The sequence below is a fragment of the Arachis ipaensis genome, chromosome B4 (genome assembly GCF_059453495.1).
Source record: "Arachis ipaensis isolate K30076 ecotype BB chromosome B4, ASM5945349v1, whole genome shotgun sequence".
Taxonomy (NCBI): Eukaryota; Viridiplantae; Streptophyta; class Magnoliopsida; order Fabales; family Fabaceae; genus Arachis; species Arachis ipaensis.
In genome coordinates, this window is record NC_142439.1 from 104,771,191 (window position 1) to 104,832,381 (window position 61,191).

At 37.3% G+C, this 61,191-nt stretch overlaps 1 long non-coding RNA gene, 1 other non-coding gene and 1 pseudogene across 2 annotated transcripts; 1 reads left to right on the forward strand and 2 right to left on the reverse strand.

The window, feature by feature from the left end:
• Positions 1–2,280: 2,280 nt before the first annotated feature.
• On the reverse strand, positions 2,281–6,420 carry LOC107637908 (uncharacterized). The gene is made up of 4 exons (XR_015880543.1): positions 5,957–6,420; positions 5,729–5,846; positions 5,432–5,610; positions 2,281–2,537 (listed from the first exon to the last, which is right to left on the reverse strand). It is a non-coding gene; the product is annotated as an uncharacterized LOC107637908 (long non-coding RNA).
• Positions 6,421–47,706: 41,286 nt separating this feature from the next.
• LOC148568651 (small nucleolar RNA R71) lies at positions 47,707–47,810 on the forward strand. Its single transcript, XR_015882188.1, has one exon. It is a non-coding gene; the product is annotated as a small nucleolar RNA R71 (small nucleolar RNA).
• A 7,620-nt stretch (positions 47,811–55,430) lies between these two features.
• On the reverse strand, positions 55,431–58,595 carry LOC148568652 (uncharacterized; annotated as a pseudogene).
• Positions 58,596–61,191: the final 2,596 nt, after the last annotated feature.

The following is a 61,191-nucleotide window of genomic DNA, read 5'->3' on the forward strand; positions in this document are numbered from 1 at the left end:
TTACTTTAGTTGTTTCTATTTAAATAAGTTGCAAGTGTTTGTTTATTAGTGATAGGGTTGCCTCTTGATACAATGCACTTATACTTTGCTTTAATATGCAAGTACCTAGTGGATCTGAATACTCATGTTTTGATTGTACCACTAGGGCAAATTATATAAGTGCATTGGATTAAGTGATTTGAGTTGAAATTACTTGTTCATCATGATTTTCATATTAAAAATCATCACATGTCCAGTACTTGTTCCTTGTTAATGCTTTGCATTTGTTTGAGTGACCTAACTTGATTCTTATCAAGCTTATCACTTTTTGTAACAAGTACCCTTCCATGTGACTTTTTCATTATGCTTCGTGATGAGTATGAAGTTTTCGTTCATTATTGAATTGGTTGTTGTTTATTGTGCTATTTTATATTAATCTTGCACTTTAACTTGCACAATTACAATAGCCAATATCTTAATCACTCAATTCACTTTCATAGTCACCTAAGGTTGCTTGTGCTTTAAGTTTTGCTCATTCTCCACTTGCAACCTAGGTTACCTAATTCAGGGACATATGCTAATTCTTTTGATTGTGTGATCCCTATTTACCCGGCCAATGTGTGTTGTTCTAAATCGTGCACACTTAGAACACACACATTGTCATACCACACACATCTCACTTTTTTCTCAATTGTGTTTATTTGTTTACTCAGCAACCGAAACCCCTGAACCCACCAGCTGAAGGTGGAGCTTCATAGCTCCTCACCACCGGATTTTGTTCGTGCACGGAGGACCGTACAATGCTTAGGATTCGTCATTTTGGGGGAGTAAACTTTCTTTTTCCGAACACTTTGCACTTTTATTTTTTTTTTTTGTCTTCTTTTATTATGTTTCTTGTAGATATTTGGAGTATTTTTAACTGTTGCATTGCATTTTCTTTTGGTATACATATCATAGTTTATATATAGTCATTGCTTAGGAATTTTTGCATGGTATATATTTATAGAATTTAGTTGTGATTGGATGATGTGAATAGTATAGTACCTAGTTTAATTTTGTCCTAATTGTTCATGTTAATTTTTGCAATGTTGAAAATTAGGAATAGAACTAGGAAATTTTTGAAAAAATTACATCCATCACATCATACATACATATAGGAAATAATTTTGGTGAAAAACAACAAAGATTTCTAAGATTTTTGTTTTTAGGGCGTTCTATTGAATTAATTTGGAAAATTGTTTTTAAACTTGCTTGAATGAATTTTTGTGGAACATAGAAGAGAGAAAGAACAAAATACCTTGTGAGTCTTTGAGCTTTAATGAGTGGTTACACATTACAACCACAATTTTTGTTCATTGTGTGCTACATCTCTTCTATGATTGTGATCTTGATTTGGCTTGATTCTTTATTTCTGATGTTTGATGTCTTGAATGCATTTAGAATGATTGAGGCCATTTTTGAATTAAACTTACTCACCCATATGGACCTACCCTTGCATCTACCTTTGTTAACCCCTTTTGAGCTTTTTAATCCCCTTTGTTCTAATTGTTAGCACATCACAACCTTAAGCAAAAAACTATGAATAACCTTGAATTGCTTCTTTGATTAGCTTAGGTTGAGGAGTGTGTGTCATTTAAGTATGGGGGAAATTTTTAGAAAGCATTGGTAGAGAAACATTTTGTCTTGGGTAATCATTGAAATTTTGAGGAAAATGGGTGCACATTCATGTATCAATTTGCTTTAACCATATGCATTTGTCATAGGAAACGAAAAAAATATATATATAGTAATAAGATGGGACAAAAGTTATCCCAAAGAAAGAAAAAAATGAATAAGAAATGCATATATGTTTTGAAAAGAAACTAAGGCATGAATGTGTATATGAAAAGAAGTAATGGGCGGCAAAGATGCATTGTTGTGATTTGATTGATATAGATTGAGTTGGATACTTAAGCTAATCAAAGATTCAATCTTTTAGTCCACTTAGCCATATATTCATCTTACCCTTACCCCAACCCCATTACAACCTTCTAAAGACCTCATGATACTTGCATGCATGCATCAAATACTTGTTGATTGTTAGATGAAAAGTAATTCCTTGAAAGCATGATTAGAGGAGACTTGAGTGATTAAACCCTAAACACCGAGTGATTAGAGTGCATACTGTAACATCCCTTCCAGCAAAATACCTTGCTTAAGTCAGGGTATTTCTACTAGAAAGAACGTTACGTGACCTTTTCTAATATTAACTATTTAATTACTGAGCCTTTGTATCGAGTTCGCGTTTCAGTTTTAAGAAAATTCCAAAAAAATTTTTTTTGTTCATTAAAGTCATAATTCAAACATTCACAAATAATAATAATCACATAGATATTATTGATAATAATTCTTATACAAAAGAGACCAAATAAAACTCAAATACAATATACTAAACCTACCCCTCTATGTAAAATGAATTCTCAAAGGACAATAGCGAGGGGACTCTATGAAAGCAATTAAAACCATAAAGAAAACCTACTGATCGCTCGCAGCTTCAAATTGCGTCTTCAAATCTGTCGCTGAAAGGGTGGAAAATTTGGGGTGAGAACCAAACCACATGTTCTCAGTAGAGGTCGAGAATGCCGTGAAAGTAAAGAATATAGCGCAAATAGTTAATTTCATTTAGAGACATTGAAAAGAAAACTACTTTCATTCGCAGTATTCATCGCTCGCCTTATATACACTTCTTTTGAAAACCAATGGCTCAACTTTCAAAAAATCTAAAATCTTCTTTAGAAGCATCAATTAATTATCCAAAATCCTAAACCCATATTTTACTTTATATATGTCTTAAAAGTTTTCCTAAACTGTATGAATGACTAATTTGTTCCAAGCATAGGTTCATTAAGACTATACTGAACCAGCTTAATCTTTCATACTTTACTAAACCTCAAACACAAACCAATCACGGCCTTAGGCCCAAGCAATTCAATCAACACCCAATTCACTACAACCCAGCCAATCAGATACAACCACAAGTAAAGAAATTCAAACACAATCAAGAGCAATTACATCAAGTATAGCAATTAGCAGTTAAACAGAATTATTCACATAGGCAAACCAATTACAATATACACACCCAAACAATGTCACATAGATGCATATGATGAATGTCTAGTCCTAGTACAGGCCATGAGCTCATGTGTCGGTTGGCTGCCCGCAATCCCGACATTTATCCGGTCACGAGTAATCCCGATTTTCCGAATACGATTTTCCGTTCCTAAATAAATGCGCATATAATAATAGCCGCTCATTTGAGACAGCCTCTGCTTACTGCAGGAAAATATATATATACTCTGCTATGCTCTGGGGAAGCGGAAAATGGCTGTAGATAACTTAGTTTCCCTACAGAAGCTCTGTGTTGCATTAAGCAACTAATATATATAAATATAACTCTGGGTTGCATCAAGCAACTAATATATATATATACAAATATCTCTTTACTCTGCTCTGGTTTCTCTTTTCTCTGCATCTCTTTACTCTACTCTAGTTGTTCTGTTCTCTGTATCTCTTTACTTTTCTCTGAATACTCTTTCATCTGTATCTATATTACTCTTTTTCCCTTTATCTCTTTACTCTTTTGTAATTGTAAATATGCAAGCGGGACAAAACCCATGTCCTTGCTAGCAACTTTATAAACCAAATATATTTTCTCAAAAGAATCAGTAAAGTTATTATCGTTAAACAAGTCTCAAGTATTCATTTTGATTAAGTCCTTTTACTTTTATAAAAATTTGGACATAATCTCCTTTAAAAATAGGACTTAGCCACCCTTACGGGTTCCTTCTTTCTCAACATTTCATCAGCCTCTTTCAGCAGTTGCCACGACAATATATATTCTCAAAAAAACATTTGATAATAGTATATAAAATCTATTTCTTAAATTCCATATCCAAAATAATTGTCAACACAACCTGGCAGCCTAATTTCCATTTTGTTTTTAAAATATCAAATGAATTCGGAATCACGCAAACTTTATATCCATGCGACCGTCTCGGATTAAGCTTTCTATTAAATCAAAAATCATAACTTTTCACTGACTCTAGCTTCGGGAATATAAGCAAAACCGTGACTGTTCTGCAGTGTTTTAAAACCAGAAGACAGCAGCAGCTTACAACATTTGAAATTTCATATAAAATCCAAATTAAATCCAAACACCTTCAAAATTAATGTGGTTAAACTTAACTTACCCAAATTTCTTTCTCAATTGGTTCCAGGGTCATACCAATTTTAATGAAGGAGTTACGTAGCTTGGAAGTTAGGTAATTTTCTGCAGAATTCTGTTTTACAAATCATTAAACACAACCTCTTCCAAGTCCCATAACTCACTTATTAAAACATGGAAAACCCTGAAATTTGAATCATATGTACTAAACATACTCACTTTCACTTCCAATTGGTTGCATCTTAATATCATTCCAGAATTAAAAATTATAAAGTCTCAAAGTTACTGACTTAGAAAACAAAACCTGACTTTTACTGCATAATACATCTTACTTTAAAAATTCATATCTTTAAAACCACAACTCTAACAATATTAAATTTTTATGAATTTAAAGTACTAGGACCAGAGTTTCACTTAAAATTTTTTCCATTTCAAAATTTAAACTGGAAAATTTTTAATAGAGGAAACAAGTTGCTGTTGTGTTAAACGTTCTGCAGAAAAACCAGATTTGATATCCATAATTCAAAAATTTACCATAAATCATAAAATTAATGAAAAAGTCTCAAATTTACCATTTCAGCTCCCTATAGTCCCAAGCTTAATTTGGACTTGGTTCCACGCAATTCCGATAATCATAGAATTAGTTATAGCTTTTCAAAGTTTCTAATTTCATTTAAAGTAGTGCAGAAAATCAGATTCACGACTTAACTTTGAAAAATCATAACTAATGTTCCAGTTAATATGAAACCTTCAAAATTAAATCTCAACAATCACACTTAATATAATTTACTTAACATTTAAATTCTCATCATTTTAGTCACTATAGAGCCACTGATTCACTTTCAAATTTACCGTTTAATTTCAAGAGAACCTAATTTTCAGCAAACCATTTTGTATTCAAAATCCAACCCTTCAATACCCCTCAAAACCAACTCCAAATCAACCACCAACCAAGTTCACTAACATTACAATACACCAAATAACAGCTCAACGGTAACAAATCCAACATAACCCATTAAAATTCAGAAATTCTCAACAATTAGTCATCAAACAATTCCCAATCCACATAATCAATCAATATCACTAATCAACAATTCCAAATAACAATCTCAACCATTCCAATCACAATTTCAGCCACAATTCAATATTCACATAGTCAATCAATTACTCACAGATATTAAATCTATTTACAGTTATTCAATAAACCTTGTAGGCATTCTTAAATTGAAATCGTTTTAAACCCCCTACCTCGATGTCGCGATTAAAAGAACCCGGAGGCGGGATTATAGCGAGGCAGCTGGCTGGACCAATACTAGCTATGCAACAGTTTCAATCAAGATAGCAGCGGCGTTAGCTCCCACAACAGTGATCATGGTTGCAACGAAACGAAGATTTCAAATTCAATAGAATCGAAAGCAGAAGCGGCTCTGGAAATTTAAAACAGAGCACAAGCCAAATTTGAATTAAAAAAGGAACAAGCAGTTTAATAAGAAATCGGCAGAATAGAGCGTGCAATTGGAGCAGAAATAAGGAAAAAAGACTAACCCAGGCCAATGGATGTTAAACCTAAGTTTAGCGGAAGCAGGGCAGCGGCGATTCCTAGCAACACCTCGCGGTGGTTCCGGCAGCAGCAACACCCCGCCAGTGGCTCCATTGAGACAAGCTCCAACAAACATAACATAGCCAAGAACATCAGAGGTAGATACAAGGTATTTACAAAGTGACAAGGGTTGAGAGATAGTGGTTCTCATGGCTAGGGCTTAACTGACTCACCACTAATGATGGCGGTGACCAAAGATTCCGGCGGCCGCGGCGGCAGATGAAAGGTCCCTCCTCCGTGTGTCACTCTTTCCCACACGTCTCGCCCTTCCCCTCTGCGTTTCGTGATTCTAGCAGCGATGCGGGCTTAGACAGAATCAAAATCAACGATGTCATCTCCTCCTCTTATGTGCAACAGCGACGATGGAGCTTCTGCGATGGTGATCAGGCGCAACCCGCTACGGCAACAGGACCGAACCGTGCCTCCCTCCCTTGATTCTCGCGATGCTCATTCTGTGTGTGTCTCTCTCTCACTCTCATGTGCAGCACAACAGCGGCGGCGGTAAGGTCTCGGCCACGTCGCTCCTTCCTCCTCCCTCTCTTCTCCTCGGTCTTCCCCTTTCCTCTTCTGTTTCCCTTTCTTTTTTATTTTTTTGGTATGTATGTACGATTAGGGATTTAGGTAGCAATTAGGATTCAGGATTTCTTTGATATTAGGATAATATATATATATATATATAGGGAATATAGCAATTTTACAAAATATTTGAGATAGTATGATAATTTAGGATTCAAATATAATCTTGTAAAAATTAATTTTGGAACACGTATAACTTTATTAATTTATCAATAAGTTTAAATAATTATTTTTAATTTAAATCATAAAATGAACATACTAATCTCATTTTTATAAAATACAGCTTAAATCCGAGAATATCAATTATTCAGATTATGTGATATAATTTTTTCATTATTTTTTATTACCAAAACTTTAATTCTAATTTATATAAAATAACTAAATGTAGTAAAGGTTGTACATAAACCTTAATTAAATTAAAACCCAAAGTATTTATAAAAATCAATTTAATCTCTAGTAAATTAATCTCTAAGAGCTCAAACTAATAAAATAAATCATAATTTATTCATAATAGAAATTTTCTTAAATTTAATTATATAACACCTTCATTACTGAATTCTAATTTAAAATTATATAAAATAACCAATTATAAGAATTTACACAAAAATATTAATTGAATTAACTCCAAATATTAGTAAACTAATTTAATTACTCTCAATTGATTAATTTATAAAATAAGATATCAAATCAATAAAATAAATCGTAACCTTTTCAGAATAAAAGTTACTTAAATTAAATTATACAATTCTTTCTTATTTTTCAATTACTAAAATTATACAAAATATTCTATTATAATAAGATTACTTAAAAATATTAATTGATTTCAAAATAAAACTATCTCCGAATCTATTTAATTATTTCTAACAAAATAATTTCTAAAATTATAAAGTTTAAACTTAATAAGATAAAATCACAATTTATTTATATTTAGATTTTCAAAAATGCGGGATGTTACACATACACACCTAGTGAGGGTTCAATCACTCAATTCTATAATTTCATACCTTCTTATCATGCATTCTTGCAAGTTGCTTCTTTTTTATGAGTTGAATCAATTCTTTAGATTTTGATTGCATTGAGCTACTTCTTTGCTTAGCCCTATATGTCTATATACTTGCTTGAGAATTTGATTGTTTGTTTTCACCAATTTAATAGGATACTATAGTATATATAGGTATATATAGTATATACATACTTGCATGCATATAGATAGTTGCATTCAATAAGATGTTTCCCTTTTATCCTTCTCCTTTGTTTGGTTTAGCATGAGGACGTGCTATTGTTTAAGTGTGGGGGAATTGATGAGTCCATATTTGATGATGTATTTTAGCTTGAATTGGATGGATTTCATCATATAAACCTACACTTATTCCCTTGAATAGCATGCTTTTGAACTTTCCTCCCAAATTGCGTTTGATTATGAAAATATGCTCTTTTGTGCCTAATCTAATCTATTTTATTCTATTTGCCTTCCATTCGATGCCTTGATGTTGTTTGTGAGTGGTTTCAGAAGAATAAGGTAGGAATGGCTTGGTGGGAATGGAAGAGGAGCATGCAATTGGGAGAAAGCATGAAGAAAACAAAGGAGGAGAGCTCAGCCATGCGTGCGTGCGCACAAGGATGCGTGCGTACACACAAGAAGGAGATCAGCATACGTGTGTGCATACAACCACCTGTGCGTACGCACAGGAACTCAAGCAGAGCGAATTCAGAGCATCGTGAAGTGTGCGTACGCATCTGTGCGTACGTACAAGTGCAAATTCGGCGAAGTGTGCAGATGCACACATCTGTGCGTCCGCACAGGTACCAGTGTGTGCCTTCATTAAAAATACACGTGCACTCGTGTTTTGGGGCTCTTTTTGGCCCATTTCTGAAGGCTTGGAGGCTGGTTTGAGAGGCTATATGAAGGGGAATGCAACACATAACAAGGGAGCCATCTTAGAATAGTTTTTAGGAGTAGTTTTAGGGTAGTTTAGTTTAGATTTTCTCTCAAGTTTTCTTAAGTTTAATTAGGGTTTGTAGCATTTTATACTTCAATTTTGGCTTTGGATTTTGCAATTTTATTGTAAATATTTCTTTAATTCCTCTTTTATTACGGTACTTGTTCTACACTTTCTTGCATTTTCATTTCCTTTGTCAATATACACCTAGTTTTGCAATTTTGAATTTCTAGTTGTTGAATTTAATGTTTGATGCTTATTTTATTTTTGTTGAGTTGCTTGGGTTGCTTGTTATCATTTATGGCTTATAGCTTTTACTATTTTTCCAATTTTACCATGTTTTGTGTTTATGCCCTCTATGTGTTTGATGAAATGCCAATCTTAGTTATGGGGTAGCTTTCCACCCCTTGACTTGGGAAAATGAGTTTATGGATTACTAGAGCCATAATGTCCAATATTTAGTGGTAATTCTTGGGAAGTTAGTTGATTCTTGTTTCCATTAAAGCTAGCCTTTTATCAACTAGTTTGGTAAGTTAGTTAGAACTTATGGATTAAGGTCAATTATGCTTGCTTGAGTTACTCCTCGATGTTAAGGGTTAACTAAGCGAGATTAACTCATGATAATTATTATAGTTGTGGTTATGGCAAGAAAGGGATTCCATAATTCATCCCAAGTCAAGGTTTCATTTATGTTTTAAACCACTCTTTAATCACTTTATAGTTTGACTTGTTTATATTACATACATAGTTCTTTTATTCCTTTATTGCTTTATTATTTGCAATTTTGTCTTGTTCTTTTATTTCTTTATTTGTTTGCTTCCTTATTATTGAAAACACCCCTTGTTTCCCACAACCAAAATTTTGTGCACTCTTTGGCATTAGTTCCTAGGGAGAACGACCCGGGATTTAAAACTCCCGGTTATTTTGTGTTGATTGTGACATCTTTAGGAGTATAATTTGATTGATGATCAATGGTTGGGTTTGGACTAGCAACGTCAATCCTATTTTTAGTACGAAAATCCAAACCCGTGCATTTGGGCATCGTCACTTAAGTAATGCACCAGCTACGTTCCAAAGATGCATGATGAGCATTTTCTCAGATCTCCTTGAGAACTGTATGGAAGTTTTCATGGATGACTTTAGTGTGTATGGTGATTCATTTGACCTTTGCTTGGATAGTTTAGCTAGAGTATTAGACAGGTGTGTTAATTCAAACCTTTGTATTAAATTTTGAAAATTGTCATTTTATGGTAAAACAATGTATTATTCTAGGACATGTTGTTTCTAATACTGGTACTTTTGTAGATCCAGCAAAGGTAGATGTTATTTCTGGTTTACCTTACCCCTCCTCCGTGAGGGAAGTCTGTTCGTTCCTTGGTCATGCAGGTTTCTACCGTAGATTTATCAAGGACTTCAGCAAGGTAGCATTGCCTTTATCCCGACTGCTGCAGAAGGATGTTGAGTTCGAGCTGAGTGAGGACTGCATGGAAGCGTTTGATAAGCTGAAGATCGCCTTGACTCAAGCTCTGATTGTGAGAGGGCCCGACTAGAGTCAGCCATTTGAGATTATGTGTGACACCTCCAACTATGCAGTAGGAGCGGCGCTGGCTCAGCGTGAAGGTAAGGACCCTTATATAATTGCTTATGCTTCTAAGACCTTAGACGCTGCTCAGTCTAATTATACTACCACTAAAAAAGAGCTTCTGGCTATTGTTTTTGCTCTGGATAAATTTTGAGCCTATTTACTTAGTACTAAGGTGGTAGTATACTCAGACCATGCAGCTCTAAAATATTTGTTAGCTAAAAAAGAGACCAAACCAAGGTTAATAGTTGGATATTGTTGCTGCTTGAATTTGATTTAGAAATCAAAGATAGGAGTAGTTCCCAGAATTTAGTGGCGGACCACTTGAGTCGCCTAGAGCACATTAAGAGTGACTCCACTACTATCAATGATGCTTTTCCATTTGATAGCTTGCATGCAATATCTAAGGTAGTTCTTTGGTATGCACTTATAGCTAATTATTTGGTTAGTCATACCTTCCCTCCCAATTTTACTAAGCATCAAAGGGACAAGCTTAAAAGCGAGTCCAATTATTATATATGGGATGAACCATATTTATGGAGGTATGGTGCTGACCAGATAATTAGAAAGTGTGTGCCACAATCAGAATTCCAGTCAATTTTAGAGGCCTGCCACTCTTCTGAGAGTGGTGAACATTTTGGTCCTCAAAGAACAGCTAGAAAAATTTTAGACTGTGGATTCTGGTGGCCCACTCTTTTTAAAGATGCTACTGCCTTCTGTAAATCTTGCTCCCCTTGCCAAAGGTTTGGGAATATAACCAAGAGGGATGAGATGCCCCAACAGCTTATGTTATTCTGTGAAATTTTTTATGTTTGGGGTATTGACTTCATGGGTCCATTTCCAAACTCTAGTGGTTTCTTATACATATTGTTAGCTGTTGATTATGTTTCTAAATGAGTAGAGGCAATTCCTACCCGCACTGATGATGCTAACATTATTGTCTCCTTTGTTCGAAATAATATTATCTGTCGCTTTGGATCACCACGGGCAATCGTGAGTGATCAAGGCACTCATTTTTGTAACAGGAGATTGACAAGTCTACTGAAGAAACATGGCATTGTTCACAAGATAGCAACGGCTTACCATCCTCAGACCAATGGGCAAGCCGAGGTGTCTAACAGAGAGATAAAGTGCATATTGGAGAAGATTGTCAAGCCTCATAGAAAAGACTGGAGTACCAGACTTGTAGATGCGCTTTGGGCTTATCAGACAGCGTACAAGACACCCATCGGAATGAGTCCCTTCCGCCTAGTCTACGGAAAGGCTTGTCACCTCCTAGTGGAGGTGGAACACAAGGCATTTTGGGCTGTAAGGGAATGCAATATGGGATTTGAGAAAGCCGATGCTAAAAAGAAGCTGCAACTAGCAGAACTAGAGAACCTTCGACTCGAAGCATATGACAACTCCAGGCTATACAAAGAGAAGGTGAAGGCTGTACATGACAAGCATATCAAGAGAAGAGAGTTCAGACCTGGAGAGCTGGTTCTCCTTTATAACTCAAGGTTGAGGCTCATGCCAGGCAAGCTGAGATCAAGATGGGAAGGTCCCTATAGAGTAGAGAAGGCAGAGCCATACGGAGTCTTCCACCTGAGTCATCCCTCAAGCTCCAAATTCATCAAATTCAACGGCCACCGCTTGAAGCTGTATCATGGTGAGAAAATAAAGAACAATAAGGAGCTGGAGGTCTTCCTCTTGGAGGATCCACCAACAGAAGAAGACTGAGCTTGTGGACCGTCCAACTTAAGGAGGTAAAAGAAAAGTGCTAGGTGGGAGACAACCCACCATGGTATGATCGTCCCTTTTTATTCTTAATTTTATTTCATTTTATTTTTATTAGTGATCATTCAAAATTTCTGCATCATCACCTGAATTCTGCATATAAAAAAAAAAGAAACGCATTCGACGCGCAAGCGTCTAGGACGTGCACGCGTCATATGTGAATGCGAAAAACATTAAGTTTGAACAGAGAGTTGCGTGGGAGTGGAGCAAGAAGCGTGCTTTGCACACAAGCAAGCCCACGTGTGCGCGTACATCACGCGTGCACGTCACTTGCTACTTTGGCAACCCACGCGTATGCGTCTAGCACGCGCACGCGTCGATATGGCAATTGGCATAAATAGCATGCTGAACAGAGAGTCATGATGGTCTGGGGCTGGCACTGTGCTAGAGGCACAAACTCACGCACGCGTACGCGTCCATGATGCGTACGCGCCATTTAACCTAATGGCCACCCACGCGTGCGCGTGCCTGACAGGCACGCGTCGTATAAAATTTTGGCACCCAACCCAGCATGAACAGAGAGTTGTGCGTGAGCGGGGCTGGTCTCGCACGATTAGCACAATCATGGTCACGCGTACGCGTGACCGATGCTTACGCGTCACCCCCAATTTTGCGTTGCCCACGCATACGCGTAAGGTACGCGTGCGCGTCGCATGCACCGCACCAATACACCAGTGTGCTGCCCAGTTTTAATTTTTCCCCTCCCAAATCCTAATTCTCTTTTATTCCTAATTCTTCCTTCTTTCTTCTTCCGTCTTTCCTTCTTCTTACTTCTTACTCCATACTTCTTTCTTCTTCCATTTTTTTTATCTTCCACCTCAGGTTTCTTCTCTCCCTCTCCTCTACTCTTTCATTCTTCTTTCAATTATTGCATGTATTTATTTTTCTTTCTTCTCAATTTTATATTAGCTTAGTTATTTATGGTTTCTTTTTTATTCTTTTTCCATACATTTTTATGTTGATGTTAGAGCTTTATTTGGGTATTATTTTATTATATTAGAGCTTGTGGATATAATGAGGAGTAATTTGACAATTGAAATTTAATTTTGGATCTCATATACACATGGATTGATTATTTTCATTCCTATTTTAACTTGCACACCAAGTGTTTGTGAAAAAGCTCTCATGGCATTTTGAACTCTTTTCTACTTTACTCTTACACTTTAATGCCTCTCTTTTTCCCAACACTTGTAATCCACATGTATTGAGATTATCATTCACAATTATTATCATACAAGTGCTCTTTAATTTGGTACATTTAATAATTGATGCTTGAGTTATGCTTCTCATGCCTATCACTTGCATGCTTTTAACCCTCTTGCATCTAATTATTATGAATTGCCTTCATGATTCTTACTTAATGTCTTCCATGCATGTTGTAGCTACTATGTATAGGACATCATTATTACTTTGGCATTCATTATTACTTGGATTTTCCTCTTTCCAATTATTAGTTATCTATACTTAAAGTTAATTCTCTTTCTTCCTTCTTTAGGATGGCCACTAAAAGAGGAAAGGAGAAGGCTTCTGAAAAGCCACCAGCAAGAAGAGGAACCAAGCGAGCTCTGGCTAAGACGCCACCATCTACAAGCGTCAAGCCACCAACAAAGCGGGTGAAGAGAATCATTAAAGTTGATGAAGCAGAGAAAGCCTTTTCCGCACGAGACTCCACACGGTTCACTAACCGTTATTGCGAGCAGATGTTCCCCATCCTAGCAAAGAGGAACTACAACAATGAACATCTACTCATTCTCCCAACGCATTTTGTTGATTTTGTGGAGCCCCGCATCGAGAGGAGACGGTGGGGATTTTTGAGGAGGCAGCCGCGAGAGGCCAACCTATCATGGATAGTTGAATTCTACTCCAACTTCTACTCGCCTAATCGACAGACTGTCTATGTTCGTCAGCAGCAAGTCCCTATCTCCGAGGGTGCCATACAGAGAGTACTGGAGCTTCCACCTAGCCCAGAGGAATTGGATGCATATCAAAAGAGGCCTCTCTTAAGCGCCAGATGTATCAGTTCGACTGGGATAGCGTCCTTAGAGTTATAGCCCAACCTGGCAGCACCTGGATCTATGGGCAGTACCGGTCAAAACCCAAGAGCATCTCAGCCCAATCATTTACCTTGGAGGCTCGCGTGTGGGCACAGATTATGTCCCACTATATCTTTTCGAGCACTCACGAGTCCACCTTCACAGCGGACATGGCTGTTCTTATCTGGTGCATCCTAACAGAGCAACCTCTCAACCTGCCCCGACACACATCTGGCAGGCCATGGGACACGTGCAGATAGCGGGTAACCTTCCTTTCCCCGCCTTGATTTTAGATTTAGTTTCTGTAGCAGGTGTGTCCTATCGGGCAGGAGACACGAAGGCCATGATCCCTAGGGCCGATCAGTATGTCCCGAATGGGAAGTACATCAGACCCCCCGTTTCCTTTGCGAGCCAGCCGCCAGGCCCATCTTTGGACACTCCTCCTTCTTCTACTCCACCATCATCCATGCCACAAGCACCATCCACCCATCAGATGTTCCTTCAGATCCTTCAGAGGTTTGACCGGCAAGACCGGCGGATGGAGCGAATGGAGCACCGCAACAAGCGCCGATACAACTATTTGAATGAGTTCATTGTTAGTACTCACCCACCTCCAGAACAGAAGGACACCCAGGATTCCCTTTCACCTAGTAGCACAGGGAGCCATGATGAGCCAGACAGTGGAGGCGATGCTTCCAGCCCAACCTTGCTCCTTATTGACGGCACGGAGGACCGTGCCAAGCCTTAAGTGTGGGGAGGTCAGTCCTTGACTTCCGGAGGTAATCTCTCTCTTTTAACACCAACATTTGATTTTTTCTTTTGTTAGATATGATAGATTGCATGATAATAATTGTCTGCATGTATGTTTTGCTTGGTTGAAGTAATAAATTTCTTTTCAAGACCCTATTTTATAGTATTTCACTAATTCAAATTAAAATTTGTGTTAAACTTGTTTAAAAATTGTAATTTGGAACATGGTTTATAGCTAAGAACACACAACCTCTGAGATTTTGAGCTTAATTATATGGTTACATTAGTTAACCATGATTTTTATTCTTGTGTGTTTTATTCCCTATGATTGCAATCTATAGTTTGTTCTATTCTATATGTTCATTGTTTAGTGTATTTGCATGCATACATATGATTGAGGCCATCATTTGTTATTAGCTCACTTAACCCAAATAGCCTACCATTTTAATTACCTTTGTTTGCCACTTTGAGCCTTTTAATCCCCATTTGTTCTGTACTTTACCACATCACTAGCCTTAAGCAGAAAAATAATTAATTATCCCATTTGAATCTTTGGTTAGCTTAAGATAGAGATTGTGTGTCAACTAAGTGTGGAGAATTATGGGAACTTGGGTTGATGAGAATGTGTTGTGTTTTATTGACAAAAATATTAGGAATTTGGGTGCTTACTCATGTGAAAATTGAAAAAAAAAAACATATGCATTGATATATTATGCTTCCATTTATTTTTACATATAAAAAAAAAAGAAAAAAACCAAAAATACATATGAATAGGGGATAAAATTACCCCAATGTTAAGTCCAATAAAAAGATCAATGCATATATAGTGGAATTAAAAAATTGATACATGAGTATGTGATAAAAAAGTGGGATTTTGGGTAGCTAGGCATGATTTTTGAATTATATAGAGAGTGTGTGTGTTAGGTGAGAACTTAGGTTAGTCAAAGATTCATATTATAGCTCACTTGGCCATACATATATCCTCACCCTTACCTTGGCCCCATTACAACCTTGAAAAGACCTCATGATGTTTGCATTTATATACTAAATATTTGTTGATTGGTTAGATGAAGAACAAAGTTTTAGAAAACATGACTAGAGAAGAGTATAGTGGATTAACCCTTGACACTTGAGCGATTAGAGTGCATATACACTGCCAATCAGGGTTCAATGCTTGACTCTATGTTCCCTGCTTTCATGAGCTATCTTCTTACAAGTTTACTTGTCTTTTATTGTGTGATTTGAATTAGTGGAATCTGATTTATGTTTGTCTTGGAGAACTTGTTTACTTTTAACCAAGTAGGCAAAAACATCTTAACATATAGTTGCATTCATATATAGGTCGCATTGCATGAGTCTTACTTTCCCCCTTTCATTCTTTTGGTCTCCTTGAGCTTAGCATGAGGACATGCTAATGTTTAAATGTGGAGAGATTGATAAACCACTATTTTATGGTTTATCTTGTGCTAAATTGAGTGGTTTTTATCAATTCTTTGCACACTTATTCATACAATTTGTATTATTTTACAAATCCTTCCCGATTTGGTTCTATGATTGAAAACTTGCTTCCTGAGCCTTTAAATTGAGTATTTTTAATTTCCCTTTATACCATTCGATGCTGTGATCTATGTGTTAAGTATTTTCAGGCTATATAAGGCAGAAATGGCTTAGAAGATGGAGAGGAAGCTTGCAAAAATTGAAGAATACAAGAAACAAAGGAGATGACCAGTGAAGATAGATGCGCACGCATGGATCACGTGTGTGCGTGACTTGAAGCTTTTCACAGCAACGCGTACGCGTACCTGACGCGTACGCGTGACAGGAGAAATTGCACATCGACGCGTGCACGTGAATGACGCGTACGCGTGACACGCGCAGAACACCATCGACGCGTACGTATGACGTGCGCCACGTGCAGAAATTGCAACAGACGCTAGGGATGATTTTGGGCTGGTTTTGGACCCAGTTTTCGGCCCAGAAACACATACTAGAGCCAGAGGACAAGCAGAGACTCAACACACATTCACTTTTAGATAATTTCAGCTTTAGTTTTGGGAAGCTTAGAGAGAAAAACTACTACTTCCTCTAGGGTTCTTCACATTCATAGATTTCTAGTTTTATGCTTTTGATTTGGATATTGAGAAGAGTTACTACCTCTGTTTGAAGTCTCTATCATTACAGTTTGCTTTCCTATTTCCTTACTCTTTTACTTTTCATTCAGTTTGTTCAGAGTTACATATGGATATCTTCGATTTTGGAATCTATTAATGCAAAGAATTATTTTTACCTTTAATTAATTTACTGTTATTACTTTGTTTGAATTACCATGTCTTTTTCTCATTCCCTGTATATGTTTATGAAATTGGCATTCATGTCAATGGAGTAGACTCCCAACTTGACTTGGGAGTTGATTAAGAGGAGACCCTTGAGTTGGAATACTCAAGTGTTAATGGGTGATTGGAAGTTGTTGGCTGACTCTCTAGTCACTAACGTTAATCCTTCCATAGGAAAGGATTAGGACTTGTGAATTGGAGTTGGTTCAGTTACTTGACTTTCCTTTATTTGGTAAGGGATAACTAACTAGAAACAACAACCTATTACTATTACACTTGGAAAAATTCAACAAGGATAGAACTTCCAATTAATCTTCTCTCAGTCAAGGCTTTTTATTTCAATATATAAAACCTCTTGTTAATTTTCATTGCTTTAATTTATAATCATTTATTTTTCCAATCTCCAACTCTAAAATTTCTCAGAAAATTCCTAACCAATAAATTGCACTCTCTTATCAACTCGTTGGGAGACGACCTGGAAATTCTACTCCCAGTATTTTATTCTTAAATTGTGACAACCCTTTTTAAATTGAAAAGCGGAATTTTCGTCGATTAAGAACTATACTTGCAACGTTGTACTTATTATAAATTCTTAATTGGCAATTTTCTGCCCCGTCAAGTAGCGGCACATTTACCATTGGATTTACCGGCGATAACCGCATCGAAGTCATAAGGTTTTTTAATTACCGACAAATTCTATTTTTCGACAGTAAATTCGCCGGTAATTTTTGGAGGAAAAATCAATTAAATTGGCGCGTCCTTTACCATCGGGTTACTGTTAGATTAATCCAACGGTAACTCAATTTAGTGAAATGATGTATTTTAGTAACCTGCAATGGTTTACTGTCGGAATTTTCTGACGGTAAATTCGACGGTAAAGGTGGCGTAAATTTAAATCATAAACCCCTTCCCCCTCATTCGAACCCTCACCACCATCCTTCTCTCTCGCGCGTTCCAGCTGTAACACCCTTACTACCAGGATGTCATGCTTCCGGCTGCGCCACTCTGATAGCGAGGAGTATTATCACGACTTTAAATATACTTATTAATAAAATAGAAACCTTTAACTTTCAAGACCGTATCGCTGTTTTCTTCAAAAAACCGAAAGTTCTTTTTCATTGAAAACAAACATGCATATACATACATGCAAAACTTCTTACGCAAGTAGCTTATAAATATTATATACATACATATCATTACAATTCCTATCCCTCTTACAAGAATGTAATAATAAAGGTGAGGAAAAACTATAATATATACAATAACATACAACACAACCAGATATGTAGGAGGAATTCCTTAAACTCTTTGTCCGTTTTGAAAAGGGAAATCTGTAGAGGGGTGAGAACATCGTCCTTGCAGATTTTCAGTAGAGGGTTTAAGAATTGTCATAAGAAGATATTTAAAAGAAAACTGTTTTCAAACACAGTGATTGATGAGCGGATAATTTATACGCTTTTTGACATTATTTTTAGTATGTTTTTAGTAGGATCTAGTCACTTTTAGGGATGTTTTTAATAGATTTTGTGTTAAATTCACATTTCTGGACTTTACTATGAGTTTGTGTGTTTTTCTATGATTTCAGGTATTTTCTGGCTGAAATTGAGGGACTTGAGCAGAAATCATATTCAGAGGTTGAAAAAGGACTGCTGATGCTATTGGATTCTGACCTCCCTGCACTCAAAGTGGATTTTCTGGAGCTACAGAACTCGAAATGGCGCGCTTCCAATTGCGTTGGAAAGTAGACATCCAGGGCTTTCCAGCAATATATAATAGTCCATACTTTGGCCAAGAATAGACGACGTAAACTGGCGTTCAACGCCAGCTTTCTACCCAAATCTGGCGTCCAGCGCCAGAAAAGGATCCAAAACCAGAGTTGAACGCCCAAACTGGCACAAAAACTGGCGTTCAACTCCACAAATGGCCTCTGCACGTGCAACACTTAAGCTCAGCCCAAACACACACCAAGTGGGCCCCGGAAGTGGATTTATGCATCAATTACTTACTCATGTAAACCCTAGTGACTAGTTTATTATAAATAGGACCTCTTACTATTGTATTAGGCATCTTTGGATTACCTTATGATCCTTTGATCACGTTTTAGGGGGCTGGCCATCTCGGCCATGCCTGGACCTTTCACTTATGTATTTTCAACGGTAGAGTTTCTACACTCCATAGATTAAGGTGTGGAGCTCTGCTGTTCCTCAAAGATTAATGCAAAGTACTACCGTTTTCTATTCAATTCTTCTTATTTCGCTTCTAAGATATCCATTCGCACCCAAGAACATGATGAAGGTGATGATTATGTGTGACGCTCATCATCCTTCTCCCTTATGAACGTGTGCCTGACAAACACTTTCGTTCTACATGAAATAAGCTAGAATGAGTATCTCTTAGATCTCCTAACCAGAATCTTCGTGGCGTAAGCTAGAATGATGGCGGCATTCAAGAGAATCCGGAAAGTCTAAACCTTGTCTGTGGTATTCCGAGTAGGATTCAATGATTGAATGACTGTGACGAGCTCCTAACTCGCGATTGCAGGGCGTTAGTGACAGACGCAAAAGGATAGTAAATCCTATTCCAGCATGATCGAGAACCGACAGATGAATAGCCGTGCCGTGACAGGGTGCGTGAGCATATTATTCACTGAGAGGATAAGATGAAGCCATTGGCAAGGGTGATGCCTCCAGACGATTAGCCGTGTCGTGACAGGGCATTGGATCATTTTCCCATGAGATGACCGAAAGTAGCCATTGACAGTGGTGATGTATCACATAAAGCCAGCCATGGAAAGGAGTAAGACTGACTGGATGAAGATAGCAGGAAAGCAGAGGTTCAGAGGAACGAAAGCATCTCCATTCGCTTATCTGAAATTCCTACCAATGAATTACATAAGTATCTCTATCCCTATTTTATTAATTAATATTCGAAAACACCATTATCACTTTATATCTGCCTGACTGAGATTTACAAGGTGACCATAGCTTGCTTCATACCAACAATCTCCGTGGGATTCGACCCTTACTCACGTAAGGTATTACTTGGACGACCCAGTGCACTTGCTGGTTAGTTGTATCGAAGTTGTGATAATTATGAATTAAGATCAGAGCACCAAGCTTTGGAGCCATTACCAGGATTTGTTCGAGCCTGGAGATCACAATTTCGTGCACCAAGTTTTTGGTGCCGTTGCCGGGGATTGTTCGAGTTTGGACAACTGACGGTTCATCTTGTTGCTCAGATTAGGTAATTTTCTTTTTGTTTTGTTTTCAAAAACTTTTCAAAAATCCTTCAAAAATTTTTCTTTTGTTTTCAAAAAAAAAAATAAAAATGTTTTCAAAAATATATTTTCTTTTCAGAATTTTTAAGAATGAATTCTAGTGTTTCATGGAGCATGTTGAAGCCTGGCTGGCTGTAAAGCCATGTCTCAATTCTTATACTCAAGAGAAGAGCTTCTTTATCTTTCTTAGCCAATTGGCTGTTGAATGTAAGGAATGTCAGGCGTGTCATGTCTGAGTTACATACTAAAGCTTGGCTGGCTATTAAGCCATGCCTGACCCTTTGATTGGAGCTTTAGAGCATAAGATTCCTGGAATTCATATTAAAAATTTTGGAATCCTTATTTTCTTTTTCAAAAGATTTTTTCGAAAAATATAAAATAAAAATCCAAAAAAATTAGAAAATCATAAAAATCAAAAATATTTTTCTGTTTCTTGTTTGAGTCTTGAGTCATGTTATAAGTTTGGTGTCAATTGCATGTGCATCTTGCATTTTTCGAAAATTTCATGCATTCATAGTGTTCTTCATGATCTTCAAGTTGTTCTTGGTAAGTCTTCTTGTTTGATCTTGATGATTTTTTGTTTTGTGTCTTTTCATGTTTATCATATGCATTCTTGAATTCTTAGTGCGTAAGCATTAAAGAATTCTAAGTTTGGTGTCTTGCATGTTTTCTTTGCATTAAAAATTTTTCAAAATTGTGTCTATGATGTTCATCTTGACATTCATAGTGTTCTTGGTGTTCATCTTGACACTCATATCATTCATGCATGCATTCATTGTTTTGATCTAAAAATTTCATGCATTGCATCATTTTTCTTGTTTTTCCCTTGCATCATAAAAATTCAAAAAAATCAAAAAAATATCTTTCCCTTTTTCTCTCATCAAATTCGAAAATTTGAGTTGACTTTTTCAAAAAATTTTAAAATCAAGTTGTTTCTTATGAGTCAAATCAAATTTTCAATTTGAAAATCTTATCTTTTTCAAAATCTTTTTCAAAAATCAAATCTTTTTCAAAATTCTTAGTTATTTTCGAAAATTTCAAAAATATTTTTCAAAAATCTTTTTCTTATTTTTATACCAAATTTTCGAAAATAACAATAACAATTAATGTCTTGATTCAAAAATTTGAAGTTTGTTACTTGCTTGTTAAGAAAGATTCAAACTTTAAGTTCTAGAATCATATCTTGTGATTTCTTGTGAATCAAGTCATTAATTGTGATTTTAAAAATCAAATCTTTTTCAAAACTAATTTCTATCATATCTTTTCAAAAATATCTTCTTATCTTTTTCAAAAATTTGATTTCAAAATATCTTTTCTAACTTCCTAACCTCTTATCTTTTAAAAATTTGTTTCAACTAACTAACTAACTTTTTGTTTGTTTCTTAACTTTTTCAAAACTACCTAACTAACTCTCTCTCTCTAATTTTCGAAAATATCTTCCCTCTTTTTCAAAAAATTTCTTTTTAATTAACTAATTATTTTTATTTTTTATTTTTTATTTTTCTTTATTTCAAAAAATTTTTTCGAAAAATACTAACATTTTTCAAAAACCATTTTCAAAAATCACTAACTCTTTTTCAAAAATTATTTTCGAAAATTCTCCCTCTCCCATCTTATTCTATTTATTGATATACTAACATCTTTCCTTCAACTCACCAAAAATCCGAACCCTCTCTCTCTCTGAGTTCAGATTTTCTTTTCTTCTTTTCTTCTACTCACATAAGGGAACCTCTGTGCTTGGGCAAAAAGGATCCCTATTATTATTATTTTTCTGTGCCTTCTTCCTTGTCATATGAGCAGGAGCAAGGATAAGAACATTCTTGTGGAAGCAGATCCAGAACCTGAAAGGACTCTGAAGAGAAAATTAAGAGAAGCTAAAATACAACAATCCAGAGATAACCTTTCAGAAATTTTTGAACAGGCAGAGGAGATGGCAGCCGAAAATAATAATAATGTTCATGATCATGTGGAGTCACAAAATAAACAAAAAAATCAAAAACGGAATCAAAAACAGCAGAAGAAAAATCACACCTTGGAGGAGCATCTGTCTGGCGTTCAAACGCCAGAATGGGAGCATCCTGGCGCTGAACGCCCAGAACAAGCATGGTTCTGGCGTTCAACGCTAGAAATGGCAGCAAAGGGGCGTTGAACGCCCAAAATGGGCACCAACCTGGCGTTGAACGCCCAGAGTTGTGTGCAAGGGCATTTTGCATGCCTAAATTGGTGCAGGGATGTAAATGCCTTGACACCCCAAGATCTGTGGACCCCACAGGATCCCCACTACCTTCACTCACTCTCTTCTCTCTTCTCAATCATCCTCTATTCCCAATAAACACTCATCCATTCTGTCTTCCATTTACCACTCACACCCATACACCCACTTACCTTCAAAAATTCAACATCTCTTCCCCACCCAATCCCACCCATATGGCCGAATACACACAGCCATCCATCTCCTCCATATCCTCTTCTTCCTCTATTCTTTCTTCTTTTGCTCGAGGGCGAGCAACATTCTAAGTTTGGTGTGGTAAAAGCATAGCTTTTTTGTTTTTTCCATAACCATTGATGGCACCTAAGGCCAGAGAAACCTCTAGAAAGAGGAAAGGGAAGACAAAAGCTTCCATCAAGGGTCTATAGCTCAGTGGTAGAACATTTGACTGCAAATCAAGAGATTCCTGAGATACCTCAGGGGATACATTTTCTTCCACACAATTATTGGAAGCAACTAAGGGTGGAACATCAAGAGCACTCCATCATCCTTCATGAAATCAGAGAAGATCTAAAAGCAATGAAAGAGGAGCAACAAAGACAAGGAAGAGACATAGAAGAGCTCAAGGACATCATTAGTTCCTCAAGAAGGAAACGCCACCATTACTAAGGTGGATTCATTCCTTGTTCTTATTTCTTCTATTTTTCGTTTTCTATGTTATGTGCTTATCTGTGTTTGTGTCTTCATTACATGATCATTAGTAGTTAGTAACTATGTCTTAAAGTTATAAATGTCCTATGAATCCATCACCTCTCTTAAATGAAAAATGTTTTAATTCAAAAGAACAAGAAGTACATGAGTTTCGAATTTATCCTTGAACTTAGTTTAATTATATTGATGTGGTGACAATGCTTCTTGTTTTCTGAATGTATGCTTGAACAGTGCATATGTCTTTTGAAGTTGTTGTTTAAGAATGTTAAATATGTTGGCTCTTGAAAGAATGATGACTAGGAGACATGTTATTTGATAATCTGAAAAATCATAAAAATGATTCTTGAAGCAAGAAAAAGCAGCAAAGAACAAAGCTTGCAAAAAAAAAAAAATAGGCGAAAAAAAAATATAGAAAGAAAAAGAAAAAAGCAAGCAGAAAAAGCCAAAGCTCTTAAAACCAATAGGCAAGAGCAAAAAGCCAATAACCCTTAAAACCAAAAGGCAAGGGAAATAAAAAGGATCCCAAGGCTTTGAGCATCAGTGGATAGGAGGGCCTAAAGGAATAAAATCCTGGTCTAAGTGGCTAAACCAAGCTGTCCCTAACCATGTGCTTGTGGCGTGTAGGTGTCAAGTGAAAACTTGAGACTGAGCGGTTAAAGTCAAGGTCCAAAGCAAAACAAAGAGTGTGCTTAAGAACCCTGGACACCTCTAATTGGGGACTTTAGCAAAGCTGAGTCACAATCTGAAAGGGTTCACCCAATTATGTGTCTGTGGCATTTATGTATCCGGTGGTAATACTGGAAAACAAAGTGCTTAGGGCCACGGCCAAGACTCATAAAGAAGCTGTGTTCAAGAATCATCATACTGAACTAAGAGAGTCAATAACACTATTCGAAATCTGAAGTTCCTATAGATGCCAATCATTCTGAACCTCAATAGATAAAGTGAGATGCCAAAACAATTCAAGAGGCAAAAAGCTATAAGTCCCGCTCATATGATTGAAGCTCTGTTTCATTGATAGTTTGGAATTTATAGTATATTCTATTCTTTTTATCCTATTTTGATTTTCAGTTGCTTGGGGACAAGCAACAATTTAAGTTTGGTGTTGTGATGAGCGGATAATTTATACGCTTTTTGACATTGTTTTTAGTATGTTTTTAGTAGGATCTAGTTACTTTTAGGGATGTTTTTAATAGATTTTGTGTTAAATTCACATTTCTGGACTTTACTATGAGTTTGTGTGTTTTTCTGTGATTTCAGGTATTTTCTGGCTGAAATTGAGGGACTTGAGCAGAAATCATATTCAGAGGTTGAAAAAGGACTGCTGATGCTGTTGGATTCTAACCTCCCTGCACTCAAAGTGGATTTTCTGGAGCTACAGAACTCGAAATGGCGCGCTTCCAATTGCGTTGGAAAGTAGACATCCAGGGCTTTCCAGAAATATATAATAGTCCATACTTTGGCCAAGAATAGACGACGTAAACTGGCGTTCAACGCCAGCTTTCTACCCAAATCTGGCGTCCAGCGCCAGAAAAGGATCCAAAACCAGAGTTGAACGCCCAAACTAGCACAAAAACTGGCGTTCAACTCCACAAATGGCCTCTGCACGTGCAACACTTAAGCTCAGCCCAAACACACACCAAGTGGGCCCCGGAAGTGGATTTATGCATCAATTACTTACTCATGTAAACCCTTGTGACTAGTTTATTATAAATAGGACCTCTTACTATTGTATTAGGCATCTTTGGATTACCTTATGATCCTTTGATCACGTTTTAGGGGGCTGGCCATCTCGGCCATGCCTGGACCTTTCACTTATGTATTTTCAACGGTAGAGTTTCTACACTCCATAGATTAAGGTGTGGAGCTCTGCTGTTCCTCAAAGATTAATGCAAAGTACTACCGTTTTCTATTCAATTCTTCTTATTTCGCTTCTAAGATATCCATTCGCACCCAAGAACGTGATGAAGGTGATGATTATGTGTGACGCTCATCATCCTTCTCCCTTATGAACGCGTGCCTGACAAACACTTCCGTTCTACATGAAATAAGCTAGAATGAGTATCTCTTAGATCTCCTAACCAGAATCTTCGTGGCGTAAGCTAGAATGATGGCGGCATTCAAGAGAATCCGGAAAGTCTAAACCTTGTCTGTGGTATTCCGAGTAGGATTCAATGATTGAATGACTGTGACGAGCTCCTAACTCGCGATTGCAGGGCGTTAGTGACAGACGCAAAAGGATAGTAAATCCTATTCCAGCATGATCGAGAACCGACAGATGAATAGCCGTGCCGTGACAGGGTGCGTGAGCATATTATTCACTGAGAGGATAAGATGAAGCCATTGGCAAGGGTGATGCCTCCAGACGATTAGCCGTGTCGTGACAGGGCATTGGATCATTTTCCCGTGAGATGACCGAAAGTAGCCATTGACAGTGGTGATGTATCACATAAAGCCAGCCATGGAAAGGAGTAAGACTGACTGGATGAAGATAGCAGGAAAGCAGAGGTTCAGAGGAACAAAAGCATCTCCATTCGTCCAATGAATTACATAAGTATCTCTATCCCTATTTTATTAATTAATATTCGAAAACACCATTATCACTTTATATCTGCCTGACTGAGATTTACAAGGTGACCATAGCTTGCTTCATACCAACATTCTCCGTGGGATTCGACCCTTACTCACGTAAGGTATTACTTGGACGACCCAGTGCACTTGCAGGTTAGTTGTATCGAAGTTGTGACAATTATGAATTAAGATCAGAGCACCAAGCTTTGGAGCCATTACCAGGATTTGTTCGAGCCTGGAGATCACAATTTCGTGCACCAGTGATCATCGCTCGTCTTATGAATTCTTTTGAAAACCAACAGTTAGTTGTCTGAAAATCCAAATTCATATTTTAAATTTGTAAAATCCAATCAAACATAATATCCAAAGGGTTTCACTACATACCAAAAGAGCATACGACCAAACTTACCGCCGATTCATCCAATCATGGTCTCTGGCCCAAATGTAATCAAATCACGGCCTCTGGCCCAGCACAATTCAACTCAGGGCCTTTAGCCCAATATAAAATCAAATCATGGCCTCCGGCCCAAAGCATAATCAAATCACCACTCAAACCACCACACTCCAAACTAACCAGTCACAATAAAAAGTAATAAAGTCCAAACACAATCAAGAGCAATTACAGCAAGAATGGTAATTAGCTGTTAAACAAAAATATTCACACAGGCAAACTAAATACAATATGCACACCCAAACAATGTCACATAGATGCAAATGATGCATGCCTGTCCTATGGCCAATAAGCTCATCTGTCGATTATACAGCCAAATCTGACATGTCCGGTAGTGAATCGTGGACAGTCCCTCGGTGCGTGTATCCCCAAAAGGTATTCACTTCCCTTGGAAGAATCTATCCAGAAAGATCTAAGTGTCCAGCCACATCTTGCGACTGAGAGTCAACAAAGTCTCAAATCTTAATCACAAACAAGTGGGATACAACCACCGTCCTTGCCTGGTACTGGTGCCAAACCAATACGCAAGCAGGATGAAACCCACGATCTTGCCACAATAAGTATTTAGTTAACATCCACGAACAAGCGGGATAAGACCACCGACCTTGCCGGCCGAAAGAAATATCACATCACTATGCAAGCGGGATAATACCTAGACCTTACCACTTCGGTCATTTAGACCACAATTTGTCATAATCATCGACTTAAATTAGTTTTGTAAGTTATTATGTTCCTTAACCCCGACTCTTTATTAAGTAATCACTTTCATTTCCTCGTGAGCAGGATAGCACTATAGACCTCACTGCGGGTGGGACAAAACCACCATCCCCGCATAGTAGTTTACGCTCTGAGCAAGCGGGATAATACTACCGTCCTTGCTCAAAATAATTATCAAATCAACACGCAAGTGGGATAACACCCAGACCTTGCCACACAGGCGAGACAAACCTTCCTCCTTGCCAATCCAACCATTTAGGCCATAAACAGTCAACATTAATGTCTTTTAGCAATTTCATAAGTTATTATACTCATTAACCTCAATTTGTTATCAATTTATCAAATTTAGATTTATTAACCCCAATCTTTTATTAGTTACCAATTCCATTATCACATGAGTAGGATGATACTACTGTCCTCACCATAGGTAGGACAAACCACCATCTCTGCATAGTAATTTACGCATTGAGCAAGCGGAGTGATACCACCGTCCATGTCAAGCAAGAAATCAATATCATATTTTAAATCAATTCACAATTCCATCCAGTTTCGGAAGATACAACATAATAGAACCCCATTCATTCATTAACTACTCAATCTCATTATTCCATGAGCGGGATAAAACAAATGTCCTCACTGCGGGAGGGACAAAGCCACCATCCCCACAATATTTTATCCGGTTAACTAAGTGTTTATCCGAGAATTAATCAATTTAATTTATCATATCACTTCCCAGTATATTCAAGGCTTAATAATCAGTTATTTAACTTCACCTCGTGCGTACGCGCAGAACTTGATTCCGGTTTCGCAAAAATTCACATTCGTGCATATGCATTTCTCGTGCGTATCCACAAATCTAGGGTCATGCGTACGCACCATGCGTGCGTACGTGCGGAACCTCCCTCTGCTCCAAATTATGCATAATCTGCAATTTTCAGTTATATACTCCAATTTTCAAACATTTATAACATTTGCTACAAAAATCATTTTCTCTCTGTTCTTAGGCAGTTTTAAAACTCTCATCACCAGTTTTAATTCAAGATAAGTTTCATTAAATTCTGAACTCCGAGCATCAAGTTATGGTCCGTCAAAATTGTTCAATATTTCAATTTTACCCAAATTATGCATAATTGAGTTTTTTTACCATTTCTCAAATTCTTTCCTTTTAACACCTACAATTTCCAATCCCATGCACCATTTATACTCAATCAACACTCTAACTTCACAATTCCACCTCATTCTTATCCAAACCCTAAAATCACAACATTCCAACATACATTACTCAACCTCAAAATACCAAAACACATAATTCATTTACTCAAGGCCTTCGGCCACAAAATTCACTCAACAAACAATAATGTACCACAACATATGAATTCACATGGCTCACTCGATTTTGCCACTCTTACCAAGAAGGGAATACCTCACCTATCACAGCCTCCGGCCCAATTTTCATACCAATCACCATAATAGGTAATCAACCCACAATTTCATATCCAATTTCATTCATATATACATTTATTTCTCATTAACAATGTAAATCACAAAGCCATAGCACTTCACATCATTTCATACAAGCATTTACATTAAGCAATTACCATTCACAACAATCCAACATCCAATGCTATCTTAGAGGCAATTAACCTAAGTTTTCACATAATCTTATATAATGCCTACTCGAAACCAAAACTCGTACCTTTTTGACGGAAGTTTCAACCTCAGAAAAACCTCTCCCTGGAAATTTCAACTCCAACCAGTCCAAGTCCCACCAAAATCTTACCAATGTGATCCTTAACTCAATTCTATACTGATCCCACGCCAAGTAATTCCGCTCCACGCCAAATTCAAGCCAAACAATTTCTAATTCATCTAATCACATCAATTTCTCAAAGTTAAAGTCTAGATTTTTCGCATATAATGGAAAAAATTAGGGGATTGAGATTTTTTTATCTTGACTCACGTAACCTTGGGTTGAAACTCTTTTAGAACTCAAGATTGAACCTCCCCTAAACATCAAAAATCAAAATCTTCTCAACACCTTAACCCAAAATACGAAATTAAAGAGAAATAAAAAATGGGACAAGGATTTTAAAGTTTCTTACCACACAATGGCTAAATGAAATCAAAGAGGAAAGCCGAGATGAACGCGTAGCACAAACGGGTCGTCAATCGGAGCTATAGTTTGGAAGTTATGTGCATTTGAGTGTGTATAGTGAATAGTGCACTAGGGCACCTTTTCTTCCTCTCTTCTCTTTCATTGCTCTCTCCCTCTCTCTCTCATGGGAAAAGTGGCTGAATTATTGAGTGTGAGGGGGGTGTTAGTATGTGGGTTTGGGCTTTGGGCCCAAGTGAGGCCTAAAATAGTCCTTTCAATTTCAGGATCGAATATTAGCAAGCGCGGATCAGGAAGTGAACGCGTCATTTGACGAAAGAAATATGCAGCTCATAGTAGCAAAATAAAATAAAATGCAAATAAATAAATTCTAATTAATAACTTTAGCACTCTATTGCAACTCCCTGGCAACGGCGCCAAAAATTGATGCGGGCAGAAATTAGCGAATTAAAAATTATTAAAATATATACGTTGCAAGTATAGTTCTTAATTCGCCAGAGATCCGCCTATCAATTTAGAAAGGTGTCACAAAAAATTGAATTTAAAATACTGGGAGTATAAATCCCAGGTCGTCTCCCAACGAGTTGCAGAAAAGTGTGATATTTTATTAATCAGAGGTTTTCAAAAAGGTTTGAATTGGGCAAACAGGAAATTAAATTGGTGAATTTGAATAATGTAAATAAAAGCCTTGACTGGGAATTGATTAGTTGGAATCCCTATTATTGTTGGAATGCTCTCAGGATTAATTGACAATTAAAGGTTATCCTGTTTAGTTATCCTCCACTAGGTGAAGGAAAGTCAAACAAGTTGGAATGCTACGTCCGTTCACAAGTTGCAATCCACTTAATTAAAAGGGATTGGTGTTAGTGATTAGGAGGCAATCCAACCATAAACCCAATTACAATTTTTCTTTCAAGCCTTCCAACTCAATGGTTCCTTTCAATCAATTCCCCATCAAGTTAGGGAACTACTCACTCATTGTAAAGGTAAAATTCATAGCATATGAAAAGGAATTAAAGAAAGACATTGTAAATAAAAAATTAAAATAGTCAATTAAAAATAAAAGTGATCCTTGTATTAAATAAGCCTAAAAATATTCCAATGGTAAAATTAAACAAAGCAAAGAACATGGGAGAGTAAGACCAAGTAAAGAAAACGAACTAGAATGACGAAGTCTTGATGAGGTAATAACTCTTCTCAATATCCCAAACTATGAATGTAAAATAATAATCCTAAAAACTATGAATGTGTAGAGAGAAAACCTAGGAGAGGAGCAAAACTAGATCTAAAACTAAAACTGTGTAGAATGAATGTTGTCTTTGGTTTCTGCATGTTCTCTGGCTCTAGTCTGCTGTTCTGGGCCGAAAACTGGGTCAAAATAGGGCCCGAAATCGCTCCCGGTAAATCTGCAAATTATGCAGGTCACGCACGTCACGCGATCGCGTCGCTCATACGGACGTGTCATTCGCGTTTCTGCTTTGCCACGCGGATGCGTCGTCCATGCGGCCGCGTCACTCGTGTTGTTCCATCCACGCGGTCGCATCATCCATGCGGCCGCGTCGATGCAAATTGCTCTTTTCCGCGCGGTCGCGTCATCCATGCGACCACGTCGCCTCTCGCTGGTCATCTCCTCAATTTCTTGTGTTCCTTCCATTTTTGCAGGCTTCCCTTCCAATCTCCAACTCATTCATGCCCTATAAAGCCTGAAACACTTAACACACAGATCACGGCATCGAATGGAATAAAGGAGAAATAAAATACATAATTAAAAGTCTCTAGGAAGCAAGCTTTCAACCATAAAACATCTTTAGGAAGGAAATATAAATGCATGCTTATTTAATAAATAAGTGGGCAAAGATCATGATAAAACCACACAATTAAACACAATATAAACTATGAAATAGTGGTTTATCAACCTCCCCACACTTAAACATTAGCATGTCCTCATACTTAATTGAAGGAGATAAATGAAATGAGTAAGAACATGTAAAACCTATGAAATGCAATGCAACCTATATATATGAATGCAACTATATGATTCTTGTCCACTTGATCAAAAGTAAGTAAGTTCTTCAAAACAATTATAATTCAAATTCCACTAATTCAATTCTTATAAAGTAAGAGCAGATAAAAATGCAAGAGGATAGCTCATGAAAGCAGGGAACATAGAAATTCAAGCATGGAACCCTCACTGATGGTGTATGTACACTCTAGTCTCTCTAGTGTATAGGGTAATCACTCTATCCTTCTCTAATCATGCTTTCTAATTTTTGTTCTTCCCCTAACCAATCAACAACATTTACAATACCAATGCAAGTATCATGAGGTCTTTTCAAGGTTGTAATGGGGCCAAGGTAAGGGTAAGGATTCATATATGGCTAGTAAGCTTATAAATTGAATCTTTAATTAACCTAAACTTTAACATAACCTATATATACTCTATATAACTTAGAATTCACACCTAGCTACCCAGAATTCCCTTTTACGTTCCATACTCATGTATCAACTTTTTATTTTAATTTTATATATGTGCATTGATTTTTGAATTCTTAATTCAGCATTGGGATAATTTTGTCCCCTTATTTATTGATTTTTTTTTAAATAGAAACATAAAAATAAACATAGCTTATCAATGCACATAGATTTTTTATTCTTATAGTTTCACATGGGTAGGTATCCAAATTCCCATTAAATTATCATGACACATTCTCTTAATAACTTTTGTTCCTACAATTTCCCATACTTAACTAGCACACACAATTCTATCTTAAGCTAACCAAAGATTCAATTTGGGATATACAATTATTTTTCCGCTTAAGGCTAGTAATGTGGTGAAATATAGAACAAATGGGATTTAAAGGCTCAAAGTGGTTAACAAAGGTAATTGAAAAGGGTAGGCTTAATTTGGATAAGTGAGTTTAAACAAATAATGGCCTCAATCATATGCAAGCATACAAATATAATAAATATTGGACATATAAGATAAAACAAAATATAGATTACAATCATAGAGAAGTAAACACACAAGAATAAAATAGTTATGGTTAAATAATGTAACCATTCATAAAGGCTCAAATCTCACAGGTTGTGTGTTCTCTAGCTCAAAAATCATGTTCCAAATACAACTTCAAGCAAATTTAACATAAAAATATTTTTAAAAATTAGTGAAATTTTGTTCCAAAGATAGAGTCTTAGAAGAAACTTATTGTCTTTTCAATCAAGTAGAGCATGCATGCAACTAACCTATTACTATGCAATTTATCCTATTCTATAAAGGAAAGAAAATCTAACTAAATATCCTAATTTATTGGTGCTAGGGAAGAGAAATTACCTCCGGAAGTCAGGTACTGACCGACCTCCCCACACTTAAGGCTTTGCACCGTCCTCGGTGCCATCTGTCAGGAACAGGGGTGGGCTGGTAGTAGTATCTCCACAGTCGGGACTATCATGGCTCTCTGTGCTGGTAAAGAAAGTGGAGTCCGGGGTGTCTGAGTCCTTAAATTTTCCCTTGAGTAGCTCCTTGAGGTGTTTGAATCGGCGCTCGTTACGGCGCTCTCTTAACTTCGCTTTCTGTTCTTGCCGATCCAATCTTTTGATTATCTGTTGGAGCAGTTCATCAGTTGTAGGTGCTTGTGGTGTTGAAGAAGGAATATCTTCAACTGGAGCAGTAGGAAGGCTTGTAGTGGCTGCTGGAAGTCTGAGGAACTTCCCATTGGGGACATACTGATCATCCCGTGGAAGCATGGCTTTGGTATCTCCAGCTCTGTAGGAAACTCCGGCTGCTGAGACAAGATCTGAGACCAAGGCGGGAAAAGGTAAGTTGCCCGCAATTTGTATGTGTCCCATGGCATTCCGGATATGTCTTGGTAGATTCAAAGGCTGGTCTGTAAGGATGCACCATAGTAGAACGGCCATGTCCGCAGTGAAGAAGGACTCGTGAGTGCTCGGAAAGACGTAATGGGACATGATTTGTGCCCATACGCGAGCCTCCAAGGTAAATGCTGAAGCCGATATTCCCTTAGGGTGGGTACGATGGTATCCGTAGATCCAACGGCTACCAGGTAATGTGATAACTCTGAGAACATCTTCCCAGTCAAATTGGTACTGCTGGCGCTTGAGTGCGGCTTCTTGAAAGGCGTCCATTCCTTCTGGAATAGGGGGAAGACTTAGAGCTTGTCGAATAGCCTCTTCTGTAATGGGGACTTGCTTCTGACGTACATAGACAGACTGCAGAATAGGCAGGTAGAAGTTAGAGTAGAACTCGACTACCCAAGAGAGATTGACCTGCCTTGGCTGTCTCCGTAGGAAACCACATTGTCTTCGTTCAATTTGCGGCTCAACAAAGGTAGCAATATTGGGCGGGAGGATAAGAAGGTATTCATTGTTATAGCTCCTTTCTGCCAGGATGGGGAACATCTGCTCACAGTAGCGATTGGAAAATCGCGCAGTGTCCTTCGCTGGAAAGGCTTTCTCCTTTTCATCAACCTTGATGATCCTCTTAACTCGTTTTGTTGAGGGCTTGACTGCAGTTGAAGAAGGCTCTGCCACTAATGCTCTTTTTGTTCCTCTTCTTGCTGGTTGTTTGGGGGTAGCTTTCTCTTTTCCTTTCTTGGTGGCCATCCTGAAAAGGGAAGAGAGAGAGTAAATTGAATTCAAAGAGATATATATCAATGAAGAGAATGAAAAATAATGGTTATAAATGCACATTAAAAGGTAAATGATGGTAACACACGCTCATGAGTACATGTGAAAGATCATTAATGGAAAATAGTTAGTGCATATGATGACAAGTGAATGCAAGGTGTTTATTGGCATGCCGGCAAAGGGCACGAGTAGCATAGACCAAGCATTACTTTGTAACAAACCATCACGTTTGTATTGACAATTAAATTCAATTAATAGAATAGTAAAGGAAATTTGTGAAAAGCAAGCATTGAATATTTAGAATAACATAGAGAAGTGCATAATGCCATATGGGCTTTTTCACAAACACATAGCATGCAAGGTAAATAAAGTATAAAAAGTATTAAAGTGAACATGCAAGCAACCCTTTAAAGAAAATAATATATAATTATCAAACAATTTGTAACAATCCACAAGCATATAATGAAGAATAATGACTCACATAAATTGATAACACCATGTGAAAAGGATAGAAGAAGAAAGAAAATATGAATAATGAAAAGAAAAAGAAAAGAAAAGAAGATAACATATAAAATAAGAGGAATGATAGAAAAGAAAGGGGTGAAGAAGAAAATAAAACCTTGTTAATAGAGGCGAGGGAGAAAGAGTGAAAGGTGAGATAGAAGGAAGAAGAGAGAAGGAAGAAATAAGGAGGGAAAAGAGAAAAATAGGATTTGGAGAGAAAAAGATATGATATTTGGCAAAATTAGAGAAACTGTGCGCCACAAGCGACACGATCACACGAGGCACGCGGTCGCGCGACTTGCGCTTAAGGTGGTTGATGCGGTCGCGTCGGTCACACGGTCGCGTGACCCATGTTGTGCTTCTGGCTCGAGTGCAGCTTCGCGCCAGCACAACTCTCTGTTTGACTTGATATATGTGCCAAATTTGGGGTGACGCGATCGCATGGGGCATGCGATCGCGTAAGTGGGATTCAGAAGGGAACGATGCGGCGTGAGCCATGCGTCCGCGTGGGTAGAATTGTGCCATTGGCACCAATCCAGCACCACTCGCGCACAATAATTCGTTGTGAACCCTTTTTACGTCGAAAATCAGGGCACACGGCCGCGTGGGTCACTCGGTCGCGTGGGAGGTCATTATTTCCAGGTGACGCAGACGCGTGGGGCATGCGTCCGCGTGGGTAGAATTGTGCCATTGGCACGCCTCCAGCCACGCTCCAGCGTGACTCTCTGTTCGTTTTTATTTTTCTCCCCGCTCCTTGCGACGCGGATGCGTCGCTGATGCGGTCGCGTCGCGTGGCATTTTTTTTAAATAAAAGTATGTGAATACAGATGCAGGAAAGTACCGATAAAGAGAAGAGTTATTGAATAGGAAAAACTGAAAATAAAGAAAAGAACGATCATACCATGGTGGGTTGTCTCCCACCTAGCACTTTACTTTAACGTCCGTAAGTTGGACGCTCCACTAGCTCAATCTTCTGCTATGTGGGGATCTTCCAAGAGGAAGATCTCAAGCTCCTTATTTTTCCGTATCTTCTCGCCATGGTATAGCTTCAAAAGGTGTCCATTAACTTTGATAAGGTCAGAGTGTGAAGGATGGCTTAGGTGATAAACTCCGTAGGGTTCGGCCTTCTCTACTCTGTATGGACCTTCCCATCTTGATCTCAATTTGCCTGGCATGAGCCTCAGTCGAGATTTGTAAAGGAGGACTAAATCCCCAGGCTGGAACTCTTTTTTCTTGATGTTCTGATCATGTACAACCTTCATCTTCTCCTTGTATAGTTTTGAGTTCTCATAAGCTTCTAGGCGAAGGCTTTCTAGTTCTTGCAGTTGCAACTTCCTTTCAGCTCCGGCTTTCCCAATTTCCATGTTGCACTCCTTGACTGCCCAAAAGGCTTTGTGCTCCACTTCAACTGGGAGATGACAAGCTTTTCTATAAACTAAGTGGAAAGGACTCATCCCAATGGGTGTTTTATATGCCCAGAGTGCATCTTGTAGCCTGGTGCTCCAGTCTTTTCTATGAGGTTTGACTATCTTCTGCAAGATACGCTTTATTTCTCTGTTTGACACCTCGGCTTGCCCATTGGTCTGAGGATGGTATGCTGTTGCAACCTTATGAATTATCCCATGCTTCTTCATTAGTCCTGTTAGTCTCCTGTTACAAAATGGGTGCCTTGATCACTCACGATTGCTCGTGGGGATCCAAAGCGACAGATAATATGGTTTCTCACAAAGGAAACAATAGTGTTAGCATCATCAGTGCAGGTAGGAATTGCTTCCACCCATTTTGAAATGTAATCTACAGCTAACAATATATAAAAATGTCCATTAGAATTTGGAAATGGACCCATGAAGTCAATGCCTCAAACATCAAAAATTTCACAGAAAAGCATAATTTGTTGAGGCATTTCATCCCTCCTGGATATATTACTAAATTTTTGGCATGGGAGACAAGATTTACAAAACTCAGCAGCATCTCTAAAAAGAGTAGGCCACCAGAATCCACAATCTAAGACCTTTCTAGCTGTTCTTTGAGGGCCAAAATGTCCTCCACTCTCAGATGAGTGACAGGCCTCTAAAATGGACTGGAATTCTGATTGAGACACACAACGTTTAATTACCTGATCAGCGGCACATCTCCATAAATATGGGTCATCCCATATATAATATTTAGACTCGCTTTTCAGCTTGTCTCTTTGATGCTTAGAAAAGTTTGGAGGGAATGTACAGCTAACTAGATAATTAGCTACAGGTGCATACCAAGGGACTATCTCAGATACTGCTTGCAGGTTATCAAATGGAAAATTATCAGCTATAGGAGTGGGGTCATCCTTAATGTGCTCAAGGCGACTCAAGTGGTCTGCCACTAAATTCTGGTTACCACTCCTATCCTTTATTTCTAAATCAAATTCTTGTAATAGCAGTATCCAACGTATAAGCCTTGGTTTGGACTCTTTTTTAGCTAATAGATACTTTAAAGCTGCATGATCCGAATACAATACTACTCTAGTACCAAGTAAATAAGCTCGGAATTTATCCAAAGCAAAAACAATAGCAAGAAGCTCTTTCTCAGTAGTAGTATAATTGGATTGGGCAGTGTCTAAAGTCTTAGACGCATAAGCAATAAGAAAAGGGTCCTTACCTTCACGCTGAGCCAGCGCTGCTCCTACTGTATGGTTGGAAGCGTCGCACATGATTTCAAACGGCTGGCTCCAGTCTGGTCCTCTCACAATTGGGGCTCGAGTCTGGGCGGCTTTCAGCTTATCAAACGCTTGTTTGCAATCTTCGCTGAACTCGAACTCAATATCCTTCTGTAGTAATCTGGATAAGGGAAGTGCTACCTTACTAAAGTCCTTAATAAATCTCCTGTAAAAACCTGCATGGCCAAGGAACGAACGGACTTCCCTCACAGAAGAGGGGTAAGGTAAACTAGAAATAACATTCACCTTTGCTGGGTCTACAGAAATGCCATTATTAGATACCACATGTCCTAATACAATCCCTTGTTTTACCATAAAATGACATTTTTCAAAATTCAATACAAGGTTTGTATTAACACATCTATCTAATACTCTAGATAATCCATCTAAGCAAAGGCTAAAAGAATCACCATAAATGCTAAAATCATCCATAAAAACCTTTATACAGTCCTCAATAAGATCAGAGAAAAGACTCATCATGCACCTTTGGAAAGTAGCTGGTGCATTGCACAAGCCAAAGGGCATTTGTTTGTAAGCATAAGTCCCAAAAGGACATGTAAAAGTGGTCTTTTCCTGATCCTCAGGAGCTATATGAATCTGGAAATAACCTGTGTAACCATCTAAAAAGCAATAATGTGATTTACCTGACAGGCGATCCAGCATTTGAGCAATGAATGGAAGTGGGTAGTGATCCTTACGGGTTGCTTGGTTGAGACGCCTGTAATCAATGCAGACTCTCCAAGCATTCTGAACTCTAGTTGCTATGAGCTCTCCATGCTCATTCTTCACTGTAGTGACTCCAGACTTCTTGGGCACCACTTGTACTGGGCTAACCCATTCGCTGTCTGAAATGGGATAGATGATACCTGCTTCCAATAGTCTGGTCACTTCCTTTTTGACAACTTCCAAGATAGTGGGATTCAATCTTCTTTGGGGTTGACGGACAGGTCTTGCTCCCTCTTCTAAAAATATTCTGTGTTCATATACTTGAGAGTTGATGCCTACTATGTCTGCCAAACTCCACCCAATTGCCTTCTTATGCCTCCTCAGTACATCAAGTAACTGCTCTTCTTGTTGGGAAGTGAGTTCCCTTGCAATGATAACGGGGAACTTCTGTTCATCTTCAAGATAAGCATATTTGAGATGTGGAGGAAGAGGTTTCAGTTCCAACTTCTGATCATGGGTCGGCTCTGGATTGTCTGGAGCTTGTGAAAATGCTGAGGTACCCTCATTGTCAGTCAAAAGGGTCCCCACACTTGGACCTTGTCCAATGTGCCTCTCTCCTAACTCTTCCTTGTGAACTTCAGCTACAGTTTCATCTATGACATCACACTGGAAGATAGAATGATCTTCTGGAGGGTTGTTATGACTCCATTCAGATTGAAGATTACTATTCGGCCATCTATTTCAAACGAGTATGTTCCTGAAAAAGCATCCAATTTGAATTTTGATGTCTTCAGGAATGGTCTTCCAAGTAGGATTGATGATGGCTTATCCGAGTCATTATGGGGCATCTCCAAGATATAAAAATCAGTGGGAAATGTAAGTCCCTTAATGTTCACTAAAACATCTTCAGCAACTCCAGCCACTGTAATAATGCTTTTATCTGCTAACACAAAACGAGCTGCCGACCTTTTTAAGGGAGGAAGCCTCTAAATATCATATATAGACAAAGGCATTATACTGACACATGCTCCTAAATCACACATGCAATCATAAATTACTACTCCACCAATAGTACAACTAACTATACAAGGACCTGGGTCACTACACTTTTCAGGTAATCCTCCCATTAAAGTAGATATGGAACTACCTAAAGGAATAGTTTCTAATTCATTAATTTTGTCTTTATGTATACATAAATCTTTTAGAAACTTTGCATATTTAGGTACTTATTGAATAACATCAAAAAGAGGAACGGTTACCTCAACCTTTTTGAATATTTCTACCATTTTGGGATCGGGTTCCAGCTGCTTCCTGGGCTTCCTTGCAAGTTGTGAAAATGGAATAAGAGTATTGTTTTCTGCAGTGTCTGCACCTCTTGGTGCTTCCTCCTGTGGTTGGACTTCTTCTTTTTCAGCTATGTCCTATATGTCCTCTTCCTCTTCAACATCTTCTATTTCTACTACCTCTTCAGCTGAGGCATGTTCTGGTGAGCTTGGCTCCTCCTGATTCCTCTCCTACAGTGTGGTTCCGGACCTCAGGGTGATGGCATTAATGCCTCCCTTTGGATTGGGTAATGGTTGAGAGGGGATTCCAGTGGAGCTTGAAGGTTGGTTACTGGAATTTTGCATTGATCCAATCTGTGAAACAAGAGCTTGCAAAGTAGAGGTCAGACCATTCAGACTGGCATTAATGTTATTCATAATGTTATTTTCCATGGTCTGTTGTCTCTGCTCAAAAGATTGTAGTAACTCTTCATTAGGAGATAAAGAAGAATGAGTAAATTGAGAGGTCTGCTGTTGGGTATTCTGTGGTCCTTGGGATTGCCTCAGGTGAGGTGCTTTGTAAGGTTGGTTCTGCTGCCTGTTGTTATTATTATTCCACCTCTGATTTCCCTGATTATCTCTGCCTCCTCTGTTATTGTTGTCCCTCCAATTCTGGTTAGAATTGTCCTGCCATCCATGGTTATGATTTCCACCTTGATTGTATCCTTGGTTGGGGCGGTCGTAGAAGTTATGAGTGGATGCCACCATGTTGTCTTCCTGTTGGAGTTGCGGGCATTCATCAGTATAATGGCTATAATCAGCACAAATTCTGCAAACTCTCTGTGGGACTAACTGTTGATTTTGCTGTGGTGAAGGAGGTTGAGCTTGCTGAACTTGTTGTTGATTCAATTGCATTTGCTTCAGCAAGTTGGTCATTTCACAGATACTCTGAGTTAGAGCAGCAGTCTCTCTGCTAGAGGATACCTCTGCAACGGCTTTTGAACGGCCTTGCTTCTGTCTATGGTTCCTAGTAGATTCAGCTAAGTCGCTGATCAATTGCCATGCCTCATCAGTGGTCTTGTACTTCTTCATGGACCCATTGCTAGCACTTTCCAATGTGATCTTATCTTGGGGCCTCATGCCCTGTGTGATATAGCTGAGTAACTGGTGTGGTATTTTTACAACCACACTTACTAACCGGCAAGTGCACCGGGTCGTACCAAGTAATACCTTACGTGAGTAAGGGTCGATCCCACGAGGATTGATGGACCAAGCAATAATAGCGTTTGATAGGCTTAGTTAGACAAACAAAAATTGATGTTGAGATGCAATATAAAAGACATTAAACAATATCAAAAATATTAAAGAAATGCAAGTAATTAAGATGGGAATAATATATGGAGAGGATAGTTAAGGTTTTAGAGTTATCTATTTTCCTGATTAACTTTTCTTATTAACTATTTTAATCATGCAAGATTTAATTCATGACAAACTAATTGTGACTAGACCCTAATTCTTTAGACCTTCCTAGTCTCCTCTAAAATTCATCAACTGCCAATTCCTTAGTCAATTGATTCCAATTAGAGGGTGATGATCAAATTCCAGTTATATGTCACAAGAATCCTAATTGTCCAAAAATAAAGGGATTATATGTCACGTATCCCATTAAATACAAACAATTAGAAATTCAGGATAATATGTTTTCAAGCTATTGTTCAAGTAAAGAGCTTTTCCAAGTTTTACAAGAACTCAAATAGAACATGGGTCATACTTCCGTTCCACCCAGATTCATAAAATAAAGAACGAAAACAATTATTGAAATATAAATCAAAACATAAATTAAAATAGAAAAATAATATTATCAATCCATACAATAGACAGAGCTCCTAACCTTAACAATGGAGGATTAGTTGCTCATGGAATATGAAATGTAAATTTGTATGGAATAATATTGTGTAATCTCCTCCCTGGAACCACCCTATTGGGATTCCTTTTATAACTAATCCTAATAATCAAATATCTAAAAATTAAAATTAAAATAATATCTTTTCCTAAAATAAGATTTGAATTTAAATTTGAATTAATTAACAAGTCTTCAGCTGATGGGTGGGACCACTTGATTTGTCCATTATGCAGCTTCTAATCTGTGATTTTTGGGCTAAGAACTGGGCCAAAACAGCCCAGAAATCGCCCCCAGCGTTTTTCTACATTTTCTGCACGTGGCGCATGTGACGCGTCCGCGTCGTCCACGCGTTCGCGTCATTTGTGCAGATTCCAGCCCACGCAATCGCGTCAGGCACGCGATCGCGTCATTGCGATTTCCTCCATTTCGCGCGGTCGCGTGAGCCATGCGTCCGCGTCGGTATTCGTTGGTCATCTCCTTGGCTTCTTCTCTTTCTCTGCAGAAACTCCATCAAATTCCGCCAAATGCTACCTAAAATAAACAGTATTGTACAAAACTCAAAATAGCATCCATAGTGGCTAAAATATAATTAATTCTTAATTAAACTCAATAAATTAGATGCAAATTCACTAGGAAAAGATAGACAAGATGCTCACGCATCACAACACCAAACTTAAACTGTTGCTTGTCCTCAAGCAACCAAAACTAATATAAGCTTAGGATGTGAATTTGCATGAGAATGAGAGTTCAATTAAGCCCATGTCTTCTCTTATAGTGGGGTTTACAACTGCAATCCTGAACAGTTTTGGCATCTCACTTTATCCTTTGAAGTTCAGAATGATTAGCATCCACAAGAACTCAAAATTCAGATAGTGTTATTGACTCTCCTAGTTCAGTATGTTGATTCTTGAACACAGCTACTTTATGAGTCTTGGCTGTGACCCTAAGCATTTTGCTTTCCAGTATTACCACCGGATACATAAATGCCACAGACACATAACTGAGTGAACCTTTTCAGATTGTGACTCAGCTTTGCTAGAGTCCCCAGTTAGAGGTGCCCAGAGCTCTTAAGCACACTCTTTTTGCTTTGGATCACGAATTTAACCGCTCAGTCTCAAGCTTTTCACTTGACACCTTCACGCCACAAGTACATGATTAGGGACAGCTTGATTTAGCCGCTTAGGCCAGGATTTTATTCCCTTGGGCCCTCCTATCCATTAATGCTCAAAGTCTTGGATCCTTTTTACCCTTTGCCTTTTAAGTTAAAGGGTTATTGGCTTTTTCTGCTTGCTTCTTTTTTTATTATTATTTATTTTTTTTTTTCTCGCAAGCTTTGTGTTTTTCACTGTTTTTTTCTTACTTCAAGAATCAATTTTATGATTTTTCAGATTATCAATAACATTTCTCTTTGTCATCATTCTTTCAAGAGCCAACAATTTTAACATTCATAAACTTCACTATCAAAATTTATGCACTGTTCATGCATTCAGAGTCACAGAAAATACCACCATATTTAAGTAAATAAGACTATTATTCAATATAGACCCACTTTCTCATGCAATATATCACTCCTATATATATATATATATATATATATATATATATATATATATATATATATATATATATATATATATATATATTTTTTTTATTTAAGCTCAGTGAGTAATACACGAGACATCTTTTCAGAATTAAAGCAATAGAAAAACTAAACTAATCCTAGGATTCTAACTAATAAAGGATCATGCAACAAACAAAACAAAATAACAGGAAACCGGAACATAACATAGAAAAAGAGGGGAGGAATAAAAAATGAAAGGAACTCAGCCACCTTAATTATCCTAGCGGTCGCTTTATTCTTCAGGTTGTGCTCCTTCGCGAAGATGATTCGCCTCCCTTTTGTACTAGAAAACCTGTAAGCGCAGCGTCAACACCAAACTTAAGGGTTTGCTTGTCCTCAAGCAAAGAAGAACTGAAAATAGAAAAGACAATTATTAAAATGAAAGAAAAAATAAAAGGATAAGAGAATAAGAGAGAAGTAGGATTGGGAGAGAGAGAGAAAGAAAACTGGGCGGCGCAAGCAATGTGGCCACGTGGGGCACGCAGTCACGCGCATTGCTCTTATACGGATTGACGCGATCGCGTCGGTCACGCGGTCGCGTGACCCAGTTTGTGCTTCTGGCGCGAGTGCAGCCTTGTGGCCATTACGCCCATACGACGCGGACGCGTCGGTGACGCAGTCGCGTGGGACGAATTGTGCCATTGGCACGCCTCCAGCCACGCTCCAGCGTAACTCTCTGTTCATTTTTATTTTTCTCTTCTCCCCTTGCGACGCAGACATGTCGCTGATGCGGTCGCGTCGCGTAGCATTTTTTTTTTTAGCTTGAGGTGGTCGGTTCCTGGAAGAACATAGCTGCATGATCAGAGAATTAGTAAGAACTCAATAAAAACAAAATAACTAAGAAAAACTACTACGAAAAATGGCGAAGGATACAAAATTATCGGGTTACCTCCCGACAAGCGCTTCTTTAACGTCACTAGCTTGACGGTCAGTTCTGCTAATTCAGCAGATGAGTGGACCTCTGGCGGTCAATCTCGCCTCCAAGATAGTGCTTCAACCTCTGGCCATTCACTGTAAATTTTCTGTCAGAATTTTCTTCCTGTATTTCCACATGACCATATGGCGAGGCTCTGGTAACCACAAACGGTCCTGACCACCGGGATTTCAGCTTCCCGGGAAAGAATTTTAGCCTTGAATTATACAGAAGCACTCTTTGTCCTGGCTCAAAGACTCTGATGGCAATCTTCTTATCATGCAGTAGCTTGGTTCTCTCCTTATAGAGCTTGGCATTCTCATAGGCTGAATATCTGAATTCATCAAGCTCATTCAACTGAAGCATCCGCTTAATTCCTGCAGCTTCTGAATCAAGATTCAGGTACCTGATTGCCCAATAAGCCTTGTGCTCCAGCTCCACTGGCAAGTGACAGGCTTTGCCATAGACCAACTGATATGGGGACATGCCAATTGGAGTCTTGTATGCTATCCGGTATGCCCAGAGAGCATCATCAAGCTTCCTAAACCAGTCCTTTCTTGAAACACTAACGGTCTTCTTCAGAATCCTCTTAAGCTCCCTGTTGGAAACTTCAACCTGTCCACTTGTCTGAGGGTGATAGGGGGTTGCCACCTTATGACGGACTCCATATCTATGCAGAAGAGAGTCCAACTATCTGTTACAGAAGTGACTTCCTCCATCACTAATGAGTGTTCTTGGGACGCCAAACCGGCTAAAGATATACCTCTGAAGAAAGTTCATTACCACCTTGGCATCATTGGTGGGCAAAGCCACAGCTTCCACCCATTTGGACACATAGTCGACTGCCACTAGGATATAGTTGTTTGAATGTGAGGGTGGGAAAGGTCCCATGAAATCAATACCCCACACATCAAACAACTCAACCTCAAGAAGTCCCTGCTGTGGCATTTCATGGTTAGCAGGGAGATTTGCAGCTTTTTCACATCTGCCACAGTGCTTTACGAAAGCTCTTGAGTCTCTGAAGAGAGTCGGCCAGTAAAACCCGCTCTGAAGGACTTTTATAGCTGTCCTCTCACCACCAAAGTGGCCTCCATACTCAGAACCATGACAGTGCCAGAGAATCTGTTGTTTTTCTTCATCTGGGACACACCTCTGGATAATTCCATCCGAACACCTTTTAAAAAGGTATGGTTCCTCCCAAATGTAGTACTTTGCATCAGTCAATAGCTTCTTCACTTGTTGCCTACTGTACTCTCTTGGGATAAAATTCATGGCCTTATAATTTGCAATGTCTGCAAACCATGGAGCCTGCTGAATGAGGAACAATTGCTCATTCGGAAATGTCTCAGTTACCGCTGTGGGTGGTTGCATTCCTACTTCAGGCTCAATTCTGGAGAGATGGTCAGCTACTTGATTTTCTGACCCTTTCTTGTCTTTTATTTCAATATCAAAATCCTGAAGGAGCAACACCCATCTGATTAATCTTGGTTTAGAATCCTGCTTGGTTAGAAGGTACTTCAAAGAAGCATGGTCAGTATAAACAATAACCTTAGAACCAAGTAAATAGGACCTAAACTTATCAACCGCATACACAACAGCTAATAATTCTTTTTCTGTAGTTGTGTAATTCTTTTGAGCATCATTTAACACACGAATGGCATAATAAATGACATGTACAAGCTTACCATGCCTCTGTCCTAAAACATCTCCTATAGCAAAATCACTAGCATCACACATTAATTCAAATGGTAAATTCCAGTCAGGGGGAGCTATAATGGGAGCAGAGGTAAGGTTTGCCTTCAGAGTTTCGAAAGCATGCAGACAGTCAGAATCAAAGACAAAAGGAACATCAACAACCAACAGGTTGCTCAATGGTTTAGCAATTTTAGAAAAATCCTTTATAAATCTTCTATAAAATCCTGCATGACCCAAGAAACTCCTAATTGCCTTAACATTAGTTGGTGGTGGTAATTTTTCAATTACCTCCACCTTTGCTCTGTCAACCTCAATTCCCTTACTTGAAATCCGGTGCCCAAGAACAATGCCTTCGGTGACCATAAAATGGCATTTTTCCCAATTTAAAAGAATTACCAAAAACAGAAAAGTCATCCATAAATATCTTAATAAACCTTTCAACCATATCAGAAAAAATTGAAAGCATACACTTCTGAAAAGTTGCTGGAGCATTGCAAAGTCCAAATGGCATTCTCCTGTAAGAAAATACTCCAAAGGGGCATGTGAATACTGTCTTCTCTTGATCTTGAGGGTCTACTGCAATTTGATTATATCCAGAATATCCATCTAGAAAATAATAAAAAACATGACCAGCTAACCTCTCAAGCATCTGATCAATGAAGGGGAGGGGGAAATGATCTTTCCTTGTAGCAGTGTTAAGCCTCCTGTAATCTATGCACATTCTCCATCCTGTGACTGTTCTGGTAGGAATAAGCTCATTCTTTTCATTCTTGATCACTGTCATCCCTCCTTTCTTGGGAACTACCTGCACAGGACTTACCCAAGGACTGTCAGAAATAGGGTAAATAATACCTGCTTCCCATAACTTCATTACCTCTTTTTGGACCACCTCTTTCATAGTTGGGTTGAGTCTCCTTTGTGGTTACACAACTGGTTTAGCATCATCTTCAAGAAGGATTTTGTGTATACACTTGGTTGGACTAATCCCCTTCAAGTCACTAATGGTCCACCCAAGAGCTGTTTTATGACTCTTGAGCACTGAAACAAGTGCCTCTTCTTCTTCAGGTTTCAGAGAAGAGCTAATGATCACTAGATATGAATCATTTTCACCCAAAAACACATATTTCAGAGAAGGGGGTAAGGGTTTGAGCTCAAGCTTGGGGGCTTCCTCCTCCTTAATTGGCGTGTTCATCAGCTCCTTTTGGGGTGGTGAATCATCAACTTCAACTAATTCACACTCAGAAATAGGATCTAGAACATCATCAAGTACCTCCGTTTCCAGTATTTCTTGAACAAGTGGTTCAATAACATCTATTTTCATACACCCCTCAGAATCATTGGGGTGTTTGAGGGCTTCAAAAACATTTAGGACCACCTGTTCTTCATTGACCCTCAGGGTTAATTCACCCTTTTGCACATCAATCAGAGCTCTACCTGTAGCTAAAAAAGGTCTACCAAGTATAATAGAGGGTTTTACCTCCTCTTCCATGTCTAATATAACAAAATCAACAGGGAAAATAAATGGTCCTACTTTAACAAGTAAATCTTCAACCACACCCACAGGTAATTTAATAGAAAGATCAGCAAGTTGAAGAGAAATACGAGTGGGTTTTACCTCCTCAATTTGAAGCTTTTTCATCACTGAAAGTAGCATGAGGTTGATGCTAGCTCCAAGATCACATAAAGCTCTCTGAATGCCGACTTCTCCAATGGTGCAAGGAATAACAAAGCTTCCTGGGTCTGGCATTTTCTCAGGAAGGGTGTGTTGAATAATAGCACTGCATTCCTTGGTTAACACCACTGTCTCTTGTTCCTTCCAATTCCTCTTGTGGGTCAACAACTCTTTCATAAATTTAGCATAGAGAGGCATTTGCTCCAGGGCCTCTGCAAAAGGAATGTTGATCTGCAGCTTCTTGAAGACATTTAAAAATTTAAAGAATTGCTTTTCTTTGGACGCCTTCTGAAGCCTCTGAGGATATGGCATTTTTGGCTTGTATTCAGGGGCCTTTGGCAAGGTGGGATAAGTGTCAAGAGAGTTAGGAAATGGGTTGTCTGCATGTTTAGGAGGGGCGTGCTCTACTTCTTCTTTCTTCTCCTCTAGAGCTTCCTTTTCAACTAGATCTTCATTGACCTTAGTCTCAGAACTAGCTACCTTACCACTTCTCAATTGAATGGCCTTGCAATCTTCTCTTGGGTTCACTACTGTATCACCAGGGAATGTATTTGAAGACCTTTCAGGTAATTGCTTGCTCATTTGACCCATTTGCACCTCCAAGTTTCTAATGGAGGCTCTGGTTTCTTGTATGAAACTCATTATCATCTCCCATTTAGGATCTTCTTGGGATTTATAATTTGCCTGCTGAGGTGGTTGTTGTTGCTGAGACTGAAATTGGCAGTTATTATGGTTGTTCTGTTGAAAACCACCCTGAGAACTATTGTTGAAGTTCTGAGGTCTCTGAGGTTGATCTCTCCACCCAAAATTTGGGTGATTCCTCCATCCCTGATTGTATGTCTTAGAATATGGATCACTGTTGGGATTTCTAGGACCACTCCCCATGTAATTCACCTGTTCAGAAGAGGGTTGAGCATAATCATAATTATCATTTTGCATAAAGTTACCTGTCATGTCATAGGAGGTATCTTGGGGTGGATTTTGAGTGTTGATAGCTGAGACTTGCATGCCACCCATCTGTTGAGTAAGTAGATTTATCTGCTGAGACATAAGCTTGTTCTGAGCAAGAAGAGCATTAACAGCTTCTACTTCCAACACGCCTCTCTTCTGAGCAGCCTCAGAGTTCACATGATTCCTGTTAGATGTGTATAAATATTGGTTGCTTGCAACCAATTCAATCAGCTCAATAGTCTCCTCTGGTGTCTTCTTCTTGTGCAATGAACCGTCTGTAGAAGTGTCTAGGCTCATCTTTGACATCTCTCCTAAGCCTTCATAAAAGATATCCAGTTGGGTCCACTTGGAGAACATGTCAGGAGGGCATTGCCTAGTCAGTAGCTTGTATCTCTCCCAAGCTTCATAAAGAGTTTCACCGTCCTTCTGCTTGAAGGTCTGAACCTCCAACCTAAGCTTAGTCAGCTTCTTTGGTGGGAAAAATTTAGTGAGAAACTCTGTAACAACCTTTTCTCAAGTATTCAAACTCTCTTTTGGTTGGGAATCTAACCATAGCTTTGCTTTATCCCTCAGAGCAAATGGGAAAAGCATGAGTTTGTACACCTCTGGGTTTACTCCATTTGTCTTCACAGTATCACATATCTGCAGAAAATCAGAAATAAATTGATTTGGATCTTTATGAGGAAGTCCATGATACTGGCAGTTTTGTTGCACCAGAGTGACCAATTGTGGCTTCAACTCAAAGTTGTTTGCAGTTATAGGAGACACCACAATGCTTTTTCCATAGAGATCTGCAGTAGGGGCAGAATAAGAGCCAAGCACTCTTCTCTGCTGATCATCCCCATTCGGATTTACCACATTGGCATTAGCATTATTATTTGCCATAGTGGATTCTGCAGCCTTGCAAAGTCTTGCTTGTTGTAGACGTCACCTGAAAGTTCTTTCAGGTTCAGGGTCAAAGTCTAAGAGATGTTCTTTGTCTCTATTCATGCGCATACACAAGCAGAAAACAAGAAAAAATGGGACTCTTTACGTCAGAGTGCAGAGAAGTCCCTGTGAGGTAACCTGTGTAAAATAATAAAATAAAAATGCTAAGTAAATAAATAAAAATTCGAAAATTTTAAAAATAAAAATAAACAGAAAAAAATTAAAATAAAAATAAAATAAATAGAGGACACCAAACTTAATTTCAGAAATTAAGAGTAAAAATAATGGTTTAAAATATTTTTATTTTTGTTTTTATTTTTTATTTATTTTTTTTAGATAAAAATAAAATAAAACTAATAGAATATAAACAGTAAATATAAAAAAAAATAAACAAAGTAAAACGAAGAAAGAAAAAAAAATGAAAATGAAAAGAGAAATAAAATAAAACCAAAAAAAATTCGACGTGATTTTTTTAAAAAAAAATTTTAACGGAAGTAAACAAAATTAATAAAACGGGGGCAGGGGAGTTTGCTAACGGAAAAACAAGGAAAATTATAAATTTTTTTGTTTTGAAATAATAATAAAATAATATTTAAATAAAATTAAAATTAAAACACCTAATCTAAACAATCAAACAATTAATAGTTGTTAATCACAATCAATCCCCGGCAACGACGCCAAAAACTTGGTGCGGTATTTTTACAACCACACTTACTAACCGGCAAGTGCACCGGGTCGTACCAAGTAATATCTTACGTGAGTAAGGGTCGATCCCACGAGGATTGATGGACCAAGCAACAATAGCGTTTGATAGGTTTAGTTAGACAAACAAAAATTGATGTTGAGATGCAATATAAAAGACATTAAACAATATCAAAAATATTGAAGAAATGCAAGTAATTAAGATGGGAATAATATATGGAGAGGATAGTTAAGGTTTTAGAGTTATCTATTTTCCTGATTGACTTTTCTTATTAACTATTTTAATCATGCAAGATTTAATTCATGGCGAACTAATTGTGACTAGACCCTAATTCCTTAGACCTTCCTAGTCTCCTCTAAAATTCATCAATTGCCAATTCCTTGGTCAATTGATTCCAATTAGAGGGTGATGATCAAATTCCAGTTATATGCCACAAGAATCCTAATTGTCCAAAAATAAAGGGATTATATGTCACGTATCCCGTTAAATACAAACAATTAGAAATTCAGGATAATATGTTTTCAAGCTATTGTTCAAGTAAAGAGCTTTTCCAAGTTTTACAAGAACTCAAATAGAACATGGGTCATACTTCCGTTCCACCCAGATTCATAAAATAAAGAACGAAAACAATTATTGAAATATAAATCAAAACATAAATTAAAATAGAAAAATAATATTATCAATCCATACAATAGACAGAGCTCCTAACCTTAACAATGGAGGATTAGTTGCTCATGGAATATGAAATGTAAATTTGTATGGAATAATGTTGTGTAATCTCCTCCCTAGAACCACCCTATTGGGATTCCTTTTATAACTAATCCTAATAATCAAATATCTAAAAATTAAAATTAAAATAATATCTTTTTCTAAAATAAGATTTGAATTTAAATTTGAATTAATTAACAAGTCTTCAGCTGATGGGTGGGACCACTTGATTTGTCCATTATGCAGCTTCTAATCTGTGATTTCTGGGCTAAGAACTGGGCCAAAACAGCCCAGAAATCGCCCCCAGCATTTTTCTACATTTTCTGCACGTGGCGCATGTGACGCGTCCGCGTCGTCCACGCGTTCGCATCATTTGTGCAGATTCCAGCCCACGCGATCGCGTCATTGCGATTTCCTCCATTTCGCGCAGTCGCGTGAGCCATGCGTCTGCGTCGGTATTCGCTGGCCATCTCCTTGCCTTCTTCTCTTTCTCTGCAGAAACTCCATCAAATTCCGCCAAATGCTACCTAAAATAAACAGTATTGTACAAAACTCAAAATAGCATCCATAGTGGCTAAAATATAATTAATTCTTAATTAAACTCAATAAATTAGATGCAAATTCACTAGGAAAAGATAGACAAGATGCTCACGCATCAGTAACACTATCTTGTCAATCATGTGGTGGGGGCATGCTTCCAGAAGATTATTGAAGCACTCCCAGTATTCAAAGAGAGTCTCGTTTTCATCTTGAACAATCGTGGAAATGTCTTTCCTTAGTTTATCAGTAACTTTAGATGGAAAGAATTTCTCCAAAAACTCTTTTCTGAGCGTATCTCAGTTGGATACATTTGCTAGGGGTTGAGTGTAGTACCACTCTCTTGCTTTTTCCTCAAGAGAAAATGGGAAAGCTTTCATCAGAATTGAAGTTTCATCTGTACCATCACGCCTGACAGTAGAACAGGCTGCCTGCAAATCTCTCATTAACAATGCAAATCACAAAGTCATAGCACTTCACATCATTTCATACAAGCATTTACATTAAGCAATTACCATTCACAACAATCCAACATCCAATGCTATCTTAGAGGCAATTAACCTAAGTTTTCACATAATCTTATATAATGCCTACTCGAAACCAAAACTCGTACCTCTTTGACGGCAATTTCAACCTCAGAAAAACCTCTCTCTGGAAATTTCAACTCCAACCAGTCCAAGTCAAACCAAAATCTCACCAATGTGATCCTCAACTCAATTCTATAATGATCCCACGCCAAGTAATTCCGCTCCACGCCAAATTCAAGCCAAACAATTTCTAATTCATCTAATCACATCAATTTCTCAAAGTTAAAGTCTAGATTTTTCGCATATAATGGAAAAAATTTGGGGATTCATATTTTTTTTATCTTGACTCACGTAACCTTGGGTTGAAACTCTTTTAGAACTCAAGATGGAACCTCCCCTAAACATCAAAAATTAAAATCTTCTCAACACCTTAACCCAAAATACAAAATTAAAGAGAAATAAAAAATGGGACAAGGATTTTAAAGTTTCTTACCACACAATGGCAAAATGAAATCAAAGAGGAAAGCCGAGATGAACGCGTAGCACAAACGGGTCATCAATCGGAGCTATAGTTTGGAAGTTATGTGCATTTGAGTGTGTATAGTGAATAGTGCACTAGGGCATCTTTTCTTCCTCTCTTCTCTTTCATTGCTCTCTCCCTCTCTCTCATGGGCAAAGTGGCTGAATTATTGAGTGTGAGGGGGGTGTTAGTATGTGGGTTTGGGCTTTGGGCCCAAGTGAGGCCTGAAATAGTCCTTTCAATTTCAGGATCGAATATTAGCAAGCGCGGATCAGGAAGTGAACGCGTCATTTGACGAAAGAAACATGCAGATCATAGTAGCAAAATATAATAAAATACAAATAAATAAATTCTAATTAATAACTTTAGCACTCTATTGCAACTCCCCAGCAACGGCGCCAAAAATTGATGCGGGCAGAAATTAGCGAATTAAAATTATTAAAATATATACGTTGCAAGTATAGTTCTTAATTTGCCAGAGATCCGCCTATTAATTTAGAAAGGTGTCACAAAAAATTGAATTTAAAATACTGGGAGTATAAATCCCAGGTCGTCTCCCAACGAGTTGCAGAAAAGTGTGCTATTTTATTAATCAGAGGTTTTCAAAAAGGTTTGAATTGGGCAAACAGGAAATTAAATTGGTGAATTTGAATAATGTAAATAAAAGCCTTGACTGGGAATTGATTAGTTGGAATCCCTATTATTGTTGGAATGCTCTCAGGATTAATTGACAATTAAAGGTTATCCTGTTTAGTTATCCTCCACTAGGTGAAGGAAAGTCAAACAAGTTGGAATGCTACGTCCGTTCACAAGTTGCAATCCACTTAATTAAAAGGGATTGGTGTTAGTGATTAGGAGGCAATCCAACCATAAATCCAATTACAATTTTTCTTTCAAGCCTTTCAACTCAAAGGTTCCTTTCAATCAATTCCCCATCAAGTTAGGGAACTACTCACTCATTGTAAAGGTAAAATTCATAGCATATGAAAAGGAATTAAAGAAAGACATTGTAAATAAAATTTAAAATAGTCAATTAAAAATAAAAGTGATCCTTGTATTAAATAAGCCTAAAAATATTCCAATGGTAAAATTAAACAAAGCAAAGAACATGGGAGAGTAAGACCAAGTAAAGAAAACGAACTAGAATGAGGAAGTCTTGATGAGGTAATAACTCTTCTCAATATCCCAAACTATGAATGTAAAATAATAATCCTAAAAACTATGAATGTGTAGAGAGAAAACCTAGGGGAGGAGCAAAACTAGATCTAAAACTAAAACTGTGTAGAATGAATGTTGTCTTTGGTTTCTGCATGTTCTCTGGCTCTAGTCTGCTGTTCCGGGCCGAAAACTGGGTCAAAATAGGGCCCGAAATCGCCCCCAGCGAATCTGCAAATTATGCAGGTCGCGCACGTCACGCGATCGCGTCGCTCATGCGGACGCGTCATTCGCGTTTCTGCTTTGCCATGCGAACGCGTCGTCCATGCGGCTGTGTCACTCGTGCTGTTCCATCCGCGCGGTCGCATCATCCATGCGGCCGCATCGATGCAAATTGCTCTTTTCCGCGCGGTCGCGTCATCCATGCGACCGCGTCGCCTCTCGCTGGTCATCTCCTCAATTTCTTGTGTTCCTTCCATTTTTGCAGGCTTCCCTTATAATCTCCAACTCATTCATGCCCTATAAAGCCTGAAACACTTAACACACAGATCACGGCATCGAATGGAATAAAGGAAAAATAAAATACATAATTAAAAGTCTCTAGGAAGCAAGTTTTCAACCATAAAACATCTTTAGGAAGGAAATATAAATGCATGCTTATTTAATGAATAAGTGGGCAAAGATCATGATAAAACCACACAATTAAACACAATATAAACCATGAAATAGTGGTTTATCAAGGCCCAATTCGATTTTTGGCGTGTTTGGCCCAATTTTTGGCCAAACCTTTAAAATAAGTACTCGAGTTTATGTTCTAAATATTTTTTGTCATTTTCACAGTTTTAATTTTCCTCACTTACAGTGCTGGACAGATTTAAACCTGTACAGTAAATTTTAACGTCGATACGCGTTCTTCCGCAATTAATTATATTTTTGCTCTCAAACTTTATTTTCTAAGTTAAATTCTCACCGGAATTTCTCCAAATTATAATTAAGTTTTTCAACCCTTATAGCTCACATTTAATTTATTACTTATTTGTTTATTCAATTAATATTTTTTCCGAATCTTACAAGAAGCAAAGAACAGTGAAGAAGATTGTTAAAGTTGAACGAAAGAAAGCTTATGGACTTTGGAAAGTAATCAACGAATGAGATGTTAAAGGCTTCGGAGATGTTTAACTCTTAAAAAAAGTATACTTGTGTTTTCCTACTTTGACTCATGCAAAAATCTTTTCACAGCAACTCATTTATAGCCAAATTCCGATTCTTTGATAATTTAATTTCTCTTAACTTAATTAATCACCAATTCTTTGGTAAACTAATTAAGAAAAGAGGTTAAGCACAGTTTCAATTTAAATTCACATAATATTCAAAAGTTATCCCTAGCTGAATTAAATGTCACGTATTCAAAGACTAGTTCTAGATAATTGAAGATTACGAGATAAGTTTTCAAGCTAATTCCAATATTAAATTTTTTAAAGTAATAAAAAAATCCAAGACAAAATTAGAATATTTTCCAATAGTTCTAATTATTAAAGATGAAGAACGAGAATCAATCTTAAAAAGGTAGAAAAGCATAAATCAAAATAAAGAAAACACTTACATTACTAATCCATAAAATCAAATAGAGCTCCTAACCTTTAGTAAGAGGAGGTTTAGTTACTTATGGTAGAAAAGAAAATAACCTAAATCTAAAGAGTTCTTTGATTCGTAGATTTTCCTATTTGTGAACCTTGTTCACTTATTTATATTCTAACTTCCTAACTAATTGAAATTCAAAAACTAATCTTATCTTTCGAAGATTAAGATAACAACTTATTCAAATTCAAATATAATCTAATCATTTAAATTTTGAATCTTTGGTTGATTTTAGAGCTTCCTAGGAGTAAATTAGAGACTTGGTGCTAGGCTTTGAGAAATTTTGGGTCATGGAGAGTTGGAATTTCACGCGGAGTGCAGGAGTTGGGTGCCCATTCTGGGCGCTAGCACTGGTGTAAGAGCACTGGGCTTGGGAGTAGGGGCACTAGGCTTGGTCTCTTCAAGCCTGGTGCCAACCTTAATCGTGTTGCTTCCCTAGTAGTGAACTTGTGTTTTCTTATAAATTTTATCCTAATTTACTTTAGATATGACCTGAAAACACAATCATTCTAAAACAACTCTAAACATATGATTAGTCATAAAACTTCACTAAAAACATAAGAACTTTGATTCAAATCTAAGAAAACTAATTAAAAAGAGACCTAAAAACAACTAAAGATGCGTAGGCATCAGACACACAGATGAATTGTAGATACTATAACATTAAATTTATTCAAAAAAGAACAACCAAGTATTAAATTATATGAACTGAAATAATCAACAACAAGATATCGAATATCTAAAGCTTTGGTTATTTGGTGCTCACCCAGTGAGGTTTGTAACCACATAAATCCTAAAATAGGTACGCATTCACCTGAAAACCCACTAAATCTCAAAAATAAATTAGAAGAGTGCTAGGGGTCAGCAGATTTTGTGATTTGTAGCCATCAATTAGCCATCAGTAGTGTTTTTAATGGTGTGAGATTACATCTAATGGTAGACAATTACTTATTTTTCCTTTAATGGTTAAATGCTGGCCAAATTTTAATAAAAGTGCTGACTTCTAGACTTTCTCAATAAATTATATCTAATCTTCTAAAAAAATAGTAAAAATAAAATATAATAAAAAAATCACGTAAAATAAAAAAGTCATATACTTTTTCATAAGATTGTAGTATATTAAAAATTTAAAAAAATACAAATAAATACATTTCTTAGTGGACTTTTTCATACTATTCATTTTGATCTTCATCCTCATTGTTCTCGTCGTCGTCCTCGTCTTCGTTCTCATCCTCATCCATATCTTCGTCTTCATCCCCAAGTGGCTCATCATCATCATCATCATCATCATCATCATCATCATCATCATCATCATCATCTTCTTCTTCTTCTTCTTCTTCTTCTTCTTCTTCTTCTTCTTCTTCTTATTCTTCATATCTTGTACTATTGGTATCCAGTAAATCAACAATAATGTCAATATCATTTGAGATATGATTGTTAGATTGATTTGTGCCATCTTCTTGATATGCAAAATCCTCCATTGTTTCAATCTCAATCTCACCTCTTGCTTTAGTCTTGAATACAAACCACCATTCTACTTTTTCCTTGGTGTTGCTCATTAGATGAGGTGTAAAATATACTTGAATTGCTTTATGTGCAATGATAAACGGATCATATTTACCATATCGTCAATTCTTTCGAATATGTATGATTCCATACTCTTTGTTTACCTTTGTTCCTTTGTCAATCGTGGGATCAAACCATTCACATTTAAATAGTATAACTCTTTTTAGTGGTAGCCCAGTATACTCAACTTGGATAATTTCATTAAGCTGGCCATAGAAATCATTTTCATATTCACCATAACCTGTGTCTTTGACACATATTCCATAATTCTGAGTTGACTTTCCACTTGAGTGAGATCTTGTGTGAAACTTGAAGCCATTGACTTTGTAGATAGGCCAATATTTAACAATTCTCAAAGGACCCCATGCCAAGGAATGAATATTCGAATCTGTCACATTATTTAAAGGATCATGAACCTGTATTAAATAAGAACCAATAAGTTAGAATATAATATGTCATCTACCAAAAATTGTGTGTACAATAAGACTATCATATCATGTTGACTTACATAATTTTTAAACTATTTTGCAAAGTCCACTTCAATAAATTGATCAACTTGTTCATCACTTAAAGTAATATGATCTTGGCGTATGAAATCCACAAAGATCCTATAGTACATGAATTTCAAATAAATTAAAATTATTAATATAAGAAAATATTATTAATACTAAGAATATATATAGGAAGATAAATATTCACTCAATATATGGCTTAATTTCATCACAGTTTATTAGTATATGATTCATGACTGCACTGAATTCTTTGTCATCTAAATAACGAGTTTTGCATTCACCAGCCAAACAACCAGGCAAATTAAAAATAGACAAATTTGCTCAATTGAATCATCACCTTCATCATTTTGCTTTGAGTCGATGCTAGTTTGGTTAAAATAGTACTCACAAAAGTGAGAAATCTCCTCAATTAGGTATGATTCAACGATAGATCCTTCAACATGTGCTTTGTTCTGGACCTTTTTCTTAAGATGGTGGAGAAATCTATCATGAAAAAATTCATAACAAAAATCAAATAACAAATAGTTGACTTAATAAAATAGTAAAAAGAAATTTGAGAGTAAATATAGAGGTGTGAATAAGGTACCTTTCAAAAGGATACATCCATCTATATTGCACAGGACCACCAAGCAATGCTTCAAATGGCAAATGAATAGGTAGATGTTCCACTGAGTCAAAAAATCCAGGAGAAAAAATACGTTCTAGCTTGCATAGCACAATTGGAATATTTTCTTCTAGCTTATTTAGAACATCTTCTCGTAACGATGTTGAGCACAAATCTCGAAAGAATTGACTTAACTCTGTTATTGGCTTCCATATCTGCTCTGGCAATGAACTTAAAGCAATTGGCAGTAAACGTTCCATAAATATATGACAATCATGACTTTTCATTCCATATAACTTGCCCTCCTTCATGTCAACACATCTCCCTAAATTTGAAACATACCCATCAGGCATCCTTAACTCTTTCACCCATTCACAGATTGCCCTCTTTTACTGGAGGATAAATGTGTAGTTTGCTTTGGGTTTTATAATTTTACCTCCATTTTGTTCTGGCAGTTCTAAACTTTTTCGCTTGTAGTATAATGACAGATCCATTCTAGCCTTTGCATTATCTTTAGTCTTCTCTTTGATGTCCATGACAGTATTGAATATATTATCAAATACATTCTTCTCAATATGCATTACATCAAGGTTATGACAGATTAAATTATGACGCCAATAAGGCAAATCCCAAAATATGCTTCTTTTGGTCCAATTATGCGTACTTCCATGTCTTTCTATCTCAAGTTGCTCAACATCACTTATCTTATCATAATTCTAAACTATATACCATATTTGCTCTCCAGTCAATCTTGGCGGAGGTTCTGATCTCTCAATTCTATTCTTATAAAATGCATCCTTGTTTCTTCTAAACATGTGATTATTTGGCAAGAATTGTCTGTGGCAGTCAAACCATGATGGCTTTCCCCCATTTTTTAATTGGAATGCCTTGGTTTGTTCCATACAGTATGGGCATGCTAGCCTGCCTGCTGTCATCCATCCAGACAATATTCTATATGCAGAAAAATCATTAATAGTCCACAACAATGCAGCTCGCATTACAAAATTTAACTTGGAATGAATATCATAAGTTAAAACGCCATCTTTCCATAGTAGTTTTAGCTCATCAATCAAGGACTGCAGGTATACATCAATCCTGGTTTTGGGATTACAAGGACCAGGGATAATCATGGATAAAAACATATAAGGAGTTTTCATGCACATAGAAGGAGGCAGGTTATACGGAGTGACAATTATTGGCCAACATGAATATTGTTTACCAAATTGACCAAAAGGGGTGAATCCATCGGCACATAATCCTAGTCTGACATTGCGTGGTTCTTGAGAAAATTGTGGATGTTTTCTATCAAAATACTTCCATGCTTTTGAATTCGATGGATGCTCAAGAACTCCTTTAAACTCGTGATCAAAATGCCATCGCATGTGAGATGCTGTGTTCATTGAAGCATAAAGTCTTCTTAAACGAGGTATAAGCGGTAAATAGTGCATTCATTTCAAAGGCACTTATTTACCCTTTTTACCTATCTTGTACCTTGGAGAATGACAAACTTTACATTCCTTTCTTGGTATATCATCCTCCTTGTAATACAGCATACAACCATTAATGCAATAATCAATTTTATTGCTTTCCATGCCAAGTTTCGATACTAGCTTCTTTGCTTCATAAAAATTGGAGACAAGTAAGTTATCCTTAGGCATCACTTCTTTCATAGCTTTCACGAAATCATCAAAGATTTGTTAAGATACATTTCCTTTAGCTTTTATACTCAACATTTTAACTGCCATTGATAATTCTGAATGACTAACACATCCCTCAAATAATGGGCGCTGAGCAGACTGTAATAAATCATAAAATTTTTTAGCTTCTGCATTCGGAGGCTCCTCCATGTGTTCTTCAAATTGACTCATTAATTCTGGTCCAGCAGCATCAACCACTATAGATTCAAATATTGGCACACTAACATGCGGAGAAGAACATGTGTCTTCTTGGTTATCATGATCTACATTCAAATGCAATGGACTCTCTCCATGTGAATCCCAACACCAGTATCATGGCATGAAACCATATTTATATAAATCTAGTAAAACTTCATCCGGAGTTGAGAAAACTTTATTTTTATGTTTGTTTCAAGGACATCTAAGTAGACTGTCTTCAAGTACAAATTGAGGTTGTTTTGTAACTGTATCAATAAATTGTCGAACACCATTGATAAATTCCTGTCGTAATCCTCCTCGGTTTGGCAAATTTCTATTGTACATCCACTTTCGATGATTTGAAATTTCCATATCTACATATAAAGTATATAATAATTTTCATAATCAATAATTTTTTTATATAAATTAATAATAATGTTGACAAGCGTTTAAATAAAGTGGCCGACACTTTAACTTTTTTGTTATTTAGTACAAAAATTTAATAGGTGAATTATATGTTAAAGAGGTAAGTTTACAGATTTTTTCTTTAATTATGAAAGAGAGATTAATAAAGGTAGGACCCACAATTTGAATAATAATAAAATAATAAAAAATAACTATAACAGGAATTATATTCTCTCTCCATATCACTCCAATCTGTACAGTAAAGTGCCCTTAAAATAAATTACTGTTCTCATACATAATGACATAAAATTTAACATTATCCTTCTCTAGAGCCATCTATTTTTTTTAGTTTTTATCCTTATTTTTATACTTTATTTTAATTTTATTAAACCAAAAAGTACTAATATCATTTAATTTTAATTTTTAACTTTTATCATAAATGAAAATATGTGACTTTGTATCCATTAGATAATAAAAAAAAATACTCATAATAAAAAAAAGTTAAATTTACTCATTCGTTACATTTATAGGAATGTAGAACTGTAGATGATTCACATAAGAGTTATAAGATTTTTTTTAATTTTATTTTTAAATTAGTATTCACTTTTGAGTGTAATAATTATGAACTAATATATGATGGTAACTAACTGCGATTGAAGAGAAGATAGAAAGAGAATAAAAAACGGAGGAAAAAAGAGAGAACAAGCTAATATAAAAATGGTAGTGAGGTATATATAGATAAATAATGGTAAGAAAAAAGAATAATAAAACTAAAAATTAAAAATTCTAAAAGAATAATAAAACTAAAGATAATTTAAAATGTTGAATATAAAATTATAAGAAATAAAATTTTTTAGCTATTAAAATTATGCGAAAGAAAGAGTGATTAAATATTTTATTTTTTCATAATTTATTTTTTAAATTGATATTAAATTTATAATTTTAAAAATAAAAATAAAAAATATTTTTTTTGTAAGACCCAGAATCTTTGAAAAGTCTTATTATGATCAAGTCTCAAATCCTACAGTTATTTATAGCCTTAATTTCAGAGATTATTTTATTAAAGATAATTATGGCAAGTTTTGATTTATTGGATTTGAGATAAGTTATGATTATTATCCAATTTTATAATTATTGGATTATTTTCTATATTCAAAGTATAAAGTTGATAGTTATGAAATAATAAGGATTTTATATGTTTTGGACTAAGTAACTAATATTTTGAATATTAGTACTGCTATTTTGGAAAATAGAGAAATTAATTATATTATTTCTAATCTTTAGATTTGGGCATTTTGTTGAAAATAATTTGTAAAAGTAGATGAACAAATAGTGTTTTTCCATATACAATAAGTGTTGGATTTACATTGGATTTCAATTACCATATTATTCCTAATTTTATGTGAAATTACCATAATGCCCTTAACCCTAATTTTCACATAAGGAAAACCCTAACCCGGTAACCCATTACCCGACCCGGTTCTCTCTCAACCCCACTCAGCTCCCAAACCCAGCCGCCACACTTGACCTATTTTTCTTCCTTCTTTCATTCACGACACGCAGCTTCCTTCTGTTTCCATGAAGGAAAGAAAAGAGGAGCAGAAAGTGGGAGAAGAGGAACGGGAAGGAGAGGAGAGGAGGAGGACGGCGCCGGCGGGCGTCACTGCCGCCGCGCCGTCGCGTCGCGCAGAGATGAGAGGAGCGAGATCTGAGGATGAGACAAGGATCTGCGCCGATGGCACTGGGGTTTGCTGCCGCCGTTTGATGCTGCCGAGGGGAGGAGCGTTACAGCCACCGCAAGGGGCCTGCCGACGTCACCCTCGCGAGTCACCATTCCCGAGCTGCAGCACCATGGAGCCAGCCTCGTCACGCCGTCACGGCTGCCCGCGCTATCGTCGTCGCCGTTGGTCCACCGGGGGTCACCATCGAAGCTGAGACACGGAGAGAGGGGGTACGCGAGCGAGAAGGGGTCTGAGGGCCTGAAACCGCCGCGCCTGGTCTCGTCGGTGAAGCCATGGCCGCCGTCATCGGAACAGAGGGCGCGAGAGAGACAGAAAGCTCGCGGTGGGGGAAAGGACAGGCGCCGCCGTGCTGCACGGAGCTATCGCCGCCGTTCCTGCCGCCGGTAAGCCTCGGTTAGCACCGCCGAAGCTCCGGCCATCAC